Source organism: Marmota flaviventris, chromosome X (assembly GCF_047511675.1).
Source record: "Marmota flaviventris isolate mMarFla1 chromosome X, mMarFla1.hap1, whole genome shotgun sequence".
Taxonomy (NCBI): domain Eukaryota; kingdom Metazoa; phylum Chordata; class Mammalia; order Rodentia; family Sciuridae; genus Marmota; species Marmota flaviventris.
In genome coordinates, this window is record NC_092518.1 from 99959615 (window position 1) to 100031703 (window position 72089).

General features: G+C 33.8%; 1 protein-coding gene across 1 annotated transcript; it reads left to right on the top strand.

The window, feature by feature from the left end:
- The first annotated feature begins 8494 nt into the window (after positions 1-8494).
- Positions 8495-35591, top strand: Slc6a14 (solute carrier family 6 member 14). The gene is made up of 14 exons (XM_027933030.2): positions 8495-8542; positions 9499-9664; positions 12501-12632; positions 14433-14594; positions 15520-15655; positions 19893-20025; positions 21567-21707; positions 26308-26536; positions 27825-27950; positions 29334-29452; positions 30113-30212; positions 30424-30533; positions 33802-33969; positions 35445-35591. Exons 1-14 carry the CDS (start codon positions 8495-8497, stop codon positions 35589-35591), a joined length of 1917 nt encoding a protein of 638 aa, XP_027788831.1.
- Positions 35592-72089: the final 36498 nt, after the last annotated feature.

Consider the following 72089-nt stretch of genomic DNA (forward strand, 5'->3'; position numbering starts at 1 on the left):
TCAGAGAAGAATAGAGTGGAATAGTGGTCACTAGAAATTGGGAAGAGCAAGAGGGAGAGGAGGGAAAAAAAAAGGTTAGGTTGAACTTTTTAATAACTAAAAGTAACAAGAAAACTAGGGGATATGCCTGAGATGCTTTTAGGGGTTAAGAAATTGAGATTAAATGCACCATGGTTAAGGCAGTAATCAGAAAATAAAAGTTATATGTTTGTACTTATCACTGTTCAATAAACTGGATATCAATATAGGTGTTTTTCTATTTCCTAAAGGGTATCCTAGTCAGAATTGGTAATAGGATTCATTTAGTACCTCTACCAGGACAAATTGCTATTTTTCTGCTAGCTTTCTTTCCATCAAGAAGTTATATAACAGCAATGTATTTTTTCTTAACTATTTAGAATAATAGGATTAATACACACTGTGCCTACTTCATTCAGCATACGTCATTGGAATGACCAACTCAAGTTGGTAAAAGGATTTAATGGAAAGGTGTTATGTAAGAGGCTGTGTTTTAATTTTTCTGCATTTTAAAATAATATTTCCCAGTTAGTCTTAATCACATAGCTTTCTTCATTTCTAGACATATAAGATCTAAACAAATGAGTCAAGCTGTAACCCACACTGGGGTATTAGCTGCTGTTGTGTAATTACAGGACAGGTGTATTACCACTCCTAATCCTGAAAACAACTGTATCTGAATAACACAGGGTGATGGGCAGCCTGAAATTCTGATCAACATATCTGATTGCTGCACCCTGCTGATGTTAATAACTTTAAAAATATTGATTGAAGAGCTGGACTTCCCTTTATTGGTAAGTTAATCCTCTCATGGATATTGGCAGACATTTGGGTGCTGGTTTAAGAAACTAAGTTTTGATTATAGGGAGGAAAGTCTCTGAAACGGATTGAATTGGTTTATATGCAGAATTACCCCTCCTCCTGAGAGGGGTCCCAATATTGCAGCAGTGAATTATCTGGTAGGTGATAAGGTATTTAGTATCTGTTCAGGCCAGTGATGAATAGTAATTACTCTTTGTGTGTTTTTTATCTTTATTTAATTTTTTTAATGTGGTGCTGAGGATTGAACCCAGAGCCTCACATGTGCTAGGTAAGCACTCTACCACTGAGCCACAACCACAGACCCCTTTGGTTTGTGTTTTAAGGAGAGACTGAGAGAGAGGGGAAGGGAAGAATAAGAGGAGCCTGCCAAAAAAAAATGGAAAACAGTTTGGAAGAGGGACTAGGTGAGGCAAGAACTGGGGAAAAGAAAGGAGAAATAGAAGTAAACAACAAGAGAGAGGAATGCCCAGTGAAAGGAAAGAAGTAATAGAATAATCAAGAAACACTGAGGTGGGAAGGGGACACCTCATAGTATGATTTCTGGGCAAAGCCCTCTGGTTGTGCTAATAAAATTGGTTCGAATACCAGCCCTTACATTTTCTAGCCCTATGACTTTAGACAAATTATTTCACTTCTCTGTGCCTGTTTGTTGATCTGTAAAAATGGAGGTAATAATAGTACTTGTTTGGTAGAGTTGTTATGAAAAATGAAATCACATATAAAGTGCACAGCATATGATAGCTACTCAAAAAAAGGATACTTAATATTTTGGTGGTGGTTATTGTTATTATTGTTACAGTCATTATTATTGTTAGTGACAACATTGTTTGACAGTAATAAAGCACAAACAAATCAGCTATGACATTCAGCAATAAAAGAAAGTTCATCAATGAAGGATGCCTCACATAGTCCTCCAAATGTTAATTTTAGCAAAATAAGCTTGAAAATCATTCTGCATTGGCAAAGGAGAAAATAATTACATTATATTATTCACATATTAGGCATTCAACTTCACATCACTTTCACATTAAAGGACTTCAGTGAAGCAAAATAAATAAATAAAACTGTATTGTATACAGATAATTGGGTTTTTTTGGGTAACACTTCTTTAAACTATGAAGTGATAGAAAAATATATAGCACAGTATTAACATAAGTATTCTTTGATTGATTTTATCTCCTTGTAGGACTCTAGTAGTAGGTGGATTTTAGTTAGGTTCCATAATCAAATTATTTTTTACATTTTTTTTAATTTAAGAAGTTAACAAGGGCAATTATTTTGTGGATCACACAAAGTAAATGATTTCCTTAGATGGGGAAGCAAAAGATTAGGCACTGGCTCTCTAAATGGCCTGATATTGAAAAACTATGGTGCAGAGTTCTGGTAAAGTTTATTATGTGTTTGCAAACCAGCAACAAGCATACCTTACAGCAATACATTTAAAAGGAGACATACCGGTGTATCAAGGTGAAGACTAAGTATTTCCCTCCTTTAATGCATCATTATAATAGTAGCAGGTAACTAGGTCAGGTTAAAATGTTTATTCATCATTACTAACAACTTACAGAATACCTCTAATGGTTATTCAGTTTCAGTGTGACAGAAAGAGCTTTACTGAAGATTCTCCCTCTCTGGGGAGAGAAAATTTTCAATTTATTTGCTTCAAAAGAGCAAAATATCCACGTTAGTTCCATTGTCCAGTTGACTCAGGTATATCATATTAAGGATTGATTTGGTTAAAGAGATTTAGTAAAAAATGATACTTTATAGTGAAGCATCTAAGTTTTCCTAGGGCTACAAACCCTACATGTTTATTACCATCTTAGAGAATAATGTTTCTATCTTTGCATCTAGTCCACAGTTACTAAAATCTAGCCCTCACCTTAAGCACCCAGTACTGATTGTCTTCATAAGGGTCAGCTGAATCCATAGTAGGACTATGAAAATATCCCCAAGCTGGAAACATCTCAAATGTCCATCAGTAAATGAATATGTAAATGGTATTAATGTATATTGATACATTGTAATACTATATGAAATGATAACAGGTATGTATAAAATATGGTAGAATATCCAAAACAGAATATTGAGTCAGATGCAGTCAGACACAACATTTCATTCATTGAAAGTTCAAAAATTGGCAAAAAATAATTTATGGTCTGAAGAGTCAAGATAGTGGTTAATGTTGGGGAGGTAATGAGGGTTGTGATAATGTTGTTTCTTAAACTTATTTCTAGTTGTACAGGAATGTTAAGTTTGTGAAAACTCATCAAACTTTACACCTACATGATTTGTGCACTTTTGGTATGCATATCACTTTCTTTTCTTTTCTTGGTACCAGGGATTAAACCCAGGGGCACTTAACCACTGAGTCACATTTCCAGCCCCCCCACTTTTTTTTTGAGACAGGGTCTTGCTAAGTTGCTGAACCTGGCTTTGAACTTGTGATTTTCCTGCCTCAGCCTTCTAAGCTGCTGGGATTACAGGTGCGTACCACTGTGCCTGGCACATGTTGCACTTTCATATAAAATTTACACTTAATAAAAAGCTCTATGGTATTCTATAGCCAGTGTAAAAAAATCACAAAATTTAACAGATTCACTTTCTCAGCTTGCAAAGCACCAATATGAAATTATGTATCAGGAATAACCATTTTCTTCAAGGTTCTCTTGCACACTGTACTTTGTATTCTATAAGAAAGTATCATATGAGTTCTCTGTTAATTCACTAATTAATATAGTTAAAGAATCATTTCCACCTTGGCTGATAGCAAAAATATCTGTGATTATGTGTGTGTGTGTGTGTTTGTGTGTGTGTGTGGTGCTTGGGATTGAACCTAGGACCTTGCACATGTTAGTCAAGTGTTCTACTACTGAGTTACACACCCTGTTCTGTGTTTGCCTTTCTTAAATAAATCTTGCTTCCTAGAAATAAAGGAAACTTTTCTAGAAATAATTAACTAATGTTTTGACTGAGTAGAATACAATAGTTTAAAAAATAGTTAATGTCTGATACTAAACCCTTAAAGCATAACTCATGTATACACATTTACTATGATAGGAATTTTATAAATATATTATTTATTTTTATTGTTGACTAGTGTATTCATTCAAATTTTCAGCTGGTGAGCTTTTAAAAGAGTTCTTCTAGAATTAAAAGCATCTTACTACAGTGCATACCCCATGTTTATAGCAGCACAATTCACAATTGCCAAACTATGGAATCAGCCTAGATGTCCATCAATGGATGATTGGATAAAGAAAATATGGTAGTTTTACAAAATGGAGTTTTATACAGCCATAAGGAAAAATGAAACAATGTCATTTGCAGAGAAATGGGTAGAACTAGAGACCATCGTGTTAAGGGAAATAAACACAGAAGGTTAAGGGTCATATGTTTTCTCTCATATGTGGAAACTGGAGAGAAAAAAGAAAATGAAATGTGGGGGTGGATCTCCTAAAAATCAAAGTGAGATCAGTAGAGAAAAGAGACCAAGGAGTGGGAGGCAGTGAGGGAGGAGTGAAATGCTGGTGAGTGATATTGGCCAAATTATACTGTTATATTGTGTGCATGTATGAATATGTAAGAAATCCCATGAATATGTACAACTATAATGCACCAATAAAAATTAGGAAATAAAAAATAAAAATACTAAAAAATTAGAAAAGAGTTCTTCTGGGATGAGGCTAGAAAACCATGTAGTTGCTAAATAAAGCACTGGGTTTCACAAGAGTGCTCAAATGCCTTTTCATTTACACAAATTCTCCATATCCAAATCAACTAGAAGAAAGCTTTAGGTAATGAGTCTTCTTTAATTTTGGTCATTAAAAATAAGATTGAAAGGACTTCCATGGTTAATAACATAAATGTGATATTAGCTAAAAAATTAGGATGTAACTATTGGATCCATTTGAACTTTGTTTCCTGAATAAAATCACAGTTATAAGCTGATTTTTAGTTGCTGATGACTTATTTTTAAATGAATCTACCTATTTGTGACAATACTTTAAAAAAGAAAGCTAATCAAATTCATAGTTATGGTGTATATGTTAAGGAAGAGATGGCCCACTGTTAAACATTGCATAACTGAGTGGATGAGAGGACAGTCACTAATTATGATTTTGAAGTATATTGCATGACTAAAACAGAGCTTGTCATATGTTATTTCTAAGTTAGCCATCACCTTATTATTGTCTTTTAGACCATAGCTTAATCTGAAATTGCAAGGCCCATGAATGACCACACTTTCTCTCTCCAAACTTATTTTTTGTTACTCCAAAAATCAGTGTAGTCTTCTTGTGATCTTTAATACCTACTCATTCATATCCTTGTGCCTGAGTTTATGTAGTTCCCTCTATTTTTCCTACTCAATTGTATACTTCATCTGATTTCTGAATCAATAAATGATTCATAATCACAATTTGTTCAGCAGTTAATAAGTCAGATCCCAAAGAAAAGAAAGCATGCTCCTGGTGTTACATGATCTCTTGGAGGTGGATTCTAAATTATGTGACTTTTCCGGTTTTTGACAGCAAAGTCATTAATTGGTCTTTTTGAATAAAATGTTTGAATAAACTTGTACGAGTGTCTTCTCTGCATCAGGTTCTGTACTAAGTCCTTGGAATGTGGGAAGGATAGAGAGACAGTCTCCTTGGGTTTCTCAAAAAAATTAAAAATGGGCCAGGCATGATGGTGCATGCCTGTAGTCCCAGTGACCAAGAAGGCTGAGGCAGGAAAATTGCAGTTCAAGGCCAACCTGGGAAATTTAGCAAGACCCTGCCTCAAAAAATAAATAAGTAAAAAGGACTGGGGATATAGCTCAGTGGTAAAATGTCTGTGGGTTCAATCCCCAGTACTGCAAAAAAAATTAGAAATAAAACTACCATATGACACAGCAATCCAACAACTACTGGGTATATACCCCAAAGAAATGGAATCAGTATGTTGAAGACACATCTATACTCCCATGCTTATTGCAGCATTATTCACAATAGCCAAGAAATGGAAACAATCTAAGTGTATATCCATCAACAGATGAATGGTTAACAAAGATGTGGTACATATACACAATGGAATACTATTCAGCCATACAAAGAATGAAATCTTTTCATTTGCAACAATATGGATAACTTGAGAACATTATGTTAAATGAAATAAACCAGTCACAGAAAGACAAGTGTCACATGATATAACTCATATGTGAAATCAAAATTTTATCTCATAGAAGTTGAGAGTAAAATGGTGGTTACTAGAGAGGATGGAGACAGTGGGAGCTGGATGGTGAAAAGTTGGTCAATGGGTATTAATTTACACTTAGGAGCAAGAAGCTCTGGGTGCACTGTTGAATAGTATGATAACTGTAAATAATAATTCCATATTTTATGTATAAAAATCTAGAAAAAAGAATTTGAAAGTTTTCACCATAAAGAAATGATAAACATTTGAGGAGATAAAAAAATGTTTATACTGTCCTAAACACTACATAATGTACATAAATGAATCAAAACATCATGTTACCCATTAACCTATACATTTTATGTTTTATGTATGAGTTAAAATATATTTCTAAAACTTTAAAAAAAAGTCTCCCTGTCCTCAAAGAACTCACATCTTAGAGGACTATAAGCAAATGACCTTACACAATGGAAAAAGATCAAAGGGTAGCATAGGAATAGAGAACGGAGACATTCAAACCTAGTCTTTGGTAATACAGGAAGAACTGTTGTGGAATAACCTGGAAAAGGAGACACCTAAGCAGAGTCTTAAAGGATGACTAGTAGTTACCCAAATAAAGAAGAGATGGGAATTTCCAGAAGAAGTAATCGCATGAGCAAAGGCACAGAGGTGAGAAAAGAAACAGTATGTACGGGATAGTACATACAAGCTTAAGAGTTTGAGATAAAGAATGACAAGAGATGATAGTAAAAAGGCAGAAATCAAGTCATGAAAGGCCATGCCTGGCAATGGGAATACCACCCCCTACATAAACAAACAAAATACATTCTTTAAAACATCTTTTATTTTATTTTTTGCTTCAAGTGCTCTAATCTCAAAGGTGATTGAAACTTCTGTACTGTGTAACATACAGGCAAAATTGCTTTTTGTTCTCTCTAAATATAACTTACCTCTGAATTTTGATCCCCATAATCTTTCTATCCTTAGGGTTTCTAGTCTCTTTCTACTCTCTCAGTTACCAACAGTTTGTGGTGGCCCATGATGGGTCCCTTTCATTTCTTCAGGACTTTGATAGTTTAGTAAATGCTGTTAGATTTACTTTTCAGCTCACCCTTTTAGGAAGAGTTCTGTGGGCCTTTCACTTTATCCTCTCTACCATAATAATTTCATTTTAACCTTTAGGCACATGTCAGTACTAGGTAGTACTAAAAGGCACATGCTCATACTCTTTCTTTTTCTCATGCTCGTGTGCGTACACACACACACACACACACACACACACACGTCTGTTAAATTCAAGACCAAGCTACCTGAAACGTATTGATACATACTTTTTCCTTCAAACCTCCCTCATGGACTTTCCTTTACTTCACTGGACTCCTGAAGGCATATTTCTATTGCAAATGGAACTTTCTTGTCAGCCAGTAGGAACAAAGGACCTTAATATAGGATATAGAATCTGGCTGTTTGCTGGTTCCTTTGTGTGCAGGAGTTTGTGCTACGTTTCACAGAACTACTACCATCTCTTACTGGATGAATTATGTTTAAATTATTTGAGTTTTTGATGAAAACAGCATTTTAATAATAATTATTTCCTCCCCACTCAAACTGGGATGTTTCCTTACAGTTTACTTTCTAGGCCTCACCCTTCTTGCAGAGTCTAGTTCTTTGTTAGGTTAGAATTTCCCATAAACCTGCTCAATAATTTGTTTGTGTTTGGCTTCATTGAAATACTACACAAAGCAATCCTTGTAAAAGGCAAAACTGTCCTGAAGGCGGAGAAAGAAGCTTGAGACACACTCAAAGTCACTCTTTTCAGGCAGAGCCAGCTGGGTAATCTTATCTTAGCTGCTGTGATTCAAGGTGCCCAATTCAGGGGCTTTCCCTCTGGGAGCAGTGTCTGCCCCAGGGGATGAAAAGCTTTCTAACGAGGGGCAAAAATTTGGGTAATCTGAGGGCCCAGGGCGGTATGGTCTGTTTAGGGGAATCTTGAGGAACAGAATGGGCCCCACAGACTGTGTCTCTCCCACCTTCCAGAATCAGGGTAGATCAGCACTTGGCCCCAGGACAGAGACCAGACTGAGAGGCGAGGTTAGGAGGAAGCAAGGAATCCAGGAAAGGAGGCAAGATTGCTAAGGCACCTGCACAGCTCTGAGTCAAAGGCTGTCAGTCATCCTGGCTCAGGCAGCTCTGCTTGCTCGCTCACAGCCCAGCCCTTTCCTGGGGCCGGGGCAGGGAATTGCTACATGCAGGATTACCTGGGGAAAAACCTGAGCCTCACTTAGGTCCCTTCCGGTAATTGACACGACTGGAAGCCTGGGAGGGGGAAGGGAGAGCTTCCCTCCATAAATGGTCCCACCCCTGGGCAAGGTGGCTCACTCTGGCAGGTAGGAACGGGGAGTGTGCACCTGCTACCAGTCAAGCTCAGCCCGACTGTGAGAAGAGGCAAGGCGGAGCAAGCCGAGGGACTGAATGAACCATGGACAAATTGAAGTGCCCCAGCTTCTTCAAGTGCAGGGGGAAGGAGGTAGGGGTCTGGGAGCTGCTGGAGGTGTGGAGGGCCTGGGAAGGAAAAACTTAAGAGGGAGGGTTAGTTAGTCTCAGGTTTTGCCTTCTGTGGCTGCTCCTTGTTCTCTTCATTTCTGTTCAATTATCTTCAGGTGTGCTCAGATAGCCCCATAGAGTAGAGGAACAAGAGAACAGTTCTTATTTAGGCAGCTAGGAGACTTAGAACTACCTCAGCCTGGGAAGTGTCTACAAAATCCTGTTCTCTGTCCTTCTCTAAACTGTGGCATATGCTGGAGGGTAATGTGAAAGTGCACTGTCCTTATCTGACCTAAGAAACCTTGATACCCCAGAGCACTTAACAGGTTGAGAGAGAACCCCTCTCCTCCCACTTACAAGTGCAGAGAGAGTTGCTCCACCTGGTGGGACAGGAAAATTGTCTCTGCATATTATTCTGTGGCTTTTTGATGTTATGCTCCAAGACAGGGGAGAGAGGTTAAACTTCCTTCAACTCCAAACTTCCAAAATGGTCAGCACATAAGAAAGGGAGTATGTGAATTTTTTTTTTTTTCCAGTAGAAGCTACATTTGATCCTCCTTCTCAAAGATCTGCTACAATCTCAAGAACATTAACTTTTCCTAATTCATTCTTAAGACTTTTGTACTTGAAACCTGTTTTGTCCTCTTCTGTTTGCCTTTCATGCTGGCATGACATTTAACCTTTTCACTAAACTTTGGATGATTTAAGCTGAAGGAGTAGTAGAAATATCTACCTACAGACTTTTTTCTCGAGGGAGAAAACGTTGAGTAAATGCAGCTACCAGCAGAAATCTCCCCGATTTTGGAAAGAATTTCCCTTGGATAGGATGTACACAGGGTTTGTTCTTTCTTTTCTTCCATTTCTGTAACTCTATGGATTTTTGAAATTATGCTTCTGTGGAATTTGTAATGGTAGAAAGATATTTTTTTCCTTCCTCAGAAGGTGACGGCTTCATCTGAGAATTTCCATGTTGGTGAAAATGATGAGAATCAGGACCGTGGGAACTGGTCCAAAAAATCGGATTATCTTCTATCTATGGTTGGATATGCAGTGGGATTGGGAAATGTGTGGAGATTCCCATACCTAACCTACAACAATGGTGGAGGTATTCTTTCTTCCTCTTTTTCCTCCAGTTATAATTGGGGTGCCTCTGAGGAAACTTTAAGAGCTAATAAAGGTATACAATAGTTTCAGTTAATAGAAGGATGAAAAGCAAACATACTACTTGTATTATTAGACTGTGAGTTTACTGGCTCAAATTAGGAATCTTGTTTCAAAATATTCTCAAATATAAACTTGATAAGTTTTCTCTCATTTCTGAGCTTCTGATTTAAGATCCCATATAATCTTCAACTAGGACTTTAAAAAAATGTGTACATCTTCCTGTGAAAAATCTGTTCAAATTCAAGTTGTTAATTTATTTATAGCTAAATCAAAGAAAAAAAGGGACATATAGTTCTATTATGAGACTCAAATGAATTGTTTGCTTAACTAAAACAAGGCATTACATTTTGTTATTTTAACTGTGGAAAGAGATGATAAAATGTAATTAAAGGTTTAGTATTTTTAAATTGCAATCTTTGGTTATACATATTCCAAATTGGATTGACTATGTAGGAGATCCTTCTAAGATGCAACAGAGTTTAGTTCAAGGCTATATGTTTTATTCTTGCAACATCATTAAAGTAGGATCAATTAGAAGAAAAAATAACTGAGGTGACATGCAAAGGGAAATAAAATGAATTGCACAATTCTTTAGTAATGTTGAAATATCTTTTCACTTACACCATATTTATTTACTTATAATTACAGGTTCTATTAGAAGTGTAAAGGTGACATGCCATCATATTTCATAACTGGGTACCAGTGAATGTGTGCCACTGTAATTATTTTTCCTTGGTACAATAGAATTTTTTTGTGATATTTCAATGTTCCATTTCTTGCTAATTTGATGAATTAAAATGTTCACACTCTCCTTCAGATACTTAAGAAAGAAGATCTTTACTAAACACTTTAAGTGTGGGTAGCATAAAATCCTCTATGTAGGACTTAGGTCATTCAGTAGTGGGTTTGATGTAAGAGTTGGCAAATGAGTCAGAAATCCCAGTCCTTTTGGTGTCTTATGTCCTAACGTCCAGTGTGGTGAAGAGAAGCATTAGGTTCCTTTTGAGCTTCTTGACCTCACTGATTTGAATAAGAAATTCCCTTTGATTTGACAGCACACATACACTGAACAATTGCCATTAATTTCTAGGAATTGCATAAAACTAGTTGTAATTGAGAATTTTAAAATATTGCCAAAACAGAATAGTATTATTTAGCATATGCATTTATCTTTTTTTGCCATTTCCTTTAAAAGTTGATATGCCCTATTGACTCTCAGTTTTTAAGATATCATTTGGGTCATAGATGATCTAAGCTCTCTCAATTCCTTCTTTTTTTCACTCAAGGGTAGAAAAGTAACACGAAATTTGAATTTGTTAAATGTTAATTGATCAGGTTTAAGAAATATGGTCAGGTTTGGAAAACTATTGTAAATCTGGAATGTTTTAATCTGCAGATTCTTTTTAACAGTTTATGAAAGAGAAAGTGTCATGTTGTCTTAAGATCTAGACCAGTAGTATTAATAGTATGTGGCCACTATGTTAACAACTTATCAATCATAGTCTTCATTGGTCATGAAATACAATAATGGGTGAAAAGTCATATATAAAACTAAGGAAAATAATCACTTAAAAAAATCTGTCCACACAAGGCTAGTAAAACTTTATTATTATAGATAATCAGAGATATTAGTATTATTTTTTTCTTCATATTTATCTTTGGTAGGACTTAAAATTCTGTTAGTCATATTAGTGATGGTATACCCATTGCAGCATCTATTCAAACATTCTTCCTTATGTCTTCCAGGGTTAGCATTAAAGTAAAGTCACTTAAATATGAGTCTGTACTTGATTGTATCATTTTACATAGAATCTATTTTAAGGGCTGGAAAACATATAATTCATAGTTATGATGTTACAGTATCATAATATGAAAAATACTTGAGGAAAAACTATAGACATGAGTAAATGAAATGTATCTAATCCTATTTTTATTCACATTGCTTTTATTAAACTTCTAAGACATCCAGAATATTTGACTAATAAGTTTAATATTCTGTCTCTGCTTCAATTTAAAATCTGGTAAAGGGTTTTAATGAACAATATTATGCCCAGAAGCAGGAAGAAAGAAAACAAACTATTAAAAAGTTTTAAAAGGGGTTGGGGTGGGGGAGAAGGGCTGGATAATTTAATATGGAAGAATTAATTTCTCTGAAAGTGAAAGTTAACTATTCAGTTTAGATTATTCTCTCGAAACCAACAAATTTCTTATTGAGTAAAGAGCCTCATGACTATTTGGAGAATAATTAACTTAATCATAATAACTTCCACTCTGAACCACATTTAGCATTTGTACCTTGTATTAAAAATTGGCGATTTATATGCCTGACATATTGTCAACTGTTTTTATATAGGCCCAGTATTTGAACCCTTACCCAAAACTGTTGAGTTGGTATTGCTCTCCACTTTTATGAGGTGCACAAGGCTCATGGGTTAGATAAACTGCCCCAGGTCACATAACTAAGAAGTGATAGAGCCAGCATTTTAACCTAAGTCCCTCTGGTTCCATACCTGTGATCATTCAACTCCTCTAGTTTACATTTATAGACTATTATTTTTAATAATTGTAACCACTTCATTAGGTAATACTAGCATGACCATTTCATAGATGAGAAATCCAAGGTTTAGAGAATCATAGAAAGTAGTAAATTTGAGACCCAAACCTGGAACACATTGTTTCTACTGTATCACTTAAAATGTTATGCTGGTTGTCAAAGTGCCATGAAGATTTTGAAATGTAATAGCATTTTTGTTCTTATTCTTTTTTGCCTTTTCTAGGTGCCTTCTTGATACCTTATGCAATTATGCTGGCATTGGCTGGTTTACCTTTGTTCTTCCTAGAGTGTTCATTGGGACAATTTGCTAGTTTAGGTCCAGTTTCAGTTTGGAGGATTTTGCCATTGTTTCAAGGTAGGTTTGAAAACATTTTCAGCATCATGCTTATTGGTCAATGTGTATATATAGCTGCATTCACTATGTGGGAGAAAAAGTGTTAAAATTTGGACATGTTTGATCTCATAGAATGTGAGAACAGAATGGTGGTTACTAGAGGTTGGGAAATAGATGAAAAGATGTATGGGTAGAGTTAGGAGAAATAAGTTCAAGACATCTATAATCTACAACTCTGTAATTTTAGAAGTCATAGCATGGTGACTATAATTGATGCCAATAGTATACTCTCAAAGATAGACTAGAAATTAAGTGTTCTCACCAATTAAATGGCAACTATGTATGTAATGTATTTGTTAATTAGCTAGATTTGACCATTCCACATTGTACATGTACTGCAAACATCATGAAAAGTACATACAATTTTATCTGGCAATTGAAAAAATAAAAAGTACAAAAAATAAAATCCGGCCAAAGGAGCTCAAGAAGCACACATTGCTATTTTTCTGTATAGTGTGTAACAGTGGAATTTAAGAATAAAATGAATGAAATGATTTTTGTTTGTGTTTAGTGTGGCTGCAGATATGGGAAGGGTTATAAGGGAGAGTAGAGATGGTTGTAAAGATGCCACTATTTTCTATTTTCACCTTTTGAATTCTTTTGGCACATCTTGTTGTACACTTACTTAACAGCTCTGGATTTTAAAATACTTCATATGCAGTCTTTGTCTCACTGTCTTTGCACATCTTTTACAAAGCCTCTTTCAGAAAACTTGAAGGGCAGGTCACTATTTTTTTCCTGGATGCTCCTAATAGAATAGGATGCTAGTAAAGCTGAAAATGCCTTTATTGTTATTAAATATCAAACTGCCTTTCTCTCTGAAGATTAAATATCATGTTAGTATTTGCTAGCTGCTGAAAAATATTTGCAAAAAGCTCAAGGGGACATCAAAAAGAAATTCATGGTGAGGTGAATAGAATATTGTGCTGGAAGACTAGAAAAGCTACTTCAAAAGCTAGTCTTAAGCATTGGAGTTATATTCAGTATGCTAAACTGCATTTAGAAACTACTGAGTTAAAGAAATTTTGCAGGTTTAAGTTCAAATTTCACTGAATTATACAATTTATTTTACGTGTACTTGTAGAAATACTGTACTATGTCCCTTCAGAACATTAATTCAAAGGCTTCATTTTCTGCCTGTCAAAATGTTGGTTTATAGATGAAGATGTAAATATTGGTCAATGTGTCAATAGAATATGGGCTTTGAATGTTTTTTTTAAGGTTTTAATCCAGGATTTTTTTTAAAAAAATATTTTTTTTGGTTGTTGATAGAACTTTATTTTATTTATTTATATGTGCTACTGAGAATCGAACCCAGTGCCTCACACATGCCAGGCAAATGTGTTACCGCTAAGCCACAGCCCCAGCTCATGGACTTTGAATGTTTTTAATGCCACACTGTCCACTCTGATAAGAATTCATAGACTTAGTGAGGAAGAGTAATAGACATAGGCTTTATGTAAATTTGATTGCTTAATACAGGTCTTCTTCCCTTGACCTTAATGCCTTTTCTAATCAACTGAAAAACTGTCTCATAAAACCAATCATCGAAATAGCTTTAAATTTTGGAATAAAACTACTCAGTATTACATTCTCCATCCCTGACCTCTTCTAACCCACCCCCTGCAAAAGTAGAAAAAGAATTATTTGAAACAGTTTTTTAAATTTAAAATAGATTTTGTGGAAATTAAGATGCAGCTTCTTTTTATGAGTTAGTACAATAAATTTCACTTAAGTTTGTTTAATTTTTATCTTTTCCAGGTGTGGGAATTACAATGGTCCTGATATCTATTTTTGTGACAATCTATTACAATGTCATAATTGGTTATAGTCTTTACTACATGTTTGCTTCTTTTCAAAGTGAACTACCATGGAAAAATTGTTCTTCTTGGTCAGACAGTAACTGTAGCAGGACACCTATAGGTAAATTTCACTGATTTAATTTTTAAAAATATTATCATCTCCACATCATTCTTTTATATCTTCTAAATAAGCTTGAAGGATTAAATCCTCCTGGGTAGGAGAGAAGTAAGAAAACTAGAAAGTAATAAAGAGAAAAAAATGCTATCCATAGTAGTAGGAGTATGTTTTTCCGGGAACAATAGGTGTTATTAATTGTTGGGATAAGTAGCATCAATTTAGGTCCAATTTTAAGTAGGCTATAAGTCATTGGTTAAAACAGAATATAGCATGTATGATCTGAAAACTAGTTAACATGTTAATATTTGAGGGCAGGAAGGAAGGCTAAACCAGGCCTCTGAGTACTTCTTACAGGCTTAAGTCCTGGGCAGAAGAGAAGCAAGGAAATGGGAAACTGATAGAGAAAAGTGCTATCCATAATGTGTGTTTCAGGAAACAGTGGGTTTTGTCCATGTCAATATGATGGTAATCTTTGGGATAAGTAGCATCAATGTTGTGGGCTATTACCATTGTGATTACCTATATACACCAGAGCTTAAAGTTATAAAGATTTGTTGCTTTTGAGAAATTTGAATGCATCAATTTATCTACATAGTTTAGATAGATAAGTCCACCTGTTAAAAGTTTTTAGAGCACTAAATCTCAATGAAAACAATTATAGTTATTCTATAACTGTTAATAGTATAAATACTATCACAATTTAAAGAGGCAAATAGTACTATATTCACTCTAAGCTTAGGAGTAGAGAAGATTTAAGATGCTGCATGTACATGATTCCTTCTACTTGTAGAATGTTTTATTCTACCTTCACCAAGTTAACAATTTAGTCAGTAACTTAAATATTTATCAGTAACTTTTTTTCCAGGAAAGTACTCTTCAAAAGCTCAATTCACATCTGTGTCTGTATTTCTTTTTTTATAATTTTTAGTAACTCACTGTAATGTGAGTATACATGGTACAGAGATGCAAGTGAATATGAGCTGGGTACACGCCAACAATTTTACCTGCATCAATGGCAGTGAAGTTTATCAGCCAGGGCAGCTTCCCAGTGAACAATACTGGAAGTAAGTATATTAGAGGATTTACTTCTTAAACATGTTATTAAAAATGTTTATAAACAAAAATGGAATGTTGATCAGTACCTTCTTTAACTCATATAAATATACAAAAGGGGAACGAGCATATTTCATTTGATTCAAATGTTTACATGTTTACCTATCCTAGGTGAATAGTAGTTATTTGCAAAATTAGCTCAGAGTTAACCATGTTTCTCATGTAAATGAGTTATTCAGTGGGCACGACACTAATGGTCTATTTTTTATTTACTAGAAAAAAAATAGTCAATTTTTAAATTATAAGTTTGCAAGTTCTAATAATGCACATTTGAATGATAGGTAATATTGGGAGCAAAATTGCTTTTTTAAAGCTGCAATTCCTAATTATTTGGCTTTTACAGTTGCAACTGTATTGTAAGATTAGATATTTGGGGTTATATTTAATTTATTAACTTTAAATCAGTCCTCCTTATACTGATCCATTAACCTTACCTTACATCCTTGACTACTGTTGAATGAGTTCTTCCTCATCCACATGTAAATGCCCTATATGATTTTTTTGTATTTTAATTTTTTAAACTGATTCAGAAAAAACATAAATTGTGCCTGTTAATGAGCTACCATGTGATATTTCAATACATTTATACATTGTATAATGTTTAAATCAAGTTAAACACAACTAACTCTTCAGTTAGCATTTTTTTTATTAGAGCATTATAGTTATACATAGTAGTTGGGTTTATCCTGAAAAAAAAATATATGCACTGAATTCTATTTCAGGTCAGGATCCTCCCCTTTTCTCTTCCAACCCTCACCCCCATCCCACTCCATTCTCCTTCCTCTACTGGTCTTCCTTTCACTCAACTTTTTTTTTAAATTTTTGATTGCTTGTTTCTACTTATACATAAAGAGAAATTCCCTGTGGTATATTTATATATGCACATGACATGATATTTTAAGAATTCATTACACATTTCTTCCCCTTTCCCATCCCTCCTCTCTCCCTCTCCATCTCCTTCTTGTATATTACTGACCTTCCTTATATCTTTGTAATATCCAGTCTTCTCTCCTTTATTTTACTCTGGCTTGCACATGTGAGAAAACATTTGACTTTTGATTTTCTATGTTGGCTTATTTTATTTAGCATGATGTTCTCCATTTCCATCCATTTATAAGCAAATGCCTTAATTTCATTCTTCTTTATGGCTGAGTAAAACTCCATTGTGTATATATACACCAAAATTTCTTAATCCATTCATCTATTGATGGGTACCTGAGTTGTTTCTATAATTTAGCTATTGTGAGAAATGTTGTTATAAACACTGATATGGCTGTATTGAGACAATATACTGATTTTAGTTCTTTTGGGAAAATACCAAAGAGTACTACACCTGGGTCACATGGTAATTGCATTCTTAGTGTTTTGAAAAATCTCCATACTGCTTTCCTGAGTGGTTATACTAGTTTGCAGTCCCACCAACAATGTATCAGTATACCTTCCCCCTATCCTCATAAGCATTTATTATTATTTGTGTACTTTTTATTATTTTTAAAAATTTTAAATTTTAATTTGTTAATTATGACAACAGAATGCATTATAATTCATATTACATATATAGAGCACAATTTTTCATATCTTTGGTTGTACACAAAGTAGAGTCACATCCTTCATGTCTTCATACATGTACTTAGGGTATTGATGACTATCGCATTCCACCTGTCTTTCCTACTCCTATGCCCCTTCCCTTCCCTTTTCTCCTTTGCCCTATTTGGTGTTCATTTAATCCCCCCCTCCTCCTCCCCCGCCCCCTGCAGCATATTATGAATCAGCACCCTTAAATCAGAGAAATCATTCAGAATTTGTTTTTGGGAATTGGCTAATTTCACTTAGCATTATATTCTCCAGCTCCCTCCATTTACTTGGAAATACCATGATTTTATTATCTTTTAATGTTGAGTAATATTTTTTATCCATTCATCTACTGAAGGGCATCTAGACTGGTTCTACAGTTTAGCTACTGTGAATTGTGCTGTTATTTGTGTTCTTAATTGCCATTCTGACGAGAATGTGGTGAAGTCTTAGTGTTGTTTTGATTTGCATTTCCCTGATTGCTAGAGATGTTGAACATGGTCATTTGTGTTTCTTCTTTTGAGAATTTTTTTAGTTCATTTGCCAATTTTTTGATTTTTTTTTCAGTGTTAAAATTGTTGAGTTCTTTATATATTCTCAATATTAATCCTCAGAGAAGCAGCTGGCAAAGATTTTATCCCATTCTGTAGTCTCTCTATTCACATTCTTGTTTCCTTTGCTGTGCAAAGCTTTTAATTTGATGGCATGCCACTTACTGATTCTTGATTTTATTTCTTGGGTTGTAGTGTTGGCCCTATGTTTTCTTCTAGAAGTTGCAATGTTTCTGGTCTAATTCCAAAGTACTTGATCTATTTTGATTTGACTTTTGTGCAGGATGAGAGAAATTTAGTTTCATTTTTCTTCCTATAGCTATCCAGTTTGTCCTTTCTCCAAAATTTATTTATGGCACCTTTGTCAAGTATCAGATGACTGTTAAGTATGTGGGTTTGTCTATGTGCCTTCTATTCTGTTCCATTGGTCTTTACATCTATTTTGATGCCAATACCATGTTGGTTTTTTAATTACTATAGCTCTATTGTATAATTTGAGATCAGGTATTATGATGCCTACAGCATCACTTTTCTTGTTCACTATTGCTTTGGCTGTTCTGGGTTTCCTATTCTTCCAAATGAATTTTAGAACTTCTCTTTTCTAGTTTGTGAAGAATGTCATTGGGACTTTAATAGGAATTGCATTAAATTTATATAGCACTTTTGGTAGTATGGCCATTTTGACAATATTAATTCTGCCAATTCAAGAACATGGGAGATCTTCCCATCTTCTAATGTCTTCTTCAGTTTCTTCCTTCAGAATTCCATAATTTTCATCATACACTTTTACCTCCTTGGTTAGATGAACTCCCGAGTGTTTTATCAGTTTTCATTTCTTTATGATAGAAACATTCAAAGTCTTTCCTTCTAGCTTTTTGATATATAATTCATTATTGTTAGCTATAGTTATTTTACTCTGCAATAACACACCAGAACTTCTTTCTCCTAACTATAACTTAGTAACCATTGATCATTTTAGTTACCATTGATCATCTCCTAACTATAACTTAGTAACCAGTGTTCATCTTCTCCTACCCTACTCCCCTCAGTCTCTGGTAGCTCTATGAGATCAACTTTTTTAGATACCATATATGAGTAAAATCATGCAATATCTGTCTTTCTGTGCCTGATTCATTTCACTTAACATAATGACCTCCAGTTCTGTCCATATTGTTATGACAGAATTTCATCCTTTTTAATGGTGTAATACTATTCCATTATGTATATATGCCACATTTTCTTTACCTATTCATCAGTTCATGGACACTTAGGTTATTTCCATTTCTTGGCTATTGTGAATAATACTTTAATAAATATAATAGTGCAGGTTTATACTGATTCCATGTCCTTTGCATGTGTGTGTGTGTATATATATATATATATATATATATATATATATACACACACACACACACACACACACACACACACTAGCAGGATTTCTGAACTAGATGATATTTTTATTGTTTATTTTATTTTTTGAGGAACCTATAGACTGTTTTATAAAATATGAATTTTTAAAATTTTGATGTTGAATGCTCTCAATCAGCCAGCTAAGAATTAAAATTCTAGATCCATACATGTTGCTGTGGAAAATCATAGAATTTTGCCAAATGTTTTTGAAAAACATGAATAAAGCAGCCATTTGAGTTCAATAATATCTACAAGTATGGAATAAGGAAATATTCGATACAATTTTAGCTATTTTCTTCATCATTTTAATTTGAAAAAATATTGTATTGAGTCAAATGAAGGCATATAAGGTTAATTTCTTTACATAAAGAAATTTGAATTAGTAGGGGGAATCATTGGGGGAAAGGAATCAGTAGCTTTCTTATTCTAGGTTTTGGAAATTTAAATTGGGTGTAGTTAACCCTGAAGTTCAGATCCTGGCATTTTAATGAATAATTATACAATAGAATCTGTCAACAAAAGGCTCACAGGACATGGATGTATTAATAATCTACAATACACATGAAGCTTCCTTTAGATAAACTATTTCAAAAAATTCAATATTTTTAAAGACAAATGATTCTGTGTTCATAAAAGGGCTTATGTGTTTCAGTAAAGTGGCACTTCAACGGTCCAATGGATTGGATGAAACTGGAGAAATTGTGTGGTATTTAGCACTTTGCCTTCTTCTAGCTTGGATCATAGTTGGAGCAGCATTATTTAAAGGAATCAAGTCTTCTGGCAAGGTAATTTGGAAAATACATTAATTAGTGATGGTAGCTGCTTTCCAATTTCATTGAAGTTCAAACTCAAGCAATTATCAGATGCATATTTTCTACAATGGAGACATATGAGCATGCGAAAGTTTTCTAAATAGGGATTTTAGTTTTAAGTAAATACATAGGATCATTGCTATTGTTAAAATGAACAAAAACTAATACTAAAATTGTGCTGCTACAGAATTGTGAAGCTTGAGAGTATTTTTTTCTGTTTTCTGACCTACTATATAAATAAGCATCTTGAGTGGAATTATATAGTGTCGTAATTTTTGGTTTGACAAGTCTAGATCCATGTGGAGTAAATAGTACTAAGACTTCCTTGTTGGAAAGAAATAGAAAAAATACCATGAAATTATTTTTCTAAATGAAAGTTTTCCAATATTGACTCAGAATCTCAGTGAAAGACCTCTTCTGAAAAATATTGTTACATTTTCCCTCTTCATTGTTTTATTTTTTAAAAGACTTTCTGAGAGCACAATGGCAATTTAAAAGAACACTGAAATTTTCTCTGTGAACAGTTACATGGTACCCAGAAAAGGGAATGTTCTTTAATTATTAGATTGAAATTTTCTTAAAGGTAGAGGACAAGATAACTGTGGACACTATCTTTGTATTCCTAGTACATTATCCAGCAAATTCAACTGATGTTAAGTCATAATGAGACATGCAGTTACATCACAAAAAATACTGTGAACATCACAAACACAGTGGAAACTTTCTGACATGTTCTAAAGGCACAGTTTTTAAGCCCTTGCTTCCTTTTTGATGTTAATATTGGAAGAGTCCATTACAGGCCATTCATCCTGGCAATTAATTTTTATTGGTCTCTGGATGACTTATTTAAATAATCTCTTTGGGCATATTATCAAACATGGGACAACTATGGATCAAATAAATAATCCACATTAATGAAAAGCCAGCCTTAAAGGCAAAATCTTTTCATCTGGAACCATATATTATTTAGGACAGAAGCAGTGTATTTGTATGCTATCAAACACTCTGAATGGTAGCTTTAAGTAACAAGTGTTCAGTGTTCACTTTAATACATTATTTAAGAGATTTGGATATCTATAAGATATTTTCCTTCTTATTAGGAGCTGAATATGTACTAATTATTGTAGATTTTTTAAATCATTTCCCTTCTCACCTCAATAATTTTCTTGAAAGGAGACATTCAGTCCTCTTAGACATTTATACATATATATTTAGGAAAACATTCCAAATAGATCACAAGTTATCACTGCTAATGTACTGTTTATTTACAACATGAGCTTAGGAAATACTGCTTCAACATCAAAGGGTTTTTTTGAAATGGATGATTTGAAAGTGAGAATAGAAATAGGAAATTATGCCAACTTTGGTACAGGTATTATCAGTACCTTTATTAATAACTTTATAAAATCTCCAGTACTTTATTTTACTAATCTCATCCATCTAATAATTTTACCTATATACAGTTAAATACTGTGCTTTAAATATAACATTGGCTTTTGTTATCTTTTTGGTAGGTGGTATATTTTACAGCTCTTTTTCCCTATGTGGTCTTACTCATTCTGTTAATACGAGGTGCAACTCTAGAGGGTGCATCAAAAGGCATTTCATACTATATTGGAGCACAATCAAATTTTACAAAACTCAGTGAAGCAGAGGTAAGACTTAATTTGAATTTAATGTTATCTGAGGAGGTAAATCTTAAAATCATATACCAAAACTCTTTGGTTGCATGAGTGTCATTGTGCTTTGTAAAATAATATTTAGTTAAATATATTTGAGTTTCTGTCTACTAGAGTTTCTGATTAACTTATGTAACATGATCTTAATTATCTTATTGGATTTAAGAACATAATTTTTAACAATAGAATTTAAACAATCGTTTTATTCATGTAAATGATTTTGCTTGACCAACAGGGTTTGGTGTTTATTAATGTGAAAAACAATATTTTAAGCATAAATACCTGCAAATGATGATTAGTACTATGTGATTTATTGGGTAAATTCATAGTAGCTTTAAAGATCATTGTTGAAAGTTTAATGGTCTAGTGTGCATTTTTAATTTTTCTTTTTAATTGTATTCATAAGTTAATATTCCAAAAGCAAGATCAAATTTTGCCTAATGGATTAAAAATTAAAACATATGGATTAATGTGTTTTAATTTGACATGGATTAAGCATTCTCTAACTAAAATTTATTCCAAAAATGTAAACATGTGCCAAGAATATGAACTGGGTAATCCCCTTTAAACTTAGTCTATCTCCAGATAATGGCTGTGTGTCGTGGGTACATAAAAATCTTTCACAATTTTAACTACAGAGAATGTTGACAATAATACATCTATTCAGTTGATACAGCCTAAGAAGGCTTTCACTCTTTTAGTAGTTGCATCACATACTTGGCACATATTAAGCTTCTGGTCAGCTAAAAATTCACAATCTTATGTTAAAGTCAAGAAACAATATGTTAATATCTGCCACATGAGTACTGACCAAAATGGATATTACTTTTAGATTACTATGGTATTCTTTGTGGAACTCATGCTAATTTCCAGCCATTTTTAAAATGGAATCAGATATTTAATTAATTGTTGTGGGATATTTCTGGTAAGTAATGTCAAGTCATTAGCTTTTAGTCATTGAAACCTGTCATTTACCTTTTTGAAATATGAAATGCCAATTTCTGGTCTTTGGTTCTTTTATTGTGCCCAATAATTTTCACTCAATGATGAACCACAATAGCTCTAAATTATGTTGGAACTATGACATTTTATTATTTTTAGTCTTGGAGGTTAATGTATTCTGATGTGTCCACAGGCCATCTTAATGCATTTCTTCATTTATCTTGGACCTCACTCTTTTTAACCTTGTTTGTTAATCTCTTCCCAACTCAAAGACCATTTTCGGTGGTGAATGAGAAATAAATAAAACGGTAGTTGGGATTCATCACCTTCTCTCTGTTAGGTTATTAAACAAGATAAAACAAGTTAATGCATTTTAGAAATGGTAAACTCATATAACTAAGAACTAATATCCAATTATTTCAACTATTGATGTTATGATATTATAGTTGCAACATTTTCCCTAAGAAATAGACCCCCCATTTTCTTAAACTTCATTACTTTGAGCAAAGTGGAAAAGCTTCTTTGATATTCTTTAAGTGGCTTTAACAAGCTTCAGACATCTTGTCTTTGTACTTCCTTGAAACTCTCCTGAAAAACATACATGACTATTTTATATTGTTCTGTGCTTCAATGTCTTTATTAAAAAAATCAGACCTATACATAAAACTCCTTGTGAAAGATACAATTTATTCCTCTACTCCATCTACTCCCCAATACAACACAACCCCACTCTTCTTTTGGGTTTGCTTGCAATGAGAATTGTTTTTCTTAGATGTTTTTTATTCCTCACAATTCATATTCTAAACACGAGATAATAAGCATATACTTTAAACTTTTCTTGGAATATATGAACTCTACTGAAATTTCCAGGAAAATAGATAACTGTACAAATTAATAATTAGAAGGGTCTTCAGAGAATATTTTACTAACTCCCTCATTTTATGGTGATGAAATTAAGACCCAGAAAGATTCAAATTGAGTCAAGTGTACACAGTTAGTGCAAATTGAATTAAGATTTCATAATCCCTAATAATCTTGTGTATGTATGAGATTGATTGATAAGGGGGTTATAACTATGTTTGGAATTTCTGTCCATATTTGTTTGTAATCGAAGAAAACATGATGGTATAGAGTAGCATTCTTACATATCCCAGAACTGTTATAGCCACCTCCAGCTCCCATATGCATACATAATATATCAAGTGAAAGAGGCTCAGAGTCATGCTATTTATCTCTTAAGTTGGAAAACAACCTAATAAATAAAAGGGCATTTTGCTTCTAACAGGATTTTGTTATATGTAAGTCAAATAACCTTGATCTATGCATGTACTTCTAGCTGTTTTTCTATGTCTTATCATATATCTATCCATCCATCTTGCTTCATGCTGACTTCCTACAATCGAACATTAAATTGTATTCTGAAGACCTAGTAATGTTTTACTCTCTAACAACTTTCCTTCTGTTGAAATAATATTGAAGGGGAAAATTATTACTTTTAACTTCTATATAAGAAACTGAACATCAACTTATTTTATTTCTCACAATAACAATAGCAGCTATCATTGAGCATCTTATTAGTTGCTTTGCATGTATTATCTCATTTCTTTCTCATGTCATTACTTGGATGATATTATTATTACTATTATTATTGTTATTATTAAAATCTATCTTACAGATGAAGAAACATACTTAAAGAGGTTAAATAAAGTGAGGTCAAAGGGAGTGAGAAGTATTAGATGTAAACATTTTTCTGACTCCAGAGACAGAACACTTAGTCACCATGTTATACTGATCAATCTGATTTCTAAAGAATGAAAAAAACACTTTTGCCTCAATATATACCAGCTCTATTATTTGAAATCAGCATAACTATTTTTTTTTCCTTTTGGGGTAATGCTATATCAAAGCATTTCAATCTTAAAATGGATTAACCTAAATCATTTTCTAAAATTGATTAATGACCTTTAACAAAAACATAGAAAGGGTAAATTGTGAAAAGAGGAATGAAAATGGGGTAGGATTAATGAAATATGAGGGGTCAGCAAGTACTAGCCATGCTAAGAATGTGTTTTTATTATTACTCTATATGTAGAGTCAATAGAATGTGACTGTAATTGATATGTAGTGTTGATAGAATTCCAATCAAATTCTCAACACAGAAAAAGTGAAGAGGAATTGTCCTATTGGATGTGAAACAATATTATAACATTGTATTTATTAAAATAGAGTGGTACATAGGTATTGACATAGACCACTGGAATAGAATATTAATCTCAGAATTAGATTCATAATTAAATGGAACTTGATATATGGTAGAGTTGGCAATGCAGATCAATGGGGAAAGAATGATTATCCAATTGATAACACCGATACACAATTCATATTGAATATATGTGATTGATAATATCTATTATACTTGTACTGTTGATATCCCACTTAGGATACTAGGAATACCATGTGTTAATATGCATAATAAAAATGAGGGTGAACTGAAATTTTAATAGATAAGCAAAACTTTTTCTTTCAGAATGAGATATAAGTAGTATCTTTATAACCTTGGGCAGTATTTTGTTAAATAATAGGCATCATGGCCCACACATACAAGCAAAGATGGATACCTTCAGCTATGTTAAATCAACAACAAAGACTCTGGTTCATCAAAAAACACAATGAGGTGAAAAAAAGCTACAAGTTGAGAGAAAAATTCAATGTATATGATAGACGAAGGATTAGAATCAAATTACATAAAGAATTCCTAGAAATCCAATAAGGCATATAACCCAAGTAAAAAAGAAAGACTGAACAGAAGTTTTATAGGAAAAAAATTCATATGGAAAATAAATATTTAAAACCACACTAACCCTTGTATGTAACAAGAATAATCAGAACTCTTATTTCACAGCCACTAGATTGGATTGAATTAAAAATTTTGACCAAATGCTAGCAAGGATGTAGAGGAATGTGAACTCTCAAATGAGCTGTAGAAGTACAAAGTGATTCAGTCATTCTGGAAAGCAATTTTCAGAGTTAGTAAAAGAAAGAATACATGTACTTTTTGACATCATACTTCCCAACCTAGATTATAAGGATGCAGGTACAAGAATGTTCATAGCTATATAATAACAAAATATTGAGCAACCTAATGTCCACCAACAGAAAAAAGGATAAATTGTGATATATACACTGGGGCAGTAGAGAAGTGAAAAAATGATTAAAGCCACATGTATTTAATTGAGCCACATGAATTTGCCTGTATTCTTTCATTATTGAATTTCAAAATTTTGAAATTTTATATGCCTCAACTTGATATTGGAAAAAGTTAATATTACTGAATGAAAGAGTAAATTGTAAAGTTTACATCCATTAATATGATTTTTTATGAGTTTAAAACCAAGCAAAGTTAAACACAAAGAACAGGAAATGATAAACTCCAGTCAGCACTGCAGGAAGGGGGATACAGTTAGGGAGAGACACAAGAAGGCTTTAAGAGACTAATAACATTTTATTAAGCTGGGTAGTGGGTACTTGGTATTCATTTCATTGTTTTATAATATGTATTTATATATATATGAAATATTTTATACAAATGAAAAATTAAGAGCACATGTTTATAAAATTTAATTTTCTCTTGCAGGTTTGGAAAGATGCTGCCACCCAGATATTTTACTCCCTTTCAGTGGCTTGGGGTGGCTTAGTTGCTCTGTCATCTTACAATAAGTTCAATAACAACTGCTTTTCTGATGCCATTGTAGTTTGTTTGACAAATTGCCTCACTAGTGTGTTTGCTGGATTTGCTATTTTTTCTATATTGGGACACATGGCTCATATATCTGGACAGGAAGTCTCTCAAGTTGTAAAATCAGGTATGTAATGCTATATGTTATAAAATTTGATTAATGTAGCTCACTTAAAGTCTAATATGGTTGATAGCAATTTATATTAATGATTTAGGATCTTGTATTTTCTTTATCATTTCATATAATGCAATTTGTTTAAATGATATAATAATTCTTAGATGATTTATGTAAACGAGAAACATTGTTTAAGAAGACACATTGCTTTTCTGGATTTTGTTTAGTATGAACCACTTCCTGCACAATTACAAGTTTCAGGCATTATAGTAAGCACGTTCCATGTATTTTGAGAGAGAAAACATATTTCAAATTCCCCTATGCAAATTACACATCAGATCTGAATTTCTAAACACATCAATATCATATAGAAATTCCAGTTATTCTGAATATACAGCTGTGTGAGCTTTAAAGGAATCTGCCTAATGAACTTCTTAACTTTAAAATGTTCAATTATTTGGCTAGAGATTCTTAGAAAGAATAATTTTAAGACCACCTTATTAAAATTTTATTATAGTTAGTATAATTTGATGGAAATACTGATAAATGATAACAAAATTTCAGGACTAGAGAAAGCCCCTGGAGATCTTCTTGTATCTAGCTCCTCATAAGGGATTAATACACAGGAATGTCATCTACATCTTGAAGATGGTCAAATATTTGGAACATGAAAGATCCTAGACTAGAAGCTAATTTTTTAAATTCTAAGTCAGTCCTTTGGAAAGTGAGAGAAACTTAAAATAGTTAAAACTGACAATCACATAATAAAAATGGAACAAAATGAATAGCATCTTTAAATGTAGCAGCAAATAGAAAACAAGATTCAATCTATAGTTTCACATACAGTTTTGCAGGTGTCCATAAACTGATTAAAACAGCATTGCTCATAATGATTCTGGGTAAACATTTGGAAAAAGACTAAAAAAGTTCCATTCGTATATCTTTCTAGATAGTGTAATTCTTTTAGAATTTTAAGCTGAGATAAAGTGACATAATCTATGTTTCTACAATACAGACAATTGTTACTCTTCATCAATCTTAAAAGGAAATCAGTTGAACAAAACCATTAAAATAGTTAAATTTCTTATGGGAGAAATAGGCACTAGCTTAATTCATGTCCCATGTTCACAATGTAATATTGCACAACAACCAAGTTAAACACTTTAAAAAGTGAATGTGAGATAGTCGGTAAAGAAATTATGTCAAGGATTGCATTGCCAAATCAAGATGAGAATTTTGTAGTGTCCAAATATGTGAATTTTCTTGACAACTAATTTAAAACACCATACATTTTTCTTAGGTTTTGATCTAGCGTTCATTGCCTATCCAGAAGCTCTAGCCCAACTCCCAGGTGGTCCATTTTGGTCCATATTATTTTTCTTCATGCTTTTAACTTTGGGTCTCGATTCTCAGTTTGCTTCCATTGGTAAGTAATAATACCTCCAGTGTTAACATTACCCTCATATTTTATTCATGTTTCCACTACTTGAAAACATCCTTTTTCTTACCCTTATTCCTCCTTTTAGCTGTTAATTCTTCTAACGGCCACTCTGAATCATTTTTTTAACTTAAAATTTAAGTATGGAAAAATATAAATTACACATCTATTTGACACTCAAAAGGAACAAACAATATTATGTCATATTTTCCTCAGATAATTTTTAGAAGACAAATGATTACAGGTGAATTTTATGTTCCTTATGTTTCTTTTTTTTAATATTTATTTTTTAGTTGTAGTTGGACACAATACCTTTATTTTATTTATTTTTATGTGGTGCTGAGGATTGAACCCAGGGCCTTGCATGTGCTAGGCAAGTGCTCTACCACTGAGCCACAACCCCAGCCCCTCCCCTATGTTTCTTACTAATATAATTTACATGTTTTTTCCTAGAGGCAACCATCACCATGGATTGTGTGTTATTTAGTCTATGTTTGCATACATTGTACATATATCCGTAAATAAGATACATTTAAATAGTTCACATAAATGTCAAGTTAATGTGTATATATGTGTATGTATTATATATATTACTCTGACAGGTTTTTACATGTATTTGAATCCATGTTGTTACATAGACATATAGATCAATTTAATCAACAATCTGTTGCCATTTTGTTAGGCATTTGGATTCCTTATTTTTTCCCCTGACACTCACTGCTGCAATGACTATCCTTATTCATGTTACACAAAGGAATTTTCACTAAGATATACAACCAATTATTATGAAATAGTTTTCATCATATCATTCTCTTACATAAAAGTTTTCATAGTTTACTCTTTATAGGACAAAATCCAGGTTCCTTTAGTTGACTTTTAAAGTCCTTGTAAATCTCAAATACATTTCCTAATACTTTTATTCATCCTTCTCCTCTTAGCCAGTTCCCTATTTAATGGATACATTTATTTCTTAAATCTAAGATCTTTTTTATCTCCAATGCCAACTAATTCTAATATGCACCTGATTAAATTCTCATTAGAATTTTCCTTCCCTATAACTCTTTTTCAAACTACTTTAGCCCCCCAATGACTTTACAGTTGTCACCAATAAAAAAACCTTATAAAACAGATAACAAATAGAGATGCTTTTTGTTTTCATCAGAATCAACAAGTGGTGAGTTGTAAGATAAAGGACTCTAAGATTAAAAACAAAAACAAACCAACAAAACAAAACAAAAAATCAAAACAAAAACAAAAATAAGTAGGGCTCAGAGTATATTCTCCACAAATATTTGTAAATGTGATTAATAGAAGTTGAATTCTGTGATTAACCTTACTGAGTTGACATATGTCATTTTTTTCCCACCAAAGAAACAATTACAACAACAATTCAAGATTTATTTCCCAAAGTAATGAAGAAAATGAGGATTCCTATAACTTTGGGTTGCTGCTTGGTTTTGTTTCTCCTTGGTCTCGTCTGTGTGACTCAGGTATACTACAGCTTTTTCTTTTCATAGACAAAAGTATTAATTGGGACATATGTCAGAATCTAAATGAAAAAAAAAGATTTAAGATGGTGTTTAGTGAAAAGTCTAAGTTCTACTTGGATTAAGGTTTTTCAAGTTTTAGACCATTTCCTCCCACTGTAACTTTGTTAATATTTTACAGAGGAAGAGGCCCAGTAATGACAATTTCATATAGATTATAACAAGATTATAGACTTTAAACATACACTGTAAGTTTCTTGGCAGCTACTATAGAGCCTACAGATATTACATACCATCTTGACAATCAGCTCTTCTAAATGCTTATTTTTTCCCAATAACTCAGTATAGAAAAAATGTTTTTGAGATAGTTAAAACCACATTTTTGTTTGTATTTGAAACATTCTTTTCCATATTTTAGCAGAAGTGAAGCTAAGGAGCATATGTTAAGGTCAAATTTTCCTATGAACATATATGAAAAAAAACACAGTGAATCCCACCATCATGTACATCCACAAGAATAGGGTCCTAACTAGAATTATATATATTATAACTAAAAAGAGACAATAAATAAATAAATAAGAAAAAATTAATAGATTCAATTTGAGCACTTCATCAAACACAAAAATAATTAGAAGTAACTGGCTTTTTTTTTTTTTTTGGTAGGCTGGAATTTATTGGGTTAATCTGATTGATCACTTCTGTGCCGGATGGGGCATTTTGATTGCAGCTATATTGGAAATAATAGGAATCATCTGGATTTATGGTAAATAATGACTTTAAAATTATTTAAAAGTTTTAGTAAAATAGTTTAAATGACTATTGTAATAGTAAAGTATAATATATTATAAATAAAATTATTTACATTGTTGTGGTTAGGAAAATGTTTAGATGTAGAAAAATATGTTGGACAAAAATGATTGAGGAACCACTGAGTAAGGGCTCAATGTACTCTTTGACATTTTTTTTTTTTGTAGGAGGAAACAGATTCATTGAAGATATAGAAATGATGATTGGAGCAAAGAGGTGGATATTCTGGCTATGGTGGAGAGCTTGCTGGTTTGTAATTACACCTGTCTTGTTGATTGTAAGTAATATTATACCATGAATTTATATAATATATACATTTTATATAATATATACAATTCACATAATATATACATTTAAATATTTCTAGGATAAACTTAGACTGATTTTCACATTTTGTAGTATTTGTGAGTGGTGCCTCAAAGCTGCCTAAATTTCCTTTGCAGTATTATTTTTGAGGCCATGGGTTGAAACATTTACCATTTAAGAAAATAAAGAAATTCCTATAGACTTAAAAGTTATTAATAACATAAAATTATCAAAAGGATAAAAACTATCAACAAGATAAATAAAAACAAATTAATTTCTCATTCTCTAACAGATACACTGAGCCATCAATAATTTTCTCAACCTCTCTGCAAGTACAGAAAAGAGTAAGATAGAAAAGGCCAGATAATGCCTTCAAGAAATTCAGTTTAAATATACTGATTTCTAAGACAGCACTTGGATTACAGTGTGCATTTTTTTTTTATTTATGGGGGGAAGTATTTTACATCTAAAATTACTAAAATAAATTCACCTATTTCAAGAGACATTAATTGCATGGAAATGGAAGGAGACCCTCAGGGTTATACAAAAGTACATACAAGAGGAAGTGAGGGGAAAGGGAAAAATAATACAAGGGGGACAAATGAATGACAGTAGAGGGGGCAGAGAGAGAAGAGGGGAGGGGAGGGGAGGGGAGGGGGGATAGTAGAGGATAGGAAAGGCAGCAGAACACAACAGACACTAGTATGGCAATATGTAAATCAATGGATGTGTAACCGATGTGATTCTGCAATCTGTATATGGGGTAAAAATGGGAGCTCATAACCCACTTGAATCAAAAGTGTGAAATATGATATATCAAGAACTATGTAAGGTTTTGAACAACCAACAATAAAAAATTTAAAAAAAAATCTGAGGGAAAGCAAATGGTGTCTAATTAATTTTATGATATATAGACATGAAATCTTCAAATAATAGTCTAGGAAAGTAAATGGATAGTAGGAAACATTTCATGAGATGGAGAAATGCCATGCACTAGAGGTAATGGTGAGATTTGGGTTGATGGCAAAGCTTCACAGATGTGTTTTAGTTTTCATTGCCTTCATCTTTCCAAGGTTTCCCTAGAAAAGACCATTAAATAATTTGATAGATATTTGCTTAATATCTGAAATATCATATTTGATTGTTTTAGTGGGTGTTTTTATTTTTTAAACATGAATTGATTAGTTTACATAGTAAATAGTTTGGGACTGAATGTGATGAATTAAAATATTTATATGTTTCATATTCTTGCTGAATGACTGAAAGTGCCACTAAATATCACTCCTGTTATTTCAAAATCTCTATAACATAATAAGCCCCCTATCAATTTATGATATCCAACTGGACTACTAACCAGCTAATTTTCATTGATTACACAGGTCTAACTTTTGAATTTACTTTAAAATGCTAAAATATTAAATATCAAATGATACACATTGCCATCTATTTTATATAAAGTCTTGTGTATTAGACTCCAATGTCCTTCATTCATCCTCTTGTAATTATATACAATTATGATAACTGTGAAATATATTGAAGTACTGTAATTAAATTAATGGAATATACCCACTCAATTCTATAATTATACTTGCATATCTATTTATAAAAATGTCTATAATCTATTGCTTTCTTATTGTTTCTAGTAAAACAAAGTCAGCTAAATTTAGGAAAATTAGTAGGCAATTTTTGGGTTTCATTTTGCTTTACAGATTTCTATAAATAATTTTGATACCTCAACGTTTCTAGTAGGTTTTTTTTTTAAAAAAAAACATTCTAAAACTGGGCCTTAAAGTGATGGAATCTTTATGATTCAGATTTTTGCCATATTAACTAAACTTGATTTTTTTTCCCAGAAAGAGGCTGGAAGTGAAGTGTGCTTTCATAAGTATGTACCCGTAGTGTTTGTGCAAATCCATGTTTTGAGGTGAAGGGGTGCTCTCTGCAGTTAAAAATAACAGAAGCAATTGCTAAGCAAGAAGAGAAGCATGTCCACTAATGTCTACTTTTACATTCTCATTGAATTAAAATATATGCTGGCAAGCTATAGCATAGAATAAAACTATGTTATTATAAATGAATTATAATTTCATTTTGGATATATACCCAGTAGTGAGATTGCTGCATCAAATGGTGGTTCTAGTTTTAATTTTATGAGGAACCACTATAGTCTTTTCCATAATGACTGTACTAATTTACATTTCTATCAATGGGGCTCATGGGTTTCCTTTTCTCCACATCCTTGCCAACAGTCCTGCTCCTTGGTGTATATATCTAATGGAAACAAAATCAGTAGGTCAAAGAGACATCTGCACTCCTATATTCATTGCAGAACTATTCACAATACTCAAGAAATGGAAACAGTTTAAGTATACATTAACTGATTAATGGATAAAGAAAATGTGGTGCATATATACAGTGGAATTCTATTTAGCCATAAAAAGAATGAAATCTTACCATTTGCAACAATGTGGATAGAACTGAAGATAATGTTAAGTGAAATAAGCTGGGAACAAAAAGACAAGTATCACATGATGTTACTCACACATGGAATCTAAAAAATATGATCTCGTGGATATTGAAAACTAGAACAGTGAGACCAGGAAAAGTGTGTGTAGTGGAGCAGTATTATTAAATATTGATCAGTGGTACTGAGTTATGGTTAGATAGAAACAAGAAGTTCTGGTATGCCATTGCACAGAAGAGTGAATTTAGATAATAATAGTATACTTTATGTTTCAAAGGGCTAGAAGAAAGGATTTTCAAAGTTTTAACAATAAAGAAATAATGTCTGAAGAGACAAATAAGTTTAACCTGATTTAAACATTATGTATCAAAACATAACTCAATTAATATGTATACTTAAATGTTTTATGAATCAATTAAAAATAAAAATATAAAAATATTTAAATTAGTAGAGTTAAAAGCTCAATAAAAAATTTCAAATTTATTTTACTTTCAGTCCTAGTCAAGTATTTTACCAAAGTATATGTGGAACAAGTATTTATATCTTTTATGGTGGTATTAAATTTTGGAAGAATTTATTCAAAGTAAAAATAGAAATTTTATTCATTTCATATTATTACCTTCTGGCTTGTTACCTGATTATCTTAGTTCTTAATGGTATTTTAATTTTAGTTTATTTGATAAATTACTTCTTTGGAATGGGATCAAATGGTTAATCATATATGCAATAAAGTCTAATCTATAGCATTGTCTTTTCATTTTTTTTCTTTTTGCAGGCAATTTTAATATGGTCACTGGTGAAATTTCAGAGACCCACATATGGTGAAATTTCATACCCTGACTGGGGAGTTGCTCTGGGCTGGTGTATGATTATTTTCTGCATTATTTGGATTCCAATTGTTGCTATCATAAAAATAGTTCAGGCTGAAGGAAACATCTTTCAAGTAAGCATATTAAATTGTAAAATACTTTATATAAATTATTTGTCAGAAAAATGAACATTAATTTACTTTATATGGCAGTAATATGAGATTATATGCAATTAAGTAATAACTCTTTCTTCTTACTACTTCTATACTTGATATAATCATCTGTTACTAGTACATTACATTGTCTCCCTGTATTAGACTATAAGCGCCTTGTGAGAAGTCTTGTCTGTCTTGTTAGTGGATCATCAAGACCTATTACAGTACTTACATACACCAGTTAAGATAAATATAAAAAGCAAATGACTTGTGATATCTTTGGGATAACTCAGTACATTGTAGAAAGTCATTTGCTTTTTATATACATAATCTTTACTTTTTTTCCCTTTATTTTATTTATTTTTATGTGTTGCTGAGGATTGAACCCAGGGCCTCGCACATGCTAGGTGAGCTCTTTACCACTGAGCCACAACCCAGCCCCATAATCTTTACTTTTAAAGCCTCATCTGGTTATAACACAAGTACTAGTAGTGTGTGTGTGTGTGTGTGTGTGTGTGTGTGTGTGTGTTTTTAGACTGCAATAGGCTTGGTAAATTATCTCAAACCCTATGTAGACCTTGGATCATCCTTTCTCCATGGAGGCTTAGCAGGTAGATTTGATTATGAATTTTTACTAGAATAATGACAAGGAGCCTTAAATTAAGTAAATCCTCTTACTAGAAGGATCCAAATAAATATTTTGACATTGGAACTTCCTTTCCTTCGTTCTTAAACCACATGCAACTATACACTAGTTTAGATCCTCATCTCACCCTCACCTCAAAGCCAGATGGAAATCATGTAAATTCAGTGAAGGTAACTGTAAGTGAACCTGTTACTCTAATGAGCTCACATGCCTTCTGAAGTCATTTACATATTTGATTAGTTTGATTGTTAGTATGATTCTATTAACACTTAGGTAATAATTTATTTGATTGTAATTTCTTCTTAGACTGCATTATTGATTATTTAACTCTTTAATTTGCTATTTAATTATTGTTAGCATAGAAACTTAAAAATTATAAATGAAAATATAGTTTAATATTCAGTACAAGTAGGTAATAACAATTTATTTAATTTCTTCTTAGTAGACTGCATTATTAAGAATTTAGATTCACTTTTCAACTTTTCTATGATTCTTATTTCATTTTTTATCTTCTGGCTTGTTACTTGATTATCTTAGTTCTTAATTGTATTTTAATTTTAGTTTATTTGATAAATTACTTCTTTGGAATGGGATCAAATAGTTAATCATATATGCAATAAAGTCTAATCTGTCTTTTCATTTTTTAATTTTTGCAGGCAACTTTAATATGGTCAAAATTAAAGCATAGTAAAATATTTGCTTGTTAGCAAAGAAACAAAATGTTAGAATTAAGTTATAGTTTAATATTTGTTTGCAGATTATAACACTTATATTCTAAGACAGGAATTTTTTGTTTTTCTCATTTCAGCGCATTGTAAGCTGCTGCAAATCAGCTCCTAACTGGGGTCCATACCTGGAACAACATCGTGGGGAGAGATATAAAAACATGGTAGAGCCTAAGAAAGAGATTGACCATGAAATACCTACTATTAGTGACAGCAGAAAACCAGAATGAGACCTCATTTTTAAAAATGGTTGTTGTATAATGTGATTTTAGAGTAGGGGTAATTTTTATTTATTTGTATGTTAGCTGAGTAGAAAAATATATATGCTATGTTCACAATAGGGTAATAAGTATTTTTCACCCTTAAGCAGGAATGTAATATAAAATGTGAATCTATTAATGTTTAACAATGTGCTTATATTTCTTTTAAGATTAGCTATCTGTATAATATGCACACAATTATTTTACAGTGAAATTTAAAAAATATTACCATAATGTTTTTCTAATACATTGAATGCTTTATTTTGAGCTGTTTCTGTTATGTAACTTGAAAATTATTATTTCTTCTATTTTCTTAACATACAACCTTTCTTTTTCACAAGTTGGGGGAATATCAGTGTATTTAAAAGGATGTCTTACAAACTAAGGGCCTCACTTAGAAACATCATAAATATGTTGAAAAATGACTATTCATATTATATAAAGATTATAGTTTAGTGCTTTTGATCCAAATATGTCTAAAAACTTCATGCATTTATGGTTCATGTTTTCTATGTGAACTTATTGACAGGACAGGAGAAATAAGAATCCTTTGGCCAGTAAGGGATAAATATAGAAAGTGGAATACAGGTTTCCTTATATTCTGTCTTCCTTCTTTAGGTTGTATTTGGAAGAAAACTATGACACATCTAATTTCTATTGTCTAGCAACATTAAGAGTTCATTATATTCTCTGAATATTGGTTTAATTTCACATACAATATGGATCAAAATATTAATGAGAAAATGGTTTTACTCAAAATTTGCATTTAATAATCATGATATATGGCTAGTCTTATGTGAATAAGTTAGTGATTATGGGTGATAATTACATATTTACATATTAATAAGAGATAAACTTGTCCAAAAGGAAGATTCTAAATCCTTGTTTCCTTACTATTGTTAATGAAATAGATAACTAACAGCTTTATATTTTGATTGTATTTCATTGAGAATTGGTTTAAACATCATAGCCTAGGACAATCAACACTGCCTAACTATACAAGGAATTTCTCAGCAATTTTTAAGATTCTTTTTAACAGGCTTGAGGGAATTATGGCACTGAAATTATATGTAACATCATCTGTGTGATGTAGACATGCATTTTTTTTTTGTAGGGAGAGAGTCCGTAGTTTTCATCAGAGTACCAAAATGACTTAGGAATCAAAAAATTTTAAGAATCACAAATGCTGCTGCTGGTTTTTATGCTTGGCAAGTGACTGACACTAGAAGGAATTTTTTCCTTTTCTTTTTTTAGGAATAGTTTTTCTTATACATTTTAAATCCCTTTTCCTTTCAATTTAAGATAAAGGAATAAGGTATTAAGGCATTTCTTTAATTTATACTGATAATTTATTTTGAGGGAAGGGGGCATCAAGGTAAACAGGCCTGAAATTGAACCATATAAATGAATTATGTTTAAATAATATCAGTGAATTATGTACATATGGATAATGAACTCACATTTGATATCTTGAGGGTTTTCTTTGAGGTAGGTTAGATGATGTTAGAAAACTTCAAGAGATTAATTCCTTAGCTAGACCAGATTTTGTAAAATATTATTTGAAAGAGATAACTGAGTAGTGCTTAGAAATACTTTTTCATATTTTTAATCCACATTACATTACTTGCATGCTACTACTATAATTTGGTGCTATTTGAGGTGCAGATTTTTCACCAAAGAGAAAAATGCATGGCATTTTCTATAGGTGACTTGCAATTCAGGGAAGATTTTGGCACATTTTAAATAAAAGAATATCTAATGGGAGAGGGGATATATGAAGTGGAAGCAATCCTTTTCAAAAGTTGACCACAAAGACTAGTTAAGTGTTTGTCACTATCTTCACAAGATCTTAATGAAGTTCTTGGCATATTGCAGGGTGCCCAATGATAGCTCTTATTATTATTACACAGATTCAACAGTGTCAAGAAACAGTATTCTGAATAATAGAAACTAGTTCCATCAAATTCTACTTACTTTAATTCAAGCATGGAGATAATTGCAGTATTATGCTGTAAACCACTAGAGAAAACTGTTTTTCACTCTTGAATGAAATTATAATCACTATGTCTCAACTATTTTTTGAATGTAGCTTATTGTAAAAAAAAAAAAAAAAAAAAAAAACTTTTGGACTGATTTTCTTACTGTATTGTTCTTCCATTCCTTCCCCAGTAAAATATATTTTAGCAAGTACATGTAATCAATTCTTTAAATAAAATATGAGTAAGAAAATCAATAAATGTTTGGATTTTGTATCTGACTTGATATCCCCTTCCCTTTTAAATAATAATTCATTTGGTATAAACACATAATCAAATGAATTCACTCAAAGTGTCTTTAATGATTGCTTCCACTGTCATTACATCTTGTAACCTTTTCAGTGGATTCCTGCTTAAGTAATGCACCAGTTATGCCCTTGATAATTAGGAAATGTTCCAATTCAGCCAGCTTGTATTCCACGATCCTGAGGTTTACCAATATTCGCTTCTGTATTGCTATTGAGTGTGGGAAATTATTTAAGATATCCCGAGAGAGGTTGTTGACTGAAAGACTATCAGTATTGCTCCTAGGTGACCAAGAAGGAGAAGTTCTTACTAGTGCAAGTGAAGTCGAATTTGATGATGTTTCACCAGTGTTTCTCTGTAAAGGAAATTATACATATGTAGTTTATTGATTGTAGTAATTTCCAAATACTACCAAATAACAACTTAGTTACAAAAATTAACTGACCTCCCCTAAGAGAGATTAAAAATGTGTTGAATGACCACATTGATTCAAAATATGTTCTGCCCAGACAGACTGAGAAAAAAAAATATCAAAGTAGCCTTGTTGCTCCAAAGTGCTATATGCTTTTGCTTACACTTCTTGGGCAGTCCAGTGGGTCTACATGTAGATGCTGTCTTTGACCCTTATCTAAAAGTACTTCATTTGCAACTTGAAACCAGGAAGTCCATATTTAAACATGAAATACTGGTAAATGTCCAGAGAGCTCCCACAACGATGGCAGGAGAAGCAAATAGGAACACGGGGGTTGTAGAAATAAGAGAAGAAAAAGAAGTAGTTACAGATTCTTAAAATGGGTCATGGTGGTGGGGAATGGGAACTTTTAACTACACATTTCTTTCCAAGTGGGTAGAAAGGTAACTATATCACTTAATGATTTGGAGCTATTTTATATCAGTCCACGAGGCGAATCACTGACCAAAATGCGGGAATTGCGGAGGATGAGGATCAGGAAGAAATAAAAGTCTGGAGCTTTGTGGACAGAAAAGAGGAATGATGACATCTCCCCTTAATTCTTATTTTATTATCTTTCTAGAGTTTTGCAAACATACTCCCTGATCCACGTATTCACCTAGCTTCATCTAAGTCCAATCTCTTACATACATACACCTTTACCTGATGTCGTTTTTTCCATAAGACAATCAAAAAGGCGAAAGTAACGCAGCTCAGTAGAAGGAAAAACGTGCTCATGGTTCTTCCTTGTCCACTTCTCTTTTCTCAGGACAGATGCACTCAGCTGGCAGTTGGGAATCAGGGGGCCGGTAGCCACCTGGCCGGTGGAAACCACGGGCCAGAACGGTAGGTGCCTCTCACTACCTGGTGCGACTGGGATACGCAATTCCATTGAGCTTTATATACTGGAATGGTGTGAGACCTCATAATCCGTACGCATACACGTGGGAGTAATACACCACAATCCGATGACGTAAAAACTAGCCTTCAGGAAGCCAGGAGGCACCTAGCAACCACCCACCTTGTTACTGTCTCAGGTCATTAGGAGAGTGAGAAATAATGAGGGAAATTGTGATTTCCAAGAATTTGAACCATTATAGACGTACAGACTCTAAATAGACTGATTAAATATATGATATAAAAAATGCTCTTCCCTCCTTTTTTCTGTAAAGTATGTCTTTGCTGCAGCCACTCCAAGTTTCATTTCAAAAAGTTCAGGTCTGGTGTGGTGGTGCATGCCTATAATCCCTGTGACTTGGGAGGCTGAGGCAGAAGGATCATAAATTTGAAGCCAGCCTTAGCCACTTAACAAGTACCTAAGCAACTTAGCAAAACCGTATCTCAAAAATAAATAAATAAACAAATAAACAAACAAACAAATAAATAAATAAAAGGGCTGGGGATGTGGCTCAGTGGTTAAGCACCCCTGTGTTAAATCTCTGGTACAAAAAAAGTTGAAGAATAAGATAGAAATGCACTGTAAAACATAGTTACCCACAAATTGTAAGTCACTGACATAAAAAGTATCTCCTCCACACTTCCATTGCTATTTTAGGATTCATTCAAACCCCAGTCATATTGCAATAGTTAAGTACATGGTTTTTTAAAATGTTATGGTTTAAACAGTGATTTTAGGAACATTTCTGTATATAAATCCTCATTACAAGTTTGTATTAAAGGTATTTTTAATACCAGGCCTTTTTTTGCAAATGAGGAAAAAGATTCAGGTTTTAAACTCATTCATAGCTAGTAGAAAAACAGGAATGCTTGGAGTTTTGAGTTCTGAGATAAACTCTTCCATTCCTTCACTCTCATTCACATCCCCCAAACCTCCATCTCCATTCTGAGTTGTGCACATCAAATATTTAATATTTTCCAACAAAGAATTGAAGTATATTTTGATTAGCATTAATGAGAGGCAACAGATACAGGAGTCATTGCACTAGAAATGTTAGATGTGTTCAAGAAATTTATTTAAATGTGGAAGAAAACACTAAAGAACCAGAACTAAAGACAATAACCAGGCAATCTCAGGGTGAATGTTAAACTTCAATCACTAACTCTGCTTGAGGAACAATTCTCACCTTCATATTGGTAGGAAGGAAAGGAATTGCATTTCATAAAATACTATTTTCTAATGATTGGTTTAAAGTTTAAAGTTTTATTAATTCAACAAATATGTACTAAATACCTATGTACTGGGCACTGTGTTATATTCTGGGAATAGGATCATGTGCAAAAATAAAGTCCACCTGGAATGTGTGCTCTAGTATGGGAGACAGATATTAACCAAATGCAGAAATTAATGTAAAACTGCTGGAGTATGAATGATAGCAAGAAATACATGGTGGCATGGGAACTTATGAGATATGGAATGTAAATAAGAGTAAGATCCTGGCTTTATGGTTTAATCAATTGGGTGAAGTAACCAAGTATGGAGTTGCTGATCATGACTTTGGTTTGGAACATATCAAGTATGAGCAATTCAAGACATGAAACATTTGATCTCAGAGAAATAGTTGAAGACATGAATTTGTTAGTCATCTGCATGTTCATGATAACTGAAACTCTAGATATGGAAGAGATTCCCTAATGTTACTGTAAGATGTGCAAATAGAAGTCAAATTAGAATAGAGCCTTGAAGGATTTCAATATTTAATAACTGGGTAATAGCACTTCTATTGGTGTGCTATTATGATTGTCTTGAATATAAATTTCTTGTTTCACTGAATAAAATTGAATGAAGCCCACTAATCTTAATCAACAGAATTTTAAAATTTTGATTGTACCAATATCCAAGGGAAAACTTCAGATTTCTTTGAAAGTGTATGTGTGTGTGTGTGTGTGTGTGTAGTGTAATGTTATAATAAAAGACTTAAACTTTTAACCAATTAAAGTGTAATGTTCTGTGGAAATACTTACATTTGTATCATTGTGTAAACATCACCACCAACCATCTTTAGAACTTTTCATCTTCCCCAACTGAAACTCAGTATTAATTAATCCATTTTTCTCATTGTCCCAGATATGGAACACCTATCAAAATTTAAATTGAGCAACAAATATAACATTGATGTTAACTTTGAAGAAATATTGGGTTTAGAGGTCTATTCTTTTGAGAAAAGTAATAAGTGAAGTGTTAGAGTGTTTGAACACACACACAAATGTACTGAATATATCTGAATCTTTTTCCTCATTTGTAAAAAAAGGCTTGGTATTAAAAATACCTTTAGTACAAACCTGTAATGTACACACACACACACATTTGTGTGTATGTGTGTGTGTGTGTGTGTGTGTGTATGTATGATTCACAGCCTATTTTAAGCCACCCATGTCAATTTCATTGACATATTCATAGAATTGAAACCTTAGGACTTAACAAGTTGAACACTAACTTCCTGTTCTACTCTCCCACAAGTCCCTAACAACTAGCCTTCTGCTTTATGTATTCTGCTTTCTATATCTATTAATTGGACTACAATAAGTACTTCATATAAGTGGAATTGCATAATATTCATATTTCTCTGAATGGTTTATTCCATTTAGCATGATATATTCAAGGTCCACCATATGACACATGTCAGAGTTTCTTTTTAAGACTGAATAATATTCCATTATATGTATATACTATGCTTTGCCTTATCCATTCATCCATCTATGGACACTTGGGTTATTTACATGTTTTAACTGTTGGGAATAATTCTCCTTTGAACATGGAGATAAAAATGTCAACGAGGTTAGCAGGTTTTGTGTTGAGTTGTAGGAGTTTTTTACATGGTCTACATATTAATTTGACATCAGATATATGATTTGCAAAGACCTTCTCCCTTATTGTAGGTTACTTTCTCATTCTATTGACCATGTCCTTTAATATACAAAAATTTATCATTTTTGATAAAGTCCAACTCCCTTTTTTCTTTTTTATTGGTTCTTTTTATTTTTACATAATAGTAGAGTCCATTTTGATAAAATTATACATATATGGAATATAACTTATTCTAATTAGGGGCCCAGGCTTGTGAATGTACAGGATGTTGGGATTCATTGTGGTGTATTCATATATGAACATAGGAAAGTTATGTCAGATTTTTTCCACTGTCCTTCCTATTCTTATTTTTTTAACCTTCATTTTATTTATTTATTTATTTATATGTGGTGCTGAGAATCGAACCCAGTGCCTCACACATGCCAGGCAAGTGCGCTACCACTGAGCCACAACCCCAGCCCCTGTCCTTCCTGTTCTTTTCCTCCCTCTCTTCCCTACATTTCCCTTTGTCTAATCCTCTGAACTTCTATTCTTCCCCTTCGCCCTTATTGTGAGTTAGCTTCTATATATCAAAGAACATATTCTCCCTTTGGTTTTTGGGATTGGCTTATTTCACTTAGCATGATAGTCTCTAGATCCATTTACTGGCAAACATCATAAAGTCATTTTTCTTTATGGCTGAGTAATATTCCATTGTGTATTTATACCACAGTTTATTTATCTCTTCATCTGTTGATAGGCATCAAGGTTGGCTCCATAAGTTAGCTATTGTAAAGTATGCAGCTATAAATATTGATGTGGCTGCATCACCGTAGTTGCTGATTTTAAATCCTTTGGATATATACTGAGGAGTGGGATAATTGGGTCACATGATGGTTCCATTCCAAGTTTTTTGAGGAATTTCCATACTACTTTCCAGAATGGTTGCACCAACTTGCAGTCCCATCAACAATGTATAAGTGTACCCTTTTCTTCACATCCTAGCCAATATTTATTGTTATTTATATTCTTAATATTTGCCATTCTGATTGGAGTGAAATAAAATCTCAGTGTAGTTTTAATCTGCATTACTCTAATTGCTAGAAATAGTGAACAGTTTTTTTTCACATATTTGTTGACAATTAATAGTTCTTCTATGAAGTGCCTGTTCAGTTCCTTTGCCCATTTATTGATTGGGTTATTATTATTTTTTTGGTGTTAAATTTTTTGAGTTCTTTATATATACTGGAAATTAACTCCTTATCTGAGGTGTGGTTGGCAAAGATTTTCTTCCATTCTGTAGGCTCTCTATTCATCTCACTAATTGTTTCTTTTGCTGAGAAGAAGCTTTTTAGTTTGAATCCATCCCATTTATTGATTCTTGGTTTTAGTTCTTGTGCTATACAAGTCTTATTTAAGGAAGTTGGGGCCTAATATGACATGATGGAGATTTGAGCCTATTTTTTCTTCCACTAGGTGCAATTTCTAGGTTCTTAATATACTTTGAGTTGAGCTTTGTACATGGTGAGAGATAGAGGTTTAATTTCATTTTTTATATGTGGATTTCCAGTTTTCCCAGCACCATTTGTTGAAGAGGCTATCTTTTCTCTAATGTATGTTTTTTGCGCCTTTGTCAATATAAGATAACTGTAATTATGTGGGTTATTCTCTGTGTCCTCTATTCTGTACCATTGGTCCACCAGTCTATTTTGCTGTCAACACCATGCTGTTTTTGTTACTATTGCTCTGAAGTATAGTTTAAGGTCTGGTATAGTGATGCCACCTGCTTCACTCTTCCTGCTAAGGATTGATTTAGATATTCTGGGTCTCTTATTTTTCTAGATGAATTTCATGACTACTTTTTCTATTTCTATGAGGAATGTCATTGGGATTTTCATTGGGATGGCATTGAATGTGTATAGTGCTTTTAGTAGTATGGTCATTTTGACAATGTTAATTCTTCCTATCCAAAAACAAGCGAGATCTTTCTATCTTTTAAGCTTTTCCTTAATTTCTTTCTTTAGCATTCTATAGTTTTCATTGTAGAGGTCTTTTACCTCTTTCATTGATACTGAAGTATTTTTTGAGGCTATTATAAATGGGGTGTTTTTCCTAGTTTCTCTTTGAGGATTTGTCACTGATGTACAGAAATGCCTTTGATTTATGAGTGTTGATTTTATATCCAGCTACATTGCTGAATTTATTTATTTGTTCTAGGAGATTTCTGGTGGAACATCAGAGCACTAATCTCTAGGATATATAAAGCACTCAAAAACCATAACACCAAAAAATAAATAATCCAATCAATAAATGGGCCAAAGGGGCTGGGGATGTGGCTCAAGCGGTAGTGTGCTCGCCTGGCATGCATGCGGCCCGGGTTCGATCCTCAGCACCACATACAAACAAAGATGTTGTGTCCGCCAATAACTAAAAAAGAAAAATAAATATTAAAAAATTCTCTCTCTCTCTCTCTCTCTCTCTCTCTCTCTCTCTCTTTAAAAAAAAAATAAATGGGCCAAGGAACTCAACAGACACTTCTCAGAAGAGGGTATGCAATTAATCAACAAATGTAAAAAAAGGCTCAATATCTCTAGCAATTAGAGAAATGCAAATCAAAACTACTCTAAGATTTCATCTCACTCCAGTCAGAATGGCAGCTATCAAGAATACAAACAATAATAAGTGTTGGTGAGGATGTGGGGGAAAAGGAACACTCATACATTGCTGTAGGACTACAAACTGGTGCAACCCATCTGGAAAACAGTATGGAAATTCCTTGGAAAATTTGGAATGGAACCACCATTTGACCCAGCTATCCCATTCTTCGGCTTATACCCAAAGGGCCTAAAAACATCATATTACAAAGACACAGCCATATCAATGTTTATAGCAGCACAATTCACAATAGCTAAATTGTGGAACCAACCCAGATGTCCTTCAGCAGATGAATAATATGGAAACTTTGGTATATATACACAATAGAACATTACTCAGCATTAAAAGAGCATAAAATAATCATGGGATCTGCAGGTAAATGGATGGAGTTGGAGAATATAATGATAAGTGAAGTAAGCCAATCCCCCCAAAAACCAAGGCTGAATGTTTTCTTTGATGTGAGGATGCTGAGTCATAATGGTGATGGAGGGGGAGCATGGGAGGAAAGGAGGAACTTTAGATAGGGTAAAGGGAAGGGAGGGGAAGGGAGGGGGCAAGGGGGTAGAAATGATGGTGTAATGAGTTAGACAACATTACTGTAAGTACATGTATGAAGATTCAAATGATGTGAAAATACTTTGTGTACTATCAGTGACTTGAAAAATTGTGCTCTATATGTGTAATATGAAATGAATTGCATTCTGCCATTGTATATAACAAATTTGATAAAAAATAATAAAAAAGAATATTTCAATGTATTAGAGATATAATCATATGCTTTTCTTACATGATCACAAGATTATTATTAACATGTTTCCTAATACTAGCATATACTTTCATCCTGACAAAAATCCATGAGGTTATAGTTTCTTCTTTTTGATGCCAAATTCAGTTTGGTGGAATTTCAGAATTTCTGCATCTATATTCATTACTAAGATTGCATTTCAGGTTCATTTTGTATTATCAGTGTGAAATATTTTAATATCAAGATATTCTGGTTTCACAATTGATTGGATAGCTTTCCACATTGTTTATCCTTCAAAATAGTTAAGAAAATAATAATTATCTAAGAAGGTTGAAAAACTCCTTTTTTTTCTATCTTCATTCATTGTTTACTGAAATACTCCAGGAAGAACTGGAGATGTTTTGCCAAAACTTCTATCAGAGGATAAAGTATTACTAAAACAAAATAAATGATTTGCATAAAAAGAAATTCCAAATGAATTTTAGAAATAAATTTTGCAATGGAGTTTTCAATTTTTGAAAGAAAAAACTCCATTAGTGTTTTGATAGGGATTTCATTAACTTTGTAGATTACTTTAGGTAGTATTCAAACTATCTTAATTATTAGAAGTTTTCCAAACCAATAATATGTCTTCACATTTATTTGCACTATCTTTTAAGTTTTAGCAATAGTTTGTAGTTTTCAGTATACAAGCTGTTTACCTCTTTTATTAAGTTTATTTCTAAGTGTTTTATTCTTTTTGAGACAATTTAAATGCACTTGCTTTCTGAATTTTCTTTGGCAGATTTCATGAGAGTATAGAAATGACAGGTTTTTTTAGTTGTAGATGGACACAATACCTTTATTTTATTTATTTATCTTTATGTGGTGCTGAGAATCAATCCCAGGGCCTCACACATGCTAGGCAAATACTCTACCACTGAGCTACAACCCCAGCCCAATGCCAGTGACTTTTGAGTATGTGTTTTACATTTTGAAACCTTGCTAAGTTCATTTATTATTTCCAAGGTGTGAGTGTGTGTGTATGTGTGTGTGTGTGTGTGTGTGTGAGTGAGAGAGAGAGAGAGAGAGAGAGAGAGAGATTTAGAGCTTGCTACTTATATAGCTTCATGTCATTTCAAACAAAGATAATTTTATTTATTCATTCATTCACTCATTCATTCATTTATGCCTGATTGCTTCAGCTAGGATGTTTAGTACCATGTTGAACAGAAGTGGTGAAATAGGGCATCCTTACCATTTGCCTTATCTTAGAGGGAAAGTTTTTATTTATTTTTCATTGACTATGATGTAAGTTTTTCATTGACTATGACATATGTGAAAAATATGGCCATACATTTACTATGTTGAGATACTTTTCTTTCATTCCTAGTTTGTTGAGTATTTTTATTATGGAGATTGTTGAATTTTATCAAATCCCTTTTCTGTATCATTTGGAATGATTATGTGCTTTTTGGGGGGACTTCATTCTGTTAATGTGATTTTATTACAGTGATTTTTATATATTGACCAATCCTTACATTCCAGGAATAAATAACTTAGTCTGGTTTATGATCCTTTTAATGTACTGTTGTATTTACTTTACTAACATTTTGAAGAATATATTTTTTTAAAAAGTGGTTTTAGTTTCACAGCAAAGTTGAGTAGGCTGTACAGATATTTCTCATATACTTCCTACCCCCTTTCATGCATATCCTTCCCAATATCGACCCCCCACACCAGAGTTGTACTTTTTTTTTTACCAATGATGAAAGTATGTTAACACATCTTTATCACTCAGAGTCTATGGTTTGCCTAAAGTCTATGGTTTGCCCAAAGTCTATTCTATGACTTTGGGCAAATTTATAATGACATGCATTTACCATTGTAGTATCATACAAAAAGCAGTTTCATCAACCTGAAAATTCTGCATGCTCCTTTTAATCAAGCTTCTTCTCTGCAAACTTCTGGCAACTACTAATCTTTTTTACAGTCTCCATATTTTTTCCTTATATAGAATGTCATATAGTTAGAATCACATAGGGTATGTTTCCAGAGTGGTTTCTTTCACCTAGTAATATACACTTAAATTTTCTCCATGGATTTACAGGGATTGATAACTTATCTTCTTTGTCCTGCATAGTATTACATTATCTGTATGTACAGGAGATTATCTATTTACCTACCAAAGAAATATTGGTTACATTCAGATTTTGGCAATTATGAGAAAAGCTGCTATAAACATCAGTGGAAGGTTTTTTGTGTACACATGTCTTAAACTCCTTTGAGTATATATCAAAGTATATGATTGCTGGATCACATGGTATGTTCAGTTTTAGAAGAAATAAGTAACTGTTTTCCAAGGTGACTGTACCATTTTGTGTTCTCACCAGCAATGAATGAGAGTTCCTTTTTCTTTACATTCTCATCAACATTTGGCACTATTGTGAGTTCTAGATTTTAGTCATTAAAATAGGTGTAAGTGGTATCTCATTATTGTTGTTTTGTTTTTAAATTCTTAGGACATCTGATGTTGAACGTTTTTTATATGTTTACTTTCCATTTGTGTATCTATTGGAGTTGGTGCTGAGGATCAAATCCAGAGCAGCATGCACACAAGGCAAGCATTCTGCCATTGAGCTATATCCTGAGCCTGTTTGCATAGCTTCTTTGATAAAGTTTTTGGCCCAGTTTTAAATCAAGTTGTTTGTTTTCTTTTTTTGAGTTCCTCATATATTTTGGATTACATTTTTTTTTTGTGAAACATGTTTTTAAAAATATTTTGCTTCCGTTTTTTGGTTTCTTTTTTTTGTTGTTGTTCTGTAGTTAGTGTCTTTCACAGAGCTGAAATAACATTTTAAAATTTTTTCATATTTTTATTGGTGCATTATAGTTGTATATAATTTAGGAATTATTTTGTACTTATTTGTATATGCACACAATATAACAATGTAATTTGGCCAATATCATTCTCAAGAAGTTCTCCTTAATCTCCCCACCCCTTCCCGCTGGTCCCTGTCCTCTATTCTCCTCATATCCATTTGATAGAAATTTTTAATTTTTGTGAAGTCCAGCTTATCAATTCTTTCCTTCAAGGGTCATGGCTTTGCTGTTATATCTAAAAGTCATCACTAAAACCACGATCATTCAGATTTTCTCCTGTTATCTTCTTTGAGCTTTTTATTATTGCCTTTTTTGTTTAGGTCTGTGACTCTTTTTGTGTTAATTTTTATGACAGGTATAAAGTCGGTGAATAGATTTATTTTTGTATGTAGAAGTTCAGTTATCCCAGAATCATTAAGATAAAATACTATATTTTCTCCATTGTATTGACTGCTTCATTGTCAAATATCAGTCAACTTTATTTGGATGACTCTATTTTGGGACTCTCTATTCAATTTCATTGATCTATTTATCTATTCCTTTTGTGAATACTATAGTTTTGATTACTGTGGCTTTATAGTAAGTCTTGGGGTTGGGTAATGTAAATCCTCTAATTTTGCTCTTCCTATTCAATATAGTGTAGGCTATTGTGGGTTTTTCCCTTTCCACAGAAACTTAAGAATCAATTTGTTGTTATCCATAATATAACTTGTTGGGATTGCTTTGAATCTGCCATCAATCTGGGAAAAATGGAATCTTGACAATATCAAATTTTCCTACCCACAAAGATGGAATATCTATTTGTTTAGCTTTTTGATTTTTTCTTCAGAGTCTCATAATTTACATAGGTCTTATGTACATTTAACTAGGTCTGGAAATATTTATACCTAAATATTTCATTTTGGGATACTAATACAAATTATATGGTGTTATTAACTTTGAATTCCACTTGTTCATTACTGGTATATAGTAAGAAATTGACTTTTGTACATTAAAATTATATCTTGCAGCCTTATTATAATAACTTATTAGTTCCCAAAGGAATTTTGATGTTGTTGCTATTGATTCTTTTAGATTTTCTACATACATGACCATGTTATCTATGAACAAAGATAGTTTTATTTCTTCCCTTCCAATGTGTATACCTCTTACTTCATTTTCTCATTTTATTGTATATTATGATTTGCACTTGAAGTGTCCTCCAAAGACTCATATGTTGAAGTTTTGGTCCTTAATGCAACAATGATGAGATTTTGAAAATGATGAGATTTTAGAAAATGTTTGGGTCCTGAGGGCTCTAACCTCAGCAGTGGATTAATTCATTTGATGAATTAACAATTTGAATGGACTCTTGGTGGAAACTGAAGGAGTTAGGGCCTAGTTGAAGGGAATGAGTTCCTGAGGGCATGTCCTCAAGGACCAGGTCTTGTCCTGACTGCGCCCCTCTAATCTTCCTGCCTGCCCTGAGCAACTTTCCTCCACCACATCCTTCTACCATGATACTTTATGTCAGATCCAAAGCAATGGAAACAGTTGATCATGGACAGAAACCTCTGAAACTGTAAGTCAAAACAAATAATTTCTCTTATAAGTAGTTTATGTCAGGTTTATGTAAAGCTGACTAAATATATGTCATATAGTACTTTTAGTACCACGTTGAACAGCAGTGCTTTTATATAAAAACTTCTAGCTTCTTGCTGTTAGGTATAATGCTAACTGTGGAGATATATATATATATATATATATATATATATATATATATATATATATATGTGTGTGTGTGTGTGTGTGTGTGTGTGTGTGTGTGTAGATATCTTTTACACACACAAGTTGAGAAAATTCTATTCCTGGTTTACTGAAAGTTTTTTTGTTGGGTACCAGGGATTAAACTCAGGGGCACTCAGCCACTGAGCCACATCCCCAGCCCTATTTTGCATTTTATTTAGATGCACGGTCTCACTAAGTTGCTTAGCACCTCACCATGGCTGAGACTCAAGATCCTCCTGTCTTTTCCTCCTGAGCCGCTGGGGTTACAGGCATGTGCCACTGTGCCTAGCTACAGAAAGTTTTTAAATCATTAATGGGTATTGGATTTTATCAAATGCTTTTCCCACATCTATTGAAATGATCATATTTTATTCTTTAGTATGTTGATAAGATGGCTTATATTAATTAATTATGTTTCTCTTGTTAAGTAATTTTTCCTCAGGTCAGGACGTATTAAGAAAAACAGAATGGTCTGAAATATTTCAAAAGGTAACTCTCTTCTTCTTCCTCTGGGAATATTAGGAGATTTTTTCCCATTATTTTGTAATGCATTCCCATTATTACTGTAAGGATCTGGCAGAGCCCCATGTGGTAAAACTCACCAATGTGTGAAGTCTCCCTATGACTGAGTCCCCCTGGAGCTTTTGACTCTCAGACTTGTTCACACTGTCTGGTAATTCTTATATCAGTTTGGGTTTGCACTAGCAGTTGTTCCTGTGAAGGTTGTTGCTTATGGATTTCTGCAATGGTAAATTGTGATTCTCTGTATCAGTATCTGTCTCTCTGATTTTGAGGGCAGTGATTTGCTCTGTGACCTAACTTTTCTTACAGATCTAGATCTATTGCTTTTTCAGTTCAGCTTTGTTCAAAATATAAGATAGTGATTTCTAACCTTCTTATATGTGAGAGTGGATACCAAATGCCACAAATAGTTTAACTTTGCTAATATATTGTTAGTGATTTTTATTTATAAATTTTAATAAAGTATACTGATTTAGTTTTCTCTTTTTATACCTTCATCTGGCTTTGTTATTAAAGTTATGCTGACTACTTATAATGTATTGGGAATTTTTCATCCTTTTCAAAGTTTTAAAGAGTTTTAAATTGATGTTAATTATTTAAATGTTTTGTAGAATTCTCCAGTAAAGCTCTATATTTCTGGACTTTCATGTTGCTCTATCCTGGATAATGTTACATGTGAACTTGAGAAAATCTGTGTTTAGCTAGGGTTTCACACTAGCTTCTTTGGGGCCTTAGATATTCTATTGCATTCCTCTATCTTTAGCTATTGTTGGGTGTTTTTCATGTGTTCAGTTGGTCTACAATGCTGAAGTCCTAGATTTCCTCATTGAGAGTCTGTCTGGTTTTTCTCTTTATATTTGATGTGGGGCATTGGAGATTTCCTATTGCAGAATTCTATTTCTCTTTAAATTCCATCAAATTACTTCATATATTTAGGAACTCTGGTGTTTGGTCCATATATAAGTATAATTATTTTATCTTCTCATTGCAATATGTCCTTTTTCTCATAACAGTATGTGAATTGTCTACTTTGTCTGATATTGGAATAGCCACCACTGCCTCATTTTGCTTACTACTTATATGGAATATTTTTTCCTCTATCTTTTCACTGTCACCTTATGCAAGTCCTTAGATCAAAAAGTGAATCTCTTGTAGATGGCAGTGAGTTGGATGTTGTTTTTTAAAACACTTTGTCCATTTTGTCCATTAATGTATTTTGATTGGGATGTTGTATCTATTTACATCTGAAATTATTACTAGTAAGGAAGCACTTTCTTTCGCAATTATAATTTTTTCTGTATGTCCTATAGCTTTTTTTACTGCTCATTTCCTGCACATCACTTTTTTGTATTTAAATGATTTTGGAGTGATAAATTTTGATGGTATTTTCATTTATTTTTGTCTGTGTTCTAAAGATATTTTATTTGTGGTTATCATTGGGACTTAATAGTATATTATAAACTTACTTTGTATTTAAGAGCAAAAATGAGCCTTTAAGTGAGCCATGCGTCCCTTTTTTATTCTTTGAAAAATTGAGCATTAAAATAAAACTTTTAAAAAGCCATCTCTTAGTCTTTGCAGATTTGTGTGGGATACCTTCATTAAATAGAGAGCCTTTGAACTGTGCGATCAGTCCAGGGCAAATGCTATGATCTTTTCAGTCTTTTTTGGACACATGTCCTGTCTAGGCCTATATGTGTACTTTTTCATGTTTCTTCAGTTTTAATGGTATGCTTTTAAATATATTAATTTCCCAAAGAGTTTCACACTGGCTTCTTTGGGGCCTTAGATATTCTATTGCATTCCTCTCTCTTTAATCTCTTGCCACCAGGCGTCCACAGGACTCCAGTCCCCCTGCATTTTTCAAATGTCTTCATTCATGGCTTCAGTACTAAGATCTAAAGTGTGCTGCTATTCCTTTTCTGAGCTTCAAGACAGGCAAAACAGAGACCCAGTCACTCAAGGAGTCTACAAACAGGCCACAATTTCATGAACAATTTCTACTCTGCTTCTTTTGTCCAATGGTTGTAGCTGGAAATTGGGCTGCCTCCTCACAACTTTATCCTACCAGGGAAGGGATGAATCAAAGGTTAGTAAATAAAAGACAGCATTTCTTATTGTTTTTAATGTGACTTTTTCTTAATTGGGTGATTTCTTAGTTACTGCAGATCTTTGACTGGTTTATAGTGTTCCTTTACATTTATTTTAGTTTGTCTTTACCTATTTGTTTGATATTTCCATGAGAAAATCAGTGCCTGGAACTTCCTAGTATACCAAATTTAAAAAAAAAATATTAAAAAATAATAATTTCATTATTATGATTAGGGTCTCCAAATTAGTTATCTAAAAACTTGGTCTCCTGATTCTGGTCCCCTCATTATCCTGCCTCTGTATGTTTATCTTTAAATAGAGAAGAATCACTACTTATTCTATGGTTTCAGTTTTCTCTTCCTATGTTGAGGAGATGAACAAATGGAGAGATATCTTGGTAACATTTTACCAGCACATTAAATATTTTTCAGTGTGTTTGCCATCAGGTCTGGAGGCAGATAATTAATCTCTCTAATTCTGAAACTGACAGAAGAACTATTAAATGATATTAGGATATTATTTATGTGGTTTAAGTATTGGGCCCTTTTTAGTTACACTATGGAGATTCTTCTATTACTCAGGAATTTCTCCTAGATAGGCTTACATTTAACCCTGTCCATAGCAATGTCATATATCTTCAGCTCTAAGTGAAGTACCTCCTGGGGTCTCAAAGATGCAGACCCATTTTCATTTGACTTGAAGGAAAAACTATGTCTGTAGGTGAGAATTTTAGTTTCCTTGAATTAATCATTTGCATATAAATTGATACTCCATATTGTTGGCCAAAGCTTAGAAATTGTTATGTTGGAGCTAGGCAGGAATTCCAGACCCCCCAATGACACAGAAAAGAGACAGTGAAGGAACAATTATCTGAGAGGTGGGCGACAAAATAAATGTTCTAAGACGCAATATTACAAAGCTGGTACCTGAAGAGAATTGAAGATTGGTTACTAGAGCAGAAAATAAGCTCAGTATTCCCCAAGCCCCAAACCTGTACCAAAGTAGGGAAAGCGGGGGGGGGGGGGGAGAGAGAGAGAAAGAGAAAGAGAGAACAGAAAATCTCATCCCATTAACAACATTTGGAAAGAAAGGTAGAAAAAGTTAAAGTGTGATGGGAATATCTGTGTCCTTGAAGAAGATCAAGCAGGATAAAGCCAAATCATGAATAGAAAGCCTTGCCAGACACTGCAGCCTTTTTGGGGAGCCAACAGTTGACCAGTTACCCTTTAAATCAACACAGCATCTCCCCACCTCTAGAAAGCAACAAATTTAACCCAGAGCACCCCTGCAGTGGGTTCTCTTAAGAATCCAGTTAGAAAGAACTTGTAGAGAGATTGCTACTAGTCAAAGTCACGGAAACCCCCTTCCCCTCACTGCAAACAAGTGGAACAGGGTAGAGCGACCCACCTGCCCAACCCAGTGCTCTGTACAGCCACTGCTAAGCCCAGGCAGAAACAGAGCAGATGCCTGCAATTCAAGGTGGTGGAAGTGAGAACTAAGATCTGAGCAGCAAGGCAGTTTTGGCTCCCAGCAGAGGAAAGGGGAGTCATTAGAACCACTGCCATCTCCCACTGACACAGGGGCAGCACACAGCATGACGTGCATCCTAAGAAGTCCTAAGAAGCCTAGAGGGACTGTCCCCCTGATCATGACCACAGTCTGCATAGGGACAACCAGAGAGAAGTTGCCTGAATATTCAGCAACACAGAGGGACAATTCCCCAAATTATGGCATCAGCTGGCAGAAGGTCATGACAAGAAGGTGCCTGAATCCCCAGGAAACTAAATGGGATTGTCAACAGTTGTCACCAAAAGGAGTGGGAGGTGAGTCAAGGCAGAAATTTGCCTGGGTTCAAGGCAATGGATAGCAACAGCCCCTATGCTGATTCATCTCCCATTCTGACCCAGCTCCCAAAATGACCCTAGGTCACAACTGCTGAGTGATAGAGCACTATTTGGATACTGAATGAACCCTGCCTCAGTCATAGTCAGAAGAAGGCATTGGCCCCTCCATTCATAACCTGGGGCAGTGGAAACTAGAACATTGGTGAACCAGTTAAATCTCTTTACTCAGTAGTAATGATAGTACTTCAGTGAGCTGAGTAGGTCAGGGAGAATGTTTCTGTATCACAGATCACCTATAGAGAATCCACAACCACAGGACCTATGCTTATAGATAGCCACCAGACTACACAACTATGAAAAGGACCCTGTAGAATGGAGCAGGTACGTGGTGACTCACAGCAATCACAGTGACAACCCAAAGCCTGCACCCTGAAACTGCATACAATAGAAACAACCACCAGACAAAATACCACACCCTTTAGGCAGTCATCATAGACTCCATAGCTGACAAACCAGAACCACTTGGTGGGAGATCCATAGCAACAAGGGGAATGACTCTTGTGTCCCAGCACCTCTGGAGACATCCGCAGCCAAAGAATGATGAACATATTCTAAATGTCCCAAATACTTATGAAACCCAAACCAAGCTCTAACAAGAATTTTCTTCACTTTGGCATAATTTACTATAAATAACTCTAACATCATATTTAATTGTGTGTGTGTGTGTGTGTGTGTGTGTGTGTATATATATATATATATATATATATATATATATATATATATATATATATATATATATAATCTATCTCCTTTATCTTGATGGCTAGTTGTTATCCCAGTCACTAACATTGTATCTTCAACCCATTTGAATGTATTTCTTCTAATGGTTTAAAGAATTAATTGGAATCATTCTCCCTATCTTGTCTTCCTAGCCCTAGTTTATACTTGCTCCTCTTAACATGTATTCTCCTTCTCACATTATCTACTACTACCTCAAATACCCCCAAATCCACCTTTTTCTCTTTTTACTTGGTGTCTATTATCAACTAAAAGTGGATCAAAGACATAGGAATGAGACCTTAAACTACTGGAAGAAAATGCAGGCCCAATACTCCAACATGTTCGCACAAGAACTGTCTTCCTTTTTTAAAGTTTTTTATAAATTTGTTTTAATTTGTTACATATGAGAGTACAATGACCTTGACATATCATATATTTGAATCAGATGGGATATAATTTCTCATTTTTCTGAGTGTACAGGTTGCAGAAGCACATTGGTCATGCAATCATGTATATACACACACCAATAATAATGTCTATTTCATTCTACTATAGAACTGTCTTCCTTAACAATATTCCTAATGTGCAAGAAATAAAACCAAAAATCAATAAGTGGAATGACATCAAATTAAAAAATTTCTGCACAGCAAAGGAAACAACTGTTGATCAATGACACCATATTTACAGTCATTACATATAAATTACCATAGTACTTTGCTGAGGACATGTTATTTAAAATTAAACATATGTGAATCAAAATTACTGGACTATATTTCTTTTCCTTGTCTCAGAAGAAAAGAGATAAAGAATATACACATTATAAGCAAGTTTAACTCCAAACATGTTTGCTTCTCTTCCCTTATCTTTTTCCTGGGAAGACTATTCATTACTTTACATTCATTCAATAATTTCCCATCTAGGCAAAATGAACTAATTATATAATCTGAGAGATGATGTCTGTTAAAACTAGTGCTTTATTTTAAGTGATATTTTTTTTTACTTCAAATGACATTTACAGCTTGTTTTAAGTGACCTTCACATTTGTAATATGTTCTGGAAAGTATTAAGGGACTTGGAAGGGAAATTGCTTTCAGCATTTTTACTGAGTGGATTACACATCTATCTCCAATTGAGACTTCAACAATTCATCATGTTTTTCAACAAAATTTAGAAATGCTAATTTGAAAGTTTTCTGAAGATGATTTTCAGCTTTCTAGAAATCGGTAATAATGGAAAACATCATCAAATTTGAATAATCATTCTTATTATCAGGGGGAAATATAAGTATAATACATTTTTTTCTGGTAACATCTATACTTGAGTAGCTGAAAGACTGTGTTTTTGAGATAAGCAGATATTTGTGTGTGTCTGTTGCCATAAAAAATCTGTATAGAGCAAAATTCGAGATAAATTGCCAAAAATAAAACTTCTAAACAACTCCAAAAGAGCTTGGTAAGTCTCTTCACTACTTTACATCCATTCAATATTTTTTACTGAATATCTTCTCTGTGCAGATACTATGCCAGATGGGAGGATACAGTAGTGAACAAAATGTACAAAAATTATCATTGTAGCTTTACATTCTATTGGAAAAATATATACAAATTCTTAAACTGCTATTACTTATGTTGTTTTTAGGTTGTTTAGGAATATGTAACTAACCAGTAATTTAAAAATCAAATATCAAAATCAGAAGAAAGACGAATGTGCTCTATCAGTAAAATTATTTAATATTGGTATAGAAATTTCACTGAATGTAATAACAAATATTCACATAGAAAACCTAAAAGATTCCACATTAAAAATTTTAGAATTAATGAGAGTTAAAAAAAATGCCTGTATACACAATGAATGGGCAGACTCAACAAGCTTTCCTATATTCTGATAATAAAGTGAGAATATATAGAAGGAAAATAAAGACCCTCTTACAATGGGAATATAATCTACAAAATACTCAGGAACAAACAATAGAAACATGGCTGAACAAAATTACAAAACTTTACTGGGAGAGATACAAGGTTTACGTAAATTTAAGTAGAATAACATGTTCTTGGGTAAGAAGACTAAATACTATAAACATGCCAAGATTTCTAAAACTCAGATGTAAGTTCACTATAATTCATATTGTAATCCCAACAGGATTTTGGAAACTTGAGAAAATAATTTTAACATTCATCTGGAAGTTTTTAAACATGAGACAGCCAAGAAGTTTTTGAACAAGAAATAGAGAAGATACTTTCTTATACAAAAATGTATCAAAAAAACATTTTCAAAAACAGGGTCATGCTGGAATAGGAAAATGTAGGAATGAAAAAAGATTAGAAAACTCAGAATAAAGATGCATATTCAAGTAGAAAATTGAAAAGACACAAAAAGGAAGAAAAATAGTTGACAAAACATGATAATAATGTCTAACTTAATAAGTGATAAGAAATGCAAATCAAGGTGTTATATATGTATGTGTGTGTATATATACATATATATACACATATATTTTAAAGAGAGAGAGAGAGAGAGAGAGAGAGAGAGAGAGAATTTTAATATTTATTTATTTTAGTTTTCGGCAGACACAACATCTTTGTATGTGGTGCTGAGGATCGAACCTGGGCCGCATGCATGCCAGGCAAGCGCGCTACTGCTTGAGCCACATCCCCAGCCCATATGTGTGTATATATATTTGACAAATATTTTTATTGCTTCTTTTTGTTATACATGACCATAGGATTCATTTTGACATAAGTATAAAATCCTGGAATTTAATTTGTTTTAATTCAGTCTCCAGTACTCCCCCTTCCCCTCCCTTCCTCCCACTCCTTTCCCCCTTCCCTCTCCAATACTGATCATTCTGCTATTATAGCTTTTTTCATTAGTGTCTTGTGGATGTACATGAGGGTGACATTCACTTTGTCATTCATATATGTACATAAAAAGTTAGATCAGATTCATTACACTGTCTTTCCCTATCCTAAACTGCCTCCCTTCTCTTCATTCCTCTTTTTTCTTCTCCACTGATATTGCTTCTATTCTTTTTTTTTACTCCCCCTTACTTTGGATTAGGTTACACATATCAGAGAAAACATTCAACCTTTAACTTTTTAAAAATAAAAATCTTCTGTGATGGTGACCATCTATATTCATTATGCTAAAAGGAATGTAATTCACAAATATTCTTTTTTATTGTGGACTTAATTTTATTATTTTAATATCTTTATTAACACAAATTGACTGTACACATTAATGGGATTCACTGTAATATCTCTGTATATACATACAGCTTCCATTGATCCTTCTTCTACCTTTGCCCTCCCTCCACTATTACTGTAAAAGTGCAAGTTCTTAGAAATCATCATTTACTTCAGGTTGACATTTTTTTGTTTCTTTGATTCCACATATGACTGAGAATTCCACATATGATGTCTTTTTGGATTTTTTTTAGCACCATGTGTTCCAGTTTCATCCACTTTGCTGCAAATTATAGAAGCTTATTCTTCTTTATGTCTGAATAATACTCCATTTGTATATATGTATATATATATATATATTTATTTTTGTATATATATATATATATTTATTTTTGTATATATATATATATATATATATATATATATATATATATATATATATATCATATTTATTTTATTCATCTGTTGTTAGATACCTAGCCCTAGTTTATAGTTGCTGTGGTGATTTCATATCTTACATATTGTGAATAATTCTAGAATAAAAATGGATATGCAATTATCTCTTTCATATGATCACTTCATTTTCTTAGAATATACACCCAGGAGTTGGGTAACTTGACATGGTAGTGGTATTTTTGGATCTTTGAGGAATCTTCATACTTCCATACTGTTTTCCACAGTGGCGGTACTAATTTCATTCCCATCAATAGCATACAAGAGTTCTTTTTCTCCAGTCTTCATCAGCATTTTTTTTTCTCTCTCTAATCCCCTCTCCCCCTCTCTTTATCTCTCACATTTTCATAATTTTTATTCTAATTGGGGTGAGATAGTATCTAACTGTAGTTTTGATTTGCATTTTCCTGATGGTTAATGATATTGTGCATTTTCTTCATATATATATATTTTTCCAGTCTAAAGAAACTTATTTCTTTATTTTTTTTTAAAGATCATGATTCCCTTTAATAAAGGGGTGTAAAATGGATTGATGGACAGGAGTCAGTAATTAATATTCACCAATCTACTAATCCAATTCACTGCTCAGGAACAGACAATAAATCATTATTCTTCATTTTCTTAACATCTTTTTCTTCAAAAAAAAAGGTTGTAATAAGAAACACAAAAAAATTTATGTTTTTTCCTTTTTGGTGTAGTACTCAGGACTACATGCTAGGCAAGCTCTTTACCACAGAGCTATAGCACCAGCTTAACTGTTTTTTTTTTTTGTTGTTGTTGTTGTTGCTTTTTTATTTATTTATTTATTTTTATTGGTTGTTCAAAACATTACAAAGCTCTTGACATATCATATTTCATACATTTGATTCAAGTGGGTTTTGAACTCCCAATTTTACCCCAAATACAGATTGCAGAATCATGATTCTACATTTTCTTCATATATTATTTGCCATTTGTATTTCTCCCTTTGAGAAGTGTCTGTTGAGATTATTTGCTACTTTAGAATTGGATTACTTGTTTTATTGTTAAGTTTTTGATCTCTTTAATTATTCTGAAATATTCTGAATATTAACTTGCTCTCATGTGAATAGCTGAAAAAGATTTTCTCCTATTCTGTAGATTGTCTCTTCACTTTGTTGATCATTTCTTTTACTGTGCAGAAGATTTTTAGTTTGATGCAATCCCATTTGGCATCTTTTTTGGTTTGTTTCCTATGCTTGTAGAGTCCTATCCAGAAAGTCATTGCCTGCACCAATAGCTTGAAGTGCTTCCCCTTTGTTTCCCTGTAGTATTTTATAAATTTAAGGTTTGATATTTAGTTCTTTGATCCATTTTATTTGATAGTTGTACAGGGTAAGAGATAGAGGTGAAGATTCAATCTTCTGGATATGGATTTCCAGTTTTCCCAGCACTGTTTTTGAAGAGGCTGTCTTTTCTTCAATGTATGTTTTTGGCACCTTTGTCAAGAATCAGATGGCTGAAGATGCATAGATTTATTTCTGGGTTCTCTGTTCTATTGTATTGTTCTATGTGTCTATTTTTATACCTTATACCATGCTTTTTGTTACTATTGCTCTATAGTATGTCCCCAAATCAGGTATTGTGATGCTTCCAGGTTTACCATTTTTGCTCAAGTTTCCTTTGGCTATTTGGAATCTTTTGTACTTCCATATGAATTTTCAGATTGTTTTTTCTAGTTCTGTGAAGAATGTCATTGATATTTTGATGGGGATTGCACTGAATCTGTAGAATGCTTTGGGAAAAATGAATGCTTTAACAGTATTAATTTTTTCAGTCCATGAACAGGGAAGTACTTTTATCTTTCCATTCTATGAAATAGTTTAAGAAGCACTGGTGTAAGTTTTTCCTTAAAAACCATTTGTTCCTTTCAAAAGCCTTTTGGTTCTTTCTTTATTGTGAGACATTTTATTCCTGATTATAAATTAGGTAACTTTTAGTCACTGTGACAAATTACCTGAGAAATACATCTTGAAAGAGGAAAGATTTGGTTTTTTTTAATCATGGTTCCAGAGGTTGCAGAGCATTTTCAATGGACTCCATTGTGTCTGGGTCTCTATTAAGACAGAACACTATGGTAGAATGGTATGATAGAGTATAGCTGTTTACTTCAGGACAGCTGAGAAGGAGAGATAAGAAGGAGGAGAAGAATGAAGGTGGGGAAGAGCAGGAGGTAGAAGAAGAGGAGGAGGAGAAGTAGAAGGAGAAGAAGAAAGAAGAGGAGGAGAAGGAAAAGGAAGAGGAGGAGGAGGAGGAGGAAGAGGAAGAGGAGGAGACAAGATATAGTCCCCAAGGGCATGTCCCCAAGGACCCACTCCCTTCAATTGCCTACAGTTTCCATGACCTTTCCATAGTTCATTCAACTATGAAGATATCAATGGATTAATCCACCGATAAGATTAGAACCCTGATGATCCTATCATTCCCCAAAGCTCCACCTCTCATTACTGCATCAGTAACAAAGTCTTCAACACATGAGCCTTTGCAGGACATTCCAGATCCAAACTACATCACTGAATTGGTTTCATTACTTCGTATTGGTTAATTCAGGGATTTTATATCCTCTTGGTTCAATGTTGGAAAGTAATATGTGTTCAAAAATTTGCTCATTTTTCCCTAAGTTTTCTAATGTGTTAGCATATAGTTTTATAAAATAGTACCTAATGACTCATATTTTGTGGTATCAATTTTAATATCTTCTTTCTAATTTTCTATTTTTTTAAAATTTTCATTCTCTTTCTATGTTAGGGGAACTAAAAGTTGTCAGTCAGATCCTTTGTATTGCTTGTTTAACACTGTTTATTTATTTCTACTCTGATCTGTATTATTTCTTTCTTTCTTCTAACTTTGAATTTTGTTTGTTCTCACTTTTCTAAATGCTTGAGGTGAATCATTACATTGTTTATTTAGTCTTTCTATTTCTGTTTTTGTGGGCAAATCATTGTATAAACTTCCTAATTAGTACTGTTCTTGCTGTATCCTACAGTTTTAGTCATTGTGTTTCCATTTGCATTTATTTCAAGGAATTTTAAAATTTCCCTTCTGAATTCCTCAGTTATGCAATATTTGTTCAGAAGTGTTTTTCAGTCACCACATATTTATATAATTTTTAAAGTTTCTCTTTTGGTTCACTTCTAGTGTCATTCCATTATGCTCAGAAAATATATAGGATAGATTTTCTCAATCTGATAAGATTAGTTTTGTTGCATGATAAATGGTTTATTCAAAAGAAAGTTCCATGCATTGATGAAAAATGTGTATTCTATAGCATGGATGTTCTGTAAATATTTGAGTCCATTTGAACTATAATACAATTTAATTCTCATGTTTTGTTGTTAATTGTTTTGTCTATTATTTTGTGAGAATGGGCTGTTGAAATCCCCCACTACTATTGTATTGGAGCCTGTCTCTCCCTTTAGGTCTAATAGTGTTTGTTTCATAAAATTGGACACTCTGCATTAGGTGCAAATAGATTTATAATCATTATATCTTCTTGTTGAATTGATCCCTTAGTCATTATGTAGTGACCTTGTTTTTCCTCTTCTTAATGTTTTTGTCAAAAGGTCTATTTTGTCAGGTATAAGTATAGCTACTCCTTTTTGCTATAAGATTTCATTTGCCATTTCCATCTTCCTTCATTTGCCATTTTACACTTTCAGTTTGCATGTGTTTTTATTGGTGAAGTGCATTTCTTCTAGGCAGCATATTGTTGGATCTCGATTTTTAATCCATTCAACCTGCCTGCATATTTTAGTGGAAAAATTAAGTTCATTTACATGAAAAGTTATTATTGAAAGGTATGGACTTACTCCTGTCATTTTGTGGATTTCTTTTAGTTGCTTTGAATATTCTTTGTTTCTTCCTCTCTAATTTATATCTGTGGTTTGATGATTTATTGTACTGATAATGTTTGATTATTTTCTATTTATCTTTTCTATAGCCACTATACCACTGGAATTTATACTTTCACATGTTGTCATGATAGTTGTTATCTTTCTTTCACTTTTGGCTGTAGCACTTTAAGGGAGGTTTAAGGACCTCTTTTGTAAGGCTGATCTGGCCATGAATTCCCTCAGTTTTTGCTTATATTAGAAGTTATTTATTCCTTTCTCATTTCTGAAAGATAGTTTTTTCTGGGTTAGCAATCTTGTTTGGCAGTTATTTTCTTTTAGGTCTTGGAATATATCAGTTCATGCCCTCCTGGCTTGTAGGGTTTCTGCTGCAAAATCTACTTTTAGTCTAATGCGGTTGCCCTTAACATGACTTCACACCTTTCTCTTAGAGATTTTAAAATTCTTCATCTTCTACTTTTGATAGACTGATTATGTCTTGGTAAGGTCTTCTGGTCATGTCTATTTGGGATTCTATAAGCTTCCTGTACATGAATACCCACGTCTTTCCCAAGATAAGAATGTTTTATGCTATTATTTCATTAAGTTTTCTACATTTGTAACCATTATTTTCTCCATTTTCAGTATGCCAATAATGGAGATGTTCCAAAGATCTTGAATTCTCTCTTTATTTTTTCTACTTTTCTTTTTTTTTTCTGTCTACAATATTTTGAAGGACTTATCTTTAAGTTTTGATATTCTTTCTTCTGCTTGATCTTGTCTGTTTTTGAGGCTTTCAAGTGAAATTTTTATATGACTATTGAGCTTTCCATTTCCAATATTTTTGTTTGTTATTATTCAAAATATCTACCTCTTTATGAATTTCTCATTCATTTCTTACATTGTCTTCCATATTTAATTTTTGAATTCTTTACCAGGCATTCCATTCATTCCAGTATCTTTGAAATCAGTTATCAGATAGCTATGATCTTTTAGAGGTTTCACATTACCTTTTTTTTTTATATTTCTTGTGTTGAGATTTGTACAACTGGTGAAATGGATATCTCTAACACTTTATGGAATGGGGGTATCATTTTTCATGTAATTTGAGTTTATTTCCAATAATTCACTATAGTGTAATCTCCCTGTAGCTTTTTTGGTTGTGATTAGTGTGTTTGGGCACAGTGCATACTGAATCAGAATGGCAGAGACCCACTATCTCTATAGGTTACTCTAGAGTGGGAACACTATAGCAGTTCAGGCCAGTGTAGAATAGACAGAAGAGTATGAGGAGTGCACCCTGTGTGGCCGCTCCTACAATGAGAGTGGTAGCACCTATCAAGTGATAGGAGTTTCCTCAGTTGCTGTTGATATTATCTCTGTTATCTCTGGCAGTAGCTGCACCAGGAGTGGTAAGGGGCCTAAGCATTTTACCTCTGACTAGACAGTGGTATGGTACCTGGGCCACATGGGGAAAGGTGGTAGCAAGAATCAGGGCATTCCTTCTGTGACACACTTTGTTTTGTGAGCAGTACATGATCAAACAAGATGGAGGTGTGAAAAGCAGTGAAACTTGTGTAGACATTGTGGCAACAGTAAGTGCCGTGTTCCTCTCTGTTGCTACTGTGGGTAGGCCTACCCAGGAACATGATCTCAGAACCCATCCAGTCATATATGCCTGGGGATAGGTTAAGTGGCAAAACTTTTTCTCACTCCAATTTTTTCAGATATATTGCCCACCAGGGATCAAGTTGGAGTGGGCTGTGATTGGAGCTGGAAAAATTCCTCTCAGCTAAAGTGCTCATGCGAGTAAGCAAGAGTGGAACATATCTGATGATAGGTAATTTTTTTCTTTGAACCTACTTAGATTCTGCATCCTGGGGACAGAGTGAAAGCCAGAGCCAAAGCATTGCTCAAGACTATGCCAGCATGCTACAAGATTCTTTCCCTGCCTTAGTGAAAGGTGCCTCTGCATGACTCTGGGAAGAGGTGGCAGGAACCATGTGGGTAACTGCTTTCAGTCTTGGAATCAATGTGAAATGTCATGTGGCTTGCCATACCTCTAATCTTGAAGGGCAGGCTCTTTAATCCCCAGGAAATTGAATGTATGCTCTTGGTTCTCTTCTGCATCACAATATTGACCTCCTACAGTGAGCTTGTGTCAGAGTCGCTCTACTCAGCCAAATTTGGCTTTTGAGTCAGCTACCTACTGAGCTAGTGCAGTAGAATATCTGTGGTGTCCCAGATATATCAGGGGTTTATATCAGGGGTTTTGATCCCTTAGAGCAGTACAAATTTGGACCATGAGTGTTGAGAGCCACAGCCGAAGGGGCCCCAGCAAACTTCCAGCTGCCAGCAAACTTCCAGCTGCCAGCTGATGATTGGTTCACAGCGGACCCAGCAACATCTAGCTGATTGGCTCCTCTGCTGTGATGCTCATTGGACTGTTTCCCTGCCCTTTCAGACCACGGAGCTGCTCATTGGGGGACTTTTTTGGCTCCGCCCACGTGACCCAGCCAATCGGCCTCAAGAGCAGGAGGATTGTGGGAGGTGGAGAGAAGCTTGTGTGGGAGAGAGAGGCTTGTGAAAAGCCGGTGGTGGCAGTTGAGGCTCTGAGGGTTTTTCCTGAGAGGCTGTTTTGTTTGGCGTGTGTGGTTCTAAAAATAAAGTTAGTTTCTTTTGACAAGTGGCTCCTGATTGTGCCCAGCCAGACTGCGGCATTTGGTGGCTCGCACGGGGAGCGACTGAGGGTAAGTGAAACTGCTCGCCCCTGAGGGCAGGGTGAGAGGATGGGGAGCCATTTTAAGATTCCTCTTTTATTTTGCTTCACTTTTGTTTTAAGTTGCCTGTCCCTGGAGATGAGTGAGACGGAAGAAAAACCGCTCACATCTGAGGAAAAAACTATTTACGTCTGAGGAACAGATAGGGAGAAAGGATGGATGCACATGTCAGGAGGATAGAAAGGCTATAATGACTTTTTGTTGTTCCCTTTTTATTTCATTCTGTCTCGGTTTTGTTTGGCGTCATCTTGTTGGGTTGTATTATAGTAGAAATACGGGATCAGAAATTAGTAAAAAACAAACTGAAAGAGTGTTAAGTAAATTGTAGGAGGAAGGAGGCATCTCAGTAAAATCAAGAACAGTCAGGGCATACGTTGATACAATACAAAAATGTAGCCCATGGCTTTTTAAGGAGGAGTTGTTAAATATATCACAATGGAACCATCATGGTGACGATTTAAAAAGAATAGAAAAGAAAAGCCCAGGGACTCTGCCAGTTGGCACATTGCCATTGTGGACGTTCATATCTTGTTTGCTTAGTCCAAAGCCTTCAGTTCAGACAATGGTAGAGGAAGAAGAAGACATATTGATTCAAGTAAAAGAGAAGGTCTCTCAAGTTAGTCAGACAGAGGAAAAGATTCAAGTAAAAGAGAAGGCCTCTCAAGCTAGTCAGACAGAGAAAGAAAGTGTAAAACAGAAAAAGCCATCAGGGGGAAAGTTACAACAGGAGACTGCTACTAACACCTTTCTATCACCAGAGGGTGTAAGTGTCCAACCAACAGCACCACCTCTACAGGAGACTGCTACTAACACCTTTCTATCACCAGAGGACGTAAGTGTCCAACTAACAAGGCCACCTCCATATGCTGGGAGGTCCCCAACCCCCGCAGTTGATAGTTGGGATCCTGAGACAAGATCTCAAATATTAACATGCCCTGTATTTGAGGGCAACGATTTTACCAAGTTTTAAATTTCAAAACAGTGAAGCAGCTAAAAGAGGCTGTAACAACCTATGGTCCTCAAGCACCCTTCACTGTAAGCATGGTCGAATCCATTAACAACTTGAACATGACGCCAGCAGATTGGGCTAATATGTGTAAAGCTGTGCTAAATGCAGGACAATACCTGTTATGGAAGGTTGCCAATGAGGAATTTTGCAAGGAGACGGCTAGGCGAAATGCAGCAGCTGGTTATCCTCAGAGAAATCTAGATATGTTGTTAGGAAAGGGACCTTATGAGGATCAGCAGCAACAAATTGCATATGATCCTGGTGTATATGCACTAATTGCTGTAGATGCAATTAAGGCATGGAAGACTTTACAAGGACATGGAGGTTTACAAGGTCAATTATCTAAGATAATACAAGGAGCTAATGAACCTTATGTTGAATTTGTAGATAGGCTTATTCAAACAGCTACCAGAGTTTTTGGGAATACAGAACAAGCAATGCCATTACTAAAACATCTGGCTTATGAGCAAGCGAATCATTGGTGCAGAGATATCATTAGACCATGGAAACATGAAGATTTAAACACATATATTAAATTATGTAGAGACATTAATGAACAAGAGCAAGTCGTGGCAGCTGCAGTAAAACAGGCTTTAGATGCCAGAGACATTAATGAACAAGGGCAAATTGTGGCAGCTGCAGTAAAACAGGCTTTAGATGCCAGGCCAAGAACATGCTACAATTGTGAACAAACAGGACATTTAAAAAGGAATTGCCCCACTGGAGGAGGGTTTAACAAAACTAGGTATCAAAGGAGTAGAATACCAGGTATTTGCCCACGATGCCGTAGAGGGAGACATTGGGCTAATGAATGCCGTTCTCAAACCACCATAGAGGGTACTCCATTATCAAAAAACGAACAAGGACCAGGTGTTTATCCACGATATCGTGGAGAAAGGCATCGGGCTCCATTGCCAAAAAATGGACAGGGGGGCCCAATGCTCTGGGGCCCAAAACCACAAATATACGGAGCACTGGAGGAACCCAGCAACCCCATCAGGGTAGTGCCCAGGACACATTGTCCATCAGATCCCTCATCAGACAAACCAGAGTGAGTGCAGGGTTGGACATCTGCGCCTCCACCAGAGCAGTACTAACTCCAGAGATGGGAGTTCAAATCATTCCCACAGGGGTGAAAGGACCTCTTCCCAAAGGAACAGTAGGCTTATTATTGGGACGCAGCTCTTCTACTCTAAAAGGACTTATGATAAGTCCTGGGGTAATTGATCCTGATTATGAAGGTGAAATAAAAATTATAGCCAGTTCTCCAAAGGGTATATCAGTAATTTCACCAGGAGATAGAATAGCACAGTTACTAATAATACCCAGCCTACATGATAAATTTTCCAGTCGTACTGTAGAAAGAGGTTCCAAGGGATTAGGCTCCACAGGTGTAGATTGGGCTATGCTTTCTTTAAATTTAGATTCTCGCCCCATGCTAAAACTAAATATTCAAGGACATGAATTTAATGGACTACTGGATACAGGTGCAGACCTTAGCATCATCTCTCGTCAAGAATGGCCAAAACATTGGCCATTACAACAAGCCACTCAAACGCTTCGAGGCCTAGGAGTGGTGACTAATCCCCATAGAAGTGCAATGGTATTAGATTGGAAGGATCCTGAAGGATGTGAAGGAACTATACAGCCATATGTATTGGATCATCTTCCCGTAAATTTATGGGGACGAGATGTCCTAGATCAATTAGGTTTGACATTAACAAATAACATCAACCAAAATGCACCCACTATTATGACTAGACAAGGTTTTAGGAAAGGAAAAAGATTAGAAAAACAAGAACAAGGTATAGCAGCACCAATACAAATAGATCAAGGAACAGACAGACATGGGTTGGATTTTCAGAAAGGGCCACTGAGACAATAAACATTACTTGGAAATCAGAAAGACCAGTATGGGTTCCTCAGTGACCCCTGACTAACGAAAAGATACAAGCCGCCCATGACCTGGTCAAACAACAATTAGCAGAAGGACATATACAACCTTCTGTATCTCCCCATAATACTCCCATTTTTGTCATCAAAAAGAAATCTGGTAAATGGAGATTATTGCAAGATTTAAGAGCCATTAATAATGAGATGGTTATTATGGGACCTGCTCAATCAGGGATTCCTCAGTTGTCTGCTTTGCCAAAAACCTGGTATGTTTTAGTTATAGATATTAAAGATTGTTTTTTTTCAATTCCAATTCATCCTGAGGATAGTCCACGTTTTGCATTTACTATCCCTGCACTGAATCATGAAGGTCCTGATCAGAGATATGAATGGAAAGTACTCCCTCAAGGGATGGCTAACAGCCCAACTATGTGTCAAATTTATGTTAACAAAGTAATCCAGCCACTTAGAAATCAAAATCCTGAACTACAAATATTTCACTATATGGATGATGTATTATTAGCACACAAAGATAAAAACACATTGCTAGAATGTTATGCCACACTTACAAACTTATTAAAAAATTATAATCTAGAGATAGCAATAGATAAAGTACAATTAAATTTTCCAATTAATTATTTAGGAGTTCTATTATCCTCAACCATGGTCCGTCCACCAAAAATTCAAATACGAGTAGATCAACTCAAATCACTTAATGACTTTCAAAAGTTATTAGGAGACATAAATTGGATAAGGCCTTATTTAGGTATACCAACAGGAGAGTTGGGACCTTTATTTGATATCCTAAAAGGTCCATCAGATCCAAATTCACCCCGAATGTTAACGCCTGAAGCAAGAAAGGCATTAAAAATCATTGAAACATATATGGAAAATATGCATTTGGATAGAATTGATATAAGTTTGCCTTTATTATTTATTGTACTACCAACAAAAAATATTCCTACAGGAGTATTTTGGCAAGAAGGTCCATTATTATGGATACATTTATCTTATTCTCCTAACACTATTCTTACTAGGTATCCTGAGGCTGTAGGACAATTAATACTCAAAGGAATAAAAGCAGCAAAGGGAGTGTTTGGAATTTTTCCCAATAAAATTATTACTCCATATACTATGAATCAAATTGATGAGTTAGCTAATGAGTTAAATACTTGGGCAATAATCATGTGCAAATCTAATGTTTCATTTGATAACCACTTACCATCTAATCCTTTATTGTCTTTTTGGTCATTGCATCCTGTAATTTTTCCAAAAAACACCTATCATGAATGCTCCAAATATATTCACTGATGGGTCAAATAATGGTACAGCAGCAGTAGTTACCCCTGATCAAACTTTTACATTTTTAGTACCCAAACAATCAGCTCAAAAGGTAGAGCTTAATGCAGTTTTACAAGCTTTTGTGATGTTTAAAGATTCTGTATTTAATTTATTTTCTGATAGTCAGTATGTAGTTAATGCTATAGTATCTCTTGAAGATGCTGGTAGGATTTCCCCTTCTACTGTTTTCTCTTTGCTTTCCACTATACAAAGTCTAATCTGGGACAGAAAAGATCCATTCTTTATAGGACATATCAGGGCACATACAGGATTGCCTGGAGCCCTTAGTTTGGGCAATGATTTAGCAGATAAAACTACACATGACATACATATTTTCTCTACACTAGAAGAAGCTATAAATTTTCATAAAAAGTTCCATGTCAATGCTAATACTTTACAAAAGTGTTTTAAAATAACTAAGGAACAAGCTAGACAAATAATAAAACAATGTCAAAATTGTGTGACCTTTTTACCACAAGTTAATCTTGGAGTCAATCCTAGAGGATTGATACCTAACCATATTTGGCAGATGGACGTCACACACTTGCCAGAATTTGGAAAATTAAAATATTTGCATGTTACAGTTGATACTTCTTCTGGATTTTTGATGGGCTCCCTTCATGCCGGAGAAAAAACTAAAGATGTTATAGCTCATTGCTTACAAAATTTTGCCACTGTGGGTGTTCCAAAACAGTTAAAAACAGATAATGCCCCTGGTTATACTTCTACCTCTTTTAAACAATTTTGCTCAACATTTGGCATTACTCATATAACAGGAATCCCATACAATCCACAGGGACAAGGCATAGTTGAAAGAGCTCATCAAACTATTAAAATGTACTTATTAAAGCAAAAAGAAGGAATTGGGAAGGGGTATATATTCCCCAAAGATAAACTTAAAATAACCCTTTTTACTCTAAACTTTTTAAATTTGGATTCATCAGGACTTAGTGCTGCGGAAAGGCATATGTGTCCAAAAAATGTGCATAAGCCCAAGGTACTTTGGAAGGATATTCTAACAGGACAATGGAAAGGTCCTGACCCAGTAATTGTCTGGAGTCGAGGGTCTGTTTATGTGTTTCCACAGGGAGAACAGCAGCCGATTTGGATTCCAGAAAGATTAACTAAAGCGATTTCTACAGACCAAAAAGAAGATGATTTGGCTCAAATCCATAACAACTGATATCCAAAACTCCAGTTTGGCTATTCTTACATCTGCAACAGAACCAGGATGCTTTTTTCAATATCTATTTTATTATTGCCCTTTGCCATATCATGAAGTTCTATTTTGTTTTTTGAGCTCATACAGACCTAGGTTAATGTTTTGCTGATCAGTTCTATTTTTTGACTATAGAGTTTTTAAACATTGCAATGGAGATTTCACCTGTAAAAAGTTATAAGGCCTTTACTATAATGTTATGTGTTGTATGTATTATATTATGTGTGCACACTTGTGTTTTGTGTTATATGTTTGAATGTATGTATGTCCATATATCATATATGATGAGTGCTCATGATAAAATGGATCCAAATTTTTTTTTCACTTGATTTATATGGTTTAATTTAAATTGGGTAAACAACTGTTGAGGATTGTTTTAATATGTAAACAAAACAGAAGGTTAAAAGATCTGTTTGTTTACTTTCATCTTTCCTTTTCATTATATTCAATAATTCTCTTAAAGATAATGTAAATTGTTAAGAAAATTGTTTTCTTTTAGTGCCTTCTGTAATGTTACATATTTTTTTCTTTAGCCATTATTGCCAGAATTCCTATCTTCATCCCAGTGCTGGTGAAGTCAAAGATAAAACCAATCTACAGCTTCTACAATAGCCATCACTGAACTGCTTGCAGAACTTGCCTGGACACATTGTGAGCTCACCTGTATGCATTGTGAACTATCTGTTGGTGCAGCGACTTGTGGTAGTGTTGGGGTATTTTTGCTGATGATGTCATTGGTGGTACAATTTTTCCAAAAGGAGCTGTCAATTGGCTTGGTGTATCTTCCTCCCTTCTGCTTGTCATGATCGTCCAGCTAAAATTTGGGGGCCAACAGAGGTGAGGCAAAGAACCTCACCCCCCCGCTGGTACAAAGACCTCTCCACAGGTGTGGCTGTATACTGGACCGGTAGTCAGTGACGGGTAAGATCCAATTGCAATGGTACCAACCTAAGGACCATATGTACTATTGGACAACCTAAGGCAGGCACGGTCCCTAAT

What these genes read in the sequence shown, in the direction of transcription:
- Slc6a14 (XM_027933030.2), top strand. Translation starts at nt 8,495, where the DNA reads ATGGACAAATTGAAGTGCCCCAGCTTCTTCAAGTGCAGGGGGAAGGAG. An exon ending in AACCTACAACAATGGTGGAG is followed by an intron (nt 9,665 to 12,500) that starts GTATTCTTTCTT and finishes TGCCTTTTCTAG; the next exon opens with GTGCCTTCTTGATACCTTAT. An exon ending in TTACACCTGTCTTGTTGATT is followed by an intron (nt 30,534 to 33,801) that starts GTAAGTAATATT and finishes TTCTTTTTGCAG; the next exon opens with GCAATTTTAATATGGTCACT.